Consider the following 72,089-nt stretch of genomic DNA (forward strand, 5'->3'; position numbering starts at 1 on the left):
AGCCCCCGACCCAGGAGAGGACAACAGTGATCAGTGGTTTGTCAACACGGGAAACCGGGGACGAGGAGACTCCACCCAAGATCTGCCCCCGACAGGATCTCAGGGTACGAGCGTTTCCCGGACGGTTCGGACATGCCAACCGAAAATGCCCACCGAGACCACAGTACATGCATCGGCCCTCGCGTCTCTGGAGTGCCCTCTCCCCCTCGGACAGGCGAGCAAACCCCAGCTGCATGGGTTCACCCCCAGACAAGTCATCCCCAGGAGGCGTGGGAGGAGAGGGAGGCACGGGTGGGACAGCAAACGTAGGCACCAATCTGTTAGAAGACCTCCGCAGGTTCTCCTTAAAGGAAGGTCTCTCCCTGAGTCTGGTGTCAATCAAAATCAGGAAAGAAATAAGAGACTCGAGCTCAACTGGTAGGTCCTTAGCTGCAACCTCATCCTTCAAGGCATCCGAGAGACCATGAGAGAAAGCAGCGACCAGAGCCTCATTATTCCAGCCCACCTCTGCTGCCAGGGTACGAAACTTAATGGCGTATTCAGCTACGGATCGTGAACCCTGTCTGATGGACATAAGGAGCTTCGCAGCAGAGGCAGCACGAGCCGGCACATCGAATACCTTCCGAAGAGAAGCAACAAAACCGGAAAACTCGGCAACCACAGGATTGTTGTTCTCCCATAAAGGGCTGGCCCAGGCCAAGGCCTTGTCCGAGAGCAGCGAGATCAAGAAGCCCACCTTTGATCTCTCAGTAGGAAAGGCATGTGGCAGCAACTCGAAATAAATGCCCACCTGGTTAAGGAAACCTCGGCACTGAGTTGGCTCTCCCCCAAAGCGCTGTGGAAGAGGGGCAGAACCGGTCATACCCCGAAACACCGCAGGCGCAACAACAGGTGTCGGGGTAGACTCTGGCGCAACAACCGGAGCGGCAGTAGGAGCGAGCCCAGGAGCGACAACCGACCCATCGGCAACGGGAGCGAAATGAGCCGTGCGTTCAAGCAGGGTTTGCAACGCCACAGCGAACCGACCCAACAGGTGATCCTGCTGATCAAGTCTGGCAACCAGCGTGGGTAGCGAGGATGGCCCTGTACCGTCAGAATTCATGGCTTGGTCCTAATGTCACGGAACCATGAACCAGACGTACAACAAGAGATAAGTGAAAATAAGAAGGCTTTATTGAAAATAAAGCTGTAAAGCAAAAGTCCAAACGGATGGTGAAACCGAGCAGAGTCTTTGCGAAGCCAGAGGTCAGGAACCAGAAGGGTAGTCAGACGAAGCCAGGATCAGGAACCAGCAGGGTAGTCAGACGAAGCCAGGATCAGGAACCAGCAGGGTAGTCAGACGAAGCCAGGATCAGGAACCAGCAGGGTAGTCAGACGAAGCCAGGATCAGGAACCAGAAGCAGCAGCAGTCTTAGAAGCATGTGAACACAAGAGGACCAAGCAAGGAACTGAAGCCACAGACCTCCTATATATATGAGCTAGGCATCCAGGTCCTCCCAGGGGAAGGAGGAGCCGCAGGGTGGAAGGCTACAAGAAACCCAGAAACCAAGATGGCCGCCAGCACATGTCAAACGAAGGAGAGCAGCAAGCAGGTAAGACCATGACAGTGTGGCTGTCATGGCCCATAAACAGGTAGGAACTAGTGTTAGGGACCACTCAAATGAGGCGACCTTGACGTGGTGAGTGGCTTATTATGCTTTGGCCAAAATGTACACCAATGTCTCATCCAGCATGGAGGAAGGCAGAATGCTGGATGTAGAGTGTGATCACATTTGCATTTTCCGTTTATATATGTATTTCGCCATAGTGATGTGCACCTACATACAAGTTGTGCTGACCCAATCCCCCACATTTTTTCTTTGTAGTATATATTGGAGGCGTGGCGATCTCCTTGGAGTCATGCACACCTGACCAGTCAATCTGTCCTGGAGGCTGGTTTTAAAGTCAGTATAAAACTGAGTCTGCTTATATAGAACCTACCAGTAGCCATTTGGCTCCAGGAGAAGTATATGGTGGGCTCAGCGTGCATGTTGGTACTTGCATCCCTGGATCCGATGAAAGCTGTAATGGCACCGGACGGGGTTAAAAGCAGAGTGTGCTTGGCTTGCATGCTGACCTGCATTCCCTGGACTTTGTGTGGCTGTCATGGCCCATAAACAGGTAGGAACTAGTGTTAGGGACCACTCAAATGAGGTGACCTTGACGTGGTGAGTGGCTTATTACGCTTTGGCCAAAATGTACACCAATGTCTCATCCAGCATGGAGGCAGGGCAGAATGCTGGATGTAGAGTGCGATCACATTTGCATTTTTCGTTTATATATGTATTTCGCCATAGTGATGTGCACCTACATACAGGTTGTGCTGACCCAATCCCCCACATTTTTTCTTTGCAGTATCTACAATGGTTGTTATCTCCTCTAGATTATTAGTCTCTTATTTTTCTATTTTCTGATATTTTATTAAACTTTTTCTTCTTTTTGGATCCTCTCCCGACTTTGTCTGTAGAAAACCGTATCATGAAGTTTGTGTGTACAATAGTGGCGGAAAAAAGTCACAGATTGTGGCACATTCAGCATTTACACCATGTAATCCAGCTCCTAGATGGCGTAGAATTTAGTTTCTGGAGCGCAAAGATATCTCTGATTTATTAAGAATCATCTTCCCCTTCATATATCTGGTCCATCTCACTCCGGGCCCAGAAGATCAGGTCTGACGTAGGAATCTCCAGTCTGGATGATTCCCGGGCACAGAGTCCCTGCCGCTCAGGACTGTGCAGTGTAGGCCCTCATTGTGTCGCTGTATGGTGCTCTGTGGGGTCCATGTTACATAGAGAATACATTGGTTATATGGCACCCAGGGGAGCGTGCCGCCATTTATTTTCAGTGGATTGAATGGGCGACCCCTTTATGCCGCACACTGCAGGGCGCTGACATAGGAAATACATCCCTCCCCATCTCTTAGTGCAGCTCACCAGTTCTCGGTTTCCTGGTGCTCGCTCTCCCCAGTTGGTCGAAGGTGTTTGGTCATAGAAGATCTTATAGGAGAGCGACTTCGGTCCTTGCTGTCTTTTGGTGGCTGCGGAGGACCTCTGACTTGCCTCCCAGTGACATCATGATGACGTCTGTCTCTCTCAAGTCTTCTTTGAGAAGATCTCAATCCTTCCACAATACTGAGGCCACCTAATATAACCTAGTCTACAGAACACAGAGAAATAGATGAGACGGCAAGTAATAATGAGGTTGTTATTATGGGGGCATTAGCTACCAAGATTTGGACTGGGTTATGTGAACTGCATCAGCATGATGTCGATTCCTAGAGACCTGGCCACCCTCCATTTTCTGCTATGGAAGTTCCAAAAACAGCTCAGCGCTGGCATGGCTATTACTGGAAGTCCCCTAACTTGCACAGCTTGCTCTTCTTGGCACTTCCAAAGTAGCCAAGCTCACTGGCTCGAATATTTTTGGAAGTTCTACAGCCATGAATGGCAAGAACTTTGCATTTGTGTGGTGCACTCTCCTTCGCTGCAGATGCCCCGTTCTCGAGATAGATGCAGGTCCCACCTTCTTTCTGACATTTGCGGCATATCTTAACGATGCGCCACATATGTTGAGATGTTAAAATACCATTTTTTAAGTAGCCAAGCTTGCCGTTGTGGATATTTTTGGAAGTCCCACAGCAGCAAATGGAGAGGATACTGCATTTGTGCCACGTGCGCCCCTTCACTTCAGATGCCCCCTTCTCAAGATAGGAGTTAGTCCCTGAGGTGAGGCCCACACCCGTCTGACATTTTGTAGCATATCCTAGCCATGTGCCACAAATGTTGAGATGGGAAAAGCCCCTTTTAAATTTGCCTTTTTCCGCCAGATTGACTAGAAAATTGACCCTTGCAATCATGTTAGTTAATCAAGATCATATCGGTGAAACTGAGCATGTGCAGCCATCTCAGTGAGCGTACAAAGAAATAAGAAAGAGAACCAACAGCAGGTGGCGCTATACAGATACATATTATTGAATAACTTACTGGCTATGCTAAATTTTTAATTACATGCAATTGCAAAAGTATTCATATCCAGGTGCTGGTTTGAAAACTGTAGATTATTAATATTTTTTTATGGGACAACCCCTTAAGGTAGAGGTTTTAATGTATGTCCCCCAACCCTTGCTCAATATGTTTCATGAAATTGTCTCCTCTTCCCTACTAACCACCGGTCTTCGTACTTATAATGCATATTCCCCATTTCCCTTAAAGGGGTTGGCTCATCATTGATGGCATATTGCTGCCACAAGTGGAAGGGACACAGCCGAATGCAGCCAGCCGCACTGTCTGGTCTCACCCATAATCTGTTATAGCTCACAAAACATATGAGTTTTCCAATAGAGGCATCTCTTGGTGTTACTTTTATTCCATCAAAACTTCCAAATGTTTCGAGTGCAGCATGAAAATAAGCCACTTCTAGTGCATCAATTCTTACTGATTGGCCTCCACAACAGCAGGAATCAGTCGCTGCCCATGCACAATGGGATCTAGGTGGTCTGACTTATTAGGTGTGCACTACCTCAGAACAGGGTTACTGCCAAAGACCGATTGCTGTAATGTTATATTTAGAGATGAACGAATCGCAGTCCACGAAGTGGAATTTAATCAGAATTTCAGAAAAAAATAGGATTCACACGAAATCTGAATTTCCTCGCGCTTCGTGGTAACGAATCACATTTTTTCCTAAAATGGCTGCTGCACGTGCAGGACATGGAGCAAGGAACTCTGGAAACGAGGGATCACCCACAATGCCATGCATGCAGCCAATCAGCAGCAAGCAAGCCCTTGTGATGTCACAACCCTATAAATACCCTCAGCCATTTTGGATTCTGCCATTTTCCAGTGTGCTTAGTGCAGGGAGAGACATGACAGGCGCTAGGGACAGTGCTAGGAAAGACTTCATTGTGCGGAAAAAACAAATTACAAGTTCAGGGAAAGATTAGTCAAGGTGTAGGGAAAGGATAAGAAGGCATCAGCTACACTATAAAAGGAGAACAAGGTCTAATAGGTGAGTGTACAGCCTGGGTAATAGGAGCGATTCTATTACACCTTGCTGCACTTATTGGGGATCCAAATTGGTGTTATACTGCTGCTTTTACTGTAGGTTGTTTGCACTATATGATACATCACTAATTCCAGCAAACCTTGCTTGTGATTGGGGTGCAAGTTCTGTGTGATACAGCCATTTACGGGGTGTTTTAATAGGATAGATATGTATGTCCTACTAGCCGTCCTGCATTGATTTTACATTGTTTTACTTTTTTTGGGGGGTGTATTAATAGGAAAAAATATATACAGTACAGACCGAAAGTTTGGACACACCTTCTCATTCAAAGAGTTTTCTTTATTTTCATGACTATGAAAATTGTAGATTCACACTGAAGGCATCAAAACTATGAATTAACACATGTGGAATTATATACATAACAAACAAGTGTGAAACAACTGAAAATATGTCATATTCTAGGTTCTTCAAAGTAGCCACCTTTTGCTTTGATTACTGCTTTGCACACTCTTGGCATTCTCTTGATGAGCTTCAAGAGGTAGTCCCCTGAAATGGTTTTCACTTCACAGGTGTGCCCTGTCAGGTTTAATAAGTGGGATTTCTTGCCTTATAAATGGGGTTGGGACCATCAGTTGCGTTGAGGAGAAGTCAGGTGGATACACAGCTGATAGTCCTACTGAATAGACTGTTAGAATTTGTATTATGGCAAGAAAAAAGCAGCTAAGTAAAGAAAAACGAGTGGCCATCATTACTTTAAGAAATGAAGGTCAATCAGTCAGCCGAAAAATTGGGAAAACTTTGAAAGTAAGGGCTATTTGACCATGAAGGAGAGTGATGGGGTGCTGCGCCAGATGACCTGGCCTCCACAGTCACCAGACCTGAACCCAATCGAGATGGTTTGGGGTGAGCTGGACCGCAGAGTGAAGGCAAAAGGGCCAACAAGTGCTAAGCATCTCTGGGAACTCCTTCAAGACTGTTGGAAGACCATTTCAGGGGACTACCTCTTGAAGCTAATCAAGAGAATGCCAAGAGTGTGCAAAGCAGTAATCAAAGCAAAAGGTGGCTACTTTGAAGAACCTAGAATATGACATATTTTCAGTTGTTTCACACTTGTTTGTTATGTATATAATTCCACATGTGTTAATTCATAGTTTTGATGCCTTCATAGTCATGAAAATAAAGAAAACTCTTTGAATGAGAAGGTGTGTGTCACGGAACCATGAACCAGACGTACAACAAGAGATAAGTGAAAATAAGAAGGCTTTATTGAAAATAAAGCTGTAAAGCAAAGTCCAAACGGATGGTGAAACCGAGCAGAGTCTTTGCGAAGCCAGAGGTCAGGAACCAGAAGGGTAGTCAGACGAAGCCAGGATCAGGAACCAGCAGGGTAGTCAGACGAAGCCAGGATCAGGAACCAGCAGGGTAGTCAGACGAAGCCAGGATCAGGAACCAGAAGCAGCAGCAGTCTTAGAAGCATGTGAACACAAGAGGACCAAGCAAGGAACTGAAGCCACAGACCTCCTATATATATGAGCTAGGCATCCAGCTCCTCCCAGTGGGAAGGAGGAGCCGCAGGGTGGAAGGCTACAAGAAAGCCAGAAACCAAGATGGCCGCCAGCACATGTCAAACGAAGGAGAACAGCAAGAAGGTAAGACCATGACAGTACCTCCCCCTCAAGGGCCCCTCCTCCGCGGAGCACAAAACGGTTTCTGAGGGAAGCGTGCGTGGAAGGCTCGGAGCAAGGCAGGAGCATGGACATCTGCGGAGGGAACCCAGGAACGCTCCTCTGGACCATAACCACGCCAATGGACCAAAAACTGCAACCGACCGCGGACCAGGCGTGAGTCCAGGATATTGCTCACCTCATATTCCTCACGATTGCCCACTTTGACCGGACGAGGCCGAGGAACCGAGGAAGTGAAACGATTACACACCAGTGGCTTCAACAGGGAGACATGAAACACGTTGGAGATCCGCATGCCAGGAGGAAGCGCAAGGGCATAGGCTACCGGGTTTACCCTGCGAAGCACTCGGAAGGGACCAACAAAGCGAGGCGCCAGCTTGGGAGTGGGCACTCGAAGGTTGAGGTTGCGGGTGGACAACCATACACGGTCTCCGACCTGGTAGGAAGGAGCAGGCGCTCGTCTGCGATCAGCCTGGAGTCTCTGGCGCTGCGCAGAGACCTCAAGGGACTTCTGGATCTGTACCCAAGAAGCACGTAGGACGGAAAGGTGATCCTCCACAGCCGGAATATCCTGGGGAGAGAATACCTCCGGTAACACGGCAGGTTGGAACCCATAATTGGCCATGAAGGGAGACGTCCCAGAGGAAGAGTTCACCGCCGTGTTCCTGGCAAACTCAGCCCAAGGCAGGAGGTCAACCCAATTGTCTTGGTGATCGGAGACATAGCAACGAAGGAATTGCTCCAAGGCCTGATTGGATCGTTCTGCGGCCCCATTGGACTGAGGGTGGTAGGCCGAGGAGAAGGAGAGATGAATCCCCAACTGGGAGCAAAAGGCGCGCCAGAACCTGGACACAAACTGACTCCCCCGATCCGACACAATCTCCTTAGGCAAACCGTGCAACCGGAAGACCTCCCTGGCAAAAATCGTGGCCAACTCTTGTGCAGAGGGTAACTTCTTGAGAGGAACACAGTGGCACATTTTGGAAAACCGATCCACAATCATGAGAATGACCGTATGGCCTCGGGATGCAGGGAGGTCCACAATGAAATCCATCCCCAGGTGTGACCATGGGCGCTCCCCGGTGGCTATGGGTTGCAGAAGGCCCAACGGAAGGTGCCGAGGGGACTTACTCTGGGCACAAACGGAGCATGCCGCTACATATGCGGCGATGTCGGAACGTAGGGAAGGCCACCAGAACAGACGTGAAACAGCCCAGGACAGCTGATTCTTTCCAGGATGCCCCGCGGTCTTGGAGTTATGGTAGGTTCGCAACAACCGAGTGCGCAACTCCTCAGGCACAAAACATCTGCCGTTGGGTCTCCCAGAGGGAGCACCAGATTGAGCCGCCAAAATCTGCTCACCCAGGGGAGAGGTCAGGCTGGTGCAAATGGCGGCCAGGATCTGATTCGGAGGTATGACCGAAGTCGGAATCGACTCCTCCCTGGACAGCTCGGAGTACTGCCGTGATAAGGCATCCGCCCTGATGTTCTTGGAACCGGGTAGGTAGGAGACCACGTAATTAAAACGTGACAAGAACAGAGCCCATCTGGCCTGACGTGGTGTCAATCTCTTGGCCTCAGAAAGGTAGGTCAGATTCTTGTGGTCCGTCAGGATGAGAACCGGAACCACCGAACCCTCGAGCAAGTGCCTCCATTCTTTAAGGGCCTGCACGATGGCCAATAACTCCCTGTCACCAATCTGATAGTTGCACTCCGCGGAAGACAGTTTCCGGGAGTAAAACCCACAAGGAAGCAGAGGACCCTCTGGTGTTCTACGCTGAGACAGAAGGGCGCCTACTCCCGTCTCAGACGCGTCCACCTCGAGGACAAAGGGCAACCCAGGGTTGGGATGCAACAGAATCGGAGCCGACACAAAGGCGGACTTTAGGGCCTCAAAAGCTCGGATGGCCTCGAGCGGCCAGACCTGGGAATTACTGCCCTTCCTGGTCAGATCCGTGAGAGGCTTGGCCAGCATGGAAAAGTCCCTGATGAACTTCCGATAATAATTTGCGAAGCCCAAAAAGCGCTGCAGGGAACGAAGACCACTGGGCTGGGGCCACTGTAAGACAGCCGAAACCTTCTCAGGATCCATGGAGAACCCCTCAGCGGAAATGATGTAACCTAAGAAGGTTACCTGGGATCGGTGAAATTCGCATTTCTCAAGCTTACCGAACAGCTTGTTCTCTCGTAACCGTTGCAACACTCGTCTGACATCCAGAATGTGGGCCTCCATGGATTCAGAATATACCAAGATGTCATCCAAATAGACTACCACACACTGCTGCAACAGGTCACGGAAAACATCGTTGATGAATTCCTGAAAGACTGCGGGCGCATTGCACAACCCAAAGGGCATAACCAAGGATTCGTAATGACCGGTCCTGGTGTTAAACGCGGTCTTCCACTCATCGCCCGCCTTGATCCTTACCAGGTTATATGCCGCCCTCAGGTCGAGTTTGGTAAAGACCGTGGCCCCTTTAAGGCGATCGAACAGCTCGGAAATCAAGGGTATCGGTTAAGCGTTCTTGATCGTGATGCGATTGAGACCCCTGTAATCGATGCAAGGCCTCAACTCACCGCCCTTCTTTTTCACAAAGAAAAATCCAGCCCCTGCCGGGGACGAAGATTTGCGAATGTGTCCGCGTGAAAGCGCCTCCCTCACGTACTCCTCCATGGCCTCATTCTCCGCTACCGACAGTGGATAGACTTTGCCACGAGGAGGAACGGCACCAGATTGTAACTCTATGGCACAATCGTATGGGCGGTGCGGAGGTAGGGCAACCGCGCGCACCTTATCGAATACATCCCGGTACTCCTCGTATTCAGGAGGCAACAGAGAGTCCGAGGAAGTACACAGCAACTTGACAGACCCATGGATGCAACTAGCCCCACACTGCGGTGACCACGAGAGGATCTCGACCGATCTCCAATCGAAAGTCGGATTATGCTTCTGGAGCCAGGGGTACCCCAAGACCACCGAGTAGTGTGGAGACAAAATAACCTGGAGGCAGACCGACTCTCTGTGAACGGCACCAATGGCTATCCCCACTGGAAGGGTCTCATGAGTCACGTGTGGCGGCAGAAGGGGTCTGCCGTCTATCGCCTCAAGAGCCAGTGGGGAACCTCGAGCCTGCAGAGGAATGGAATTGGCGGCAGCGAACACACTATCAATGAACAAACCACCAGCACCAGAGTCCACCAACGCCTGGGTCGTCACCGAGCCCCCGACCCAGGAGAGGACAACAGTGATCAGTGGTTTGTCAACACGGGAAACCGGGGACGAGGAGACTCCACCCAAGATCTGCCCCCGACAGGATCTCAGGTACGAGCGTTTTCCCGGACGGTTCGGACATGCCAACCGAAAATGCCCACCGAGACCACAGTACATGCATCGGCCCTCGCGTCTCCGGAGTGCCCTCTCCCCCTCGGACAGGCGAGCAAACCCCAGCTGCATGGGTTCACCCCCAGACAAGTCATCCCCAGGAGGCGTGGGAGGAGAGGGAGGCACGGGTGGGACAGCAAACGTAGGCACCAATCTGTTAGAAGACCTCCGCAGGTTCTCCTTAAAGGAAGGTCTCTCCCTGAGTCTGGTGTCAATCAAAATCAGGAAAGAAATAAGAGACTCGAGCTCAACTGGTAGGTCCTTAGCTGCAACCTCATCCTTCAAGGCATCCGAGAGACCATGAGAGAAAGCAGCGACCAGAGCCTCATTATTCCAGCCCACCTCTGCTGCCAGGGTACGAAACTCAATGGCGTATTCAGCTACGGATCGTGAACCCTGTCTGATGGACATAAGGAGCTTCGCAGCAGAGGCAGCACGAGCCGGCACATCGAATACCTTCCGAAGAGAAGCAACAAAACCGGAAAACTCGGCAACCACCGGATTGTTGTTCTCCCATAAAGGGCTGGCCCAGGCCAAGGCCTTGTCCGAGAGCAGCGAGATCAAGAAGCCCACCTTTGATCTCTCAGTGGGAAAGGCATGTGGCAGCAACTCGAAATAAATGCCCACCTGGTTAAGGAAACCTCGGCACTGAGTTGGCTCTCCCCCAAAGCGCTGTGGAAGAGGGGCAGAACCGGTCATACCCCGAAACACCGCAGGCGCAACAACAGGTGTCGGGGTAGACTCTGGCGCAACAACCGGAGCGGCAGTAGGAGCGAGCCCAGGAGCGACAACCGACCCATCGGCAACGGGAGCGAAATGAGCCGTGCGTTCAAGCAGGGTTTGCAACGCCACAGCGAACCGACCCAACAGGTGATCCTGCTGATCAAGTCTGGCAACCAGCGTGGGTAGCGAGGATGGCCCTGTACCGTCAGAATTCATGGCTTGGTCCTAATGTCACGGAACCATGAACCAGACGTACAACAAGAGATAAGTGAAAATAAGAAGGCTTTATTGAAAATAAAGCTGTAAAGCAAAGTCCAAACGGATGGTGAAACCGAGCAGAGTCTTTGCGAAGCCAGAGGTCAGGAACCAGAAGGGTAGTCAGACGAAGCCAGGATCAGGAACCAGCAGGGTAGTCAGACGAAGCCAGGATCAGGAACCAGCAGGGTAGTCAGACGAAGCCAGGATCAGGAACCAGAAGCAGCAGCAGTCTTAGAAGCATGTGAACACAAGAGGACCAAGCAAGGAACTGAAGCCACAGACCTCCTATATATATGAGCTAGGCATCCAGCTCCTCCCAGTGGGAAGGAGGAGCCGCAGGGTGGAAGGCTACAAGAAACCCAGAAACCAAGATGGCCGCCAGCACATGTCAAACGAAGGAGAACAGCAAGAAGGTAAGACCATGACAGTGTGTCCAAACTTTTGGTCTGTACTGTATATATATAACATGTGCTGGGGTGGTGGAGATACATAGATGATGTGTTTGTCGTTTGGAATGGCACTGAGGATGAATTGGCAAAGTTTCACCACTTCCTGAATGGGGTAGACTCTGAAATTCCGTTTACCGTCACCTACTCCACTGAACAGGTTCAATTTTTGGACACTATGGTAAGGATTCAGGATAATATGCTAATGACCGATCTTTTTACCAAACCAACTGATTGCAACAAATTATTAAGGTTTGAGAGTTGTCACCCACGTTCCATGATCAAATCACTTCCACGTAGCCAATTCCTTCGGGTTCAGCGGATCGTAAGGGATCCAAAGGTACTTGATCTTAGACTGTCACAGATGTCCGATAAGTTTACCCGTAGAGGTTACCCTAAAAGGTTGGTCCAGAGACATCTAGATACTTTGGGGTCTGGCCTCTCTGGGTCAAACAAGAAAGACACCACTGATAGGGTACCCTTCATTTCCACGTTCACAGAGGGTAGTTACCAAGTAGCATGGGTAATTAACCCCTTAGGAACCCATGACGTACCGGTACGGCATGGTTCCCAAGTCCTTAAGGACCCATGACGTACCAGTACGTCATGTATAGTTCCGATCATCGCCGCCCGGCGGGCAGTGATTGGAACCCGGTGCCTGCTCAAATCATTGAGCAGGCATCTCGGCTAAATGCACGGGGGGGTCCCGTGACCTTCCGTGTCGTCGATCGCCGCAAACCGCAGGTCAATTCAAACCTGCGGTTTGCGGCTTTTACCTGGTGCGGCGGCGGTGGTGCCATCGGGTCCCCATGGGGCTGTGGGGGGGACCCGATGGCATGGAAGGCAGCGCGATTCTTTCCTGAGGCATAGCGCTACCTTCCGGTGAAGAGCCTGTGAGATCCAGCCCCCTGGATCTCACAGGCCGGAAGCTGTATAAGTAATACACACAGTATTACTCATACAGCCAATGCATTCCAATACAGAAGTACTGGAATGCATTGTAAAGGATTAGACCCCCAAAAGTTCAAGTCCTAAAGTGGGACAAAAAATTAAGTAAAAAAAAGTTGAAAAAATAAAGTTTTCCACAAAAATATTAGTTTCAAGTAAAAATAAACAAAAACGTAATTTTCCCCAAATAAAGTTAAAAAAAATTGGTAAAAAATAGGGGGGAAAGTATACATATTAGGTATCGCCGCGTCCGTATCGAACGGCTCTATAAACATATCACATGACCTAACCCCTCAGATGAACACCGTAAAAAATAAAATCTGTGCTAAATAAACTATTTTTTTGTCACCTTACATCACGAAAAGTACAGCAAAAGTACAGTACAGCAAAAGTACAGCAAGCGATCAAAAAGGCGTTTGCCCACCAAAATAGTACCAATCTAACCGTCACCTCATCCCGCAAAAAATGAGCCCCTACCTGAGACAATCGCCCAAAAAAAAAAAAAACTATGGCTCAGAATATGGAGACACTAAAACATATTTTTTTTTGTTTTAAAAAGCTGTTTTTGTGTAAAACTTACATAAATAAAAAAAAGTATACATATTTTGTATCGCCGCGTTCGTATTGACCGGCTCTATAAAAATATTACATGACCTAACCCCTCAGATGAACACCGTAAAAAAACTTAAAATAAAAACTGTGCTAAATAAACCATTTTTGTCACCTTACATCACAAAAAGTGTAATAGCAAGTGATCAAAAAGTCACACGCACCCCAAAATAGTGCCAATAAAACCGTCATCTCATCCCGCAAAAATCATACCCTACCCAAGGTAATCGCCCAAAAACTGAAAAAATTATGGCTCTCAGACTATGGAATTGCTTCAAAAAAGAAATCATTGTGTAAAACCTACATAAATAAAAAAAAGTATACATATTAGGTATCGCCGTGTTCGTATCGACCGGCTCTATAAAAATATCACATGACCTAACCCCTCAGATGAACACCGTAAAAAAATTTAAACAAAAACTGTGCTAAATAAACAATTTTTTGTCACCTTACATCACAAAAAGTGTAATAGCAAGCAATCAAAAAGTCACACGCACCCCAAAATAGTGCCAGTAAAACCGTCATCTCATCCCGCAGAAATCATACCCTACCCAAGGTAATCGCCCAAAAACTGAAAAAAATTATGGCTCTCAGACTATGGAAACACTAAAACATGATTTTTTTGCTTCAAAAATGAAATCATTGTGTAAAACTTACATAAATAAATAAAAAGTATACATATTAGGTATCGCCGCGTCCGTATCGACTGGCTCTATAAAAATATCACATGACCTAACCCCTCAGATGAACACTGTAAAAAATTTTAAATAAAAACTGTGCTAAATAAACCATTTTTTGTCACCTTACATCACAAAGAGTGTAATAGCAAGCGATCAAAAAGTCACATGCACCCCAAAATAGTGCCAATAAAACCATCATCTCATCCCGCAAAAATCATACCCTACCCAAGGTAATCGCCCAAAAACTGAAAAAATTATGTCTCTCAGACTATGGAAACACTAAAACATGATTTTTTTTTTGCTTCAAAAAAGAAATCATTGTGTAAAACTAACATAAATAAAAAAATTGTATACATATTAGGTATCGCCGCATCCGTGACAACCTGGTCTATAAAAATATCACATGATCTAACCTGTCAGATGAATGTTGTAAATAACAAAAAATAAAAACTGTGCCAAAACAGCTATTTCTTGTTATCTTGCCTCACAAAAAGTGTAATATAGAGCAACCAAAAATCATATGTACCCTAAACTAGTACCAACAATACTGCCACCCTATCCCGTAGTTTCTAAAATGGGGCCACTTTTTTGGAGTTTCTACTCGAGGGGTGCATCAGGGGGGCTTCAAATGGGACATGGTGTCAAAAAACCAGTCCAGCAAAATCTTCCTTCCAAAAACCGTATGGCATTCCTTTCCTTCTGCGCTCTGCCGTGTGCCCGTACAGTAGTTCACGAACACATATGAGGTGTTTCTGTAAACTACAGAATCAGGGCCATAAATATTGAGTTTGGTTTGGCTGTTAACACTTGCTTTGTAACTGGAAAAAAATTATTAAAATGGAAAATCTGCCAAAAAAGTGAAATTTTGAAATTGTATCTCTATTTTCCATTAATTCTTGTGGAACACCTAAAGGGTTAACAACATTTGTAAAATCAGTTTTGAATACCTTGAGGGGTGTAGTTTATAGAATGGGGTCATTTTTGGGTGGTTTCTATTATGTAAGCCTCGCAAAGTGACTTCAGACCTGAACTGGTCCCTAAAAATTGGGTTTTTGATCATTTCTGAAAAATTTCAAGATTTGCTTCTAAACGTCTAAGCCTTGTAACATCCCCAAAAAATAAAATATCATTCCCCAAATGATCCAAACATGAAGTAGACATATGGGAAATGTAAAGTAATACCTATTTTTGGAGGTATTTGGAGTAGAGAAATTGAAACTTGGAAATTTGAATTTTTTTACACATTTTTGGTAAATTTGGTATTTTTTTATAAATAAAAATGAATTTTTTTTACTTCATTTTACCAGTGTCATGAAGTACAATATGTGACGAAAAAACAGTCTCAGAATGGCCTGGATAAGTCAAAGCGTTTTAAAGTTATCAGCACTTAAAGTGACACTGGTCAGATTTGCAAAAAGTCCTTAAGGTGATATAGGGCCGAGTCCTTAAGGGGTTAAAAAACACTGGCCGATATTGAAAAGCAATTTTAGCCTTGTTAAGGAATTTGCTGCCCCTCCTCTTATATCTTATAGAAGAACTCCCAACTTGCGCGACAAATTGGTCAGAGCGGATGTGGTTGGGGATAAAACATAAATTCAGACTTACATAGGCCCTAAAAGAAATGGATGCTTTCCATGTTAAAGTTGCGTCAATTGCAGCTATATACTGAAAAAGGAGACAAATTTGTACATTCCACCTTGAATACTCAGTTTGAGATCCGTCACTACTTAACATGTAACAGTACATTTGTTATATGTCTGTTGCAATGTCCGTGTAGCCTCCTTTATGTTGGAGAGACCACTTTGGATCTTAAAACAAGGCTCAACCAACACAGGTATACGATACGTCAAAAAAGGAAAAACCTCCCTGTGTCCAAGCATTTTGCAGATGTTGGGCACAGAGAGAAAGATCTCAAATTTAGGATTATCGATCATATTCCCCCTCTTAAGAGAGGAGGGAACAGAGAGTTGACATTAAAATAGCACGAATTAGCATGGATCCATCGGTTGCGCACACTTAAACCGGAGGGTTGGAATACGGAATTTAGATGGGTTTTGTGCAGTTAATATGTGAAGTCAGTTCCGTAAGCATGGGGGATTTGATTTGTCCAGCCTGGTATTGGAAATATACAACAGTGTTAATTCTCCTTTAAACTGATTTTATTTTTTTCTCCTTTTCCACAGAACTTTTGGTATGCTGTAGGCCCTTTGTCTTCTTCCCGCTAGCAAAGCCAGAAGTGGTTCCTTGTCTCCGCGCAATATGGCCTTGTTTACTACATGAAGAATCTCTGGATATCAGTGGTTACATCTAGGAGTGTGTTTAACTTTTGTATGATGATGTTTCTGGATGTTTTGATGACGGTTTGATGTCTACAGTAGTGGTGATCATTTGATTGCCGTGGTTGACCACAGTGTACTCTCACGACAGTCGCAATTATAGCAAAGGTGGATGGAGCTGAATTGCTCCTCCCTAATGTTACACCATTACACACTGTAGTTTAGAGGGAAGGGGTAACCCACCTCTGTCATCTGAGAGTGTGTATCTGAGTGTGGGGACACGGTATTGAACCTTTGATTGCCCACTAGTGGCCTGGTGGTTAGCAGTTGGGTTCATTTGTAGCGCTGTGACACCATGACGGTTGCCACTAGCGACACAATACGAGTCTCCATAGCTCCCTGGAACCCACTTATATGTTTGATATGATTGAACTTATGCCCGCAGTGTTTGCGATCATCTAGATGCTCCAACTGATGCTTATTCCAGAGTGTTTACAAATATTCTGAGTCGCCATGGCGACCGGACACCCCCCCCCCCCCGATACAGATTGGATGACGCTGAGTCACATGGTCCGCTCCCTCTTCTCCCTGTGATACGAGTGATGCGTTCCACGTTATCACACTGCGGATCACGTGAGAGGGTGCTCGGGGATACGCTGCTCGGGGATACGCAGCTCGTGCTGGGGAGGAAGGGACGGACTGTCTGGCTCGGCGCATGCGCACAGTATAGATGGGGACGCCAATAACTCGCGGTCACACTGAACCACCAATGGTAAGCGATGCTATTTTAATATTGTAATGGGATACGACTGTATCCTTTTACTACAGATGATGTTTTTTAACCCTTTTGTAATCTGAATCAAGCACTTTTGCACTGTTATACAGGCTTAGGAATCCATAACTGAGATGTGACATGAGCATTGTATACTTATAGCACTTATGTACTTTCACTGTATGCAAAAATTTGTGTTTTTTTACATATTCATGCAATTCTGTAATGAGTGAATATATTTATTGAATTTGATGTCACGCACTCTGCATCGTGTGTTTTCATTAACACTTAATTTGTACCATGTGATTTGATTGCACCTTTTTTGTATTTGGGTATATATACCCTGTTTTAACACTGTTGTATTGCTTGACAAAGGCCTCATTGAGTAGGCCGAAACGTTGCCTGGGGATTAAAGTTTGGGGTCTTCACCCTTTCACGCATTTCGGAGTGCTGCCTCGTTTTTTGGATGTATATATATGTCAAAATTGATGTTCAGCGGTGAAGTTACATTGTACTACAGCTATTTACGGGGTGTATTAATAGAAAAGGTACGTACGTCCTATTAGCCGTTCTGCTTTGATTTTACAAAGTTTTGAATTTTTTAATTTTTTGGGGGGGGTGTATTAATAGAAAAAAAAAAAGGGAAAATATATGTCATAATTGCTGTTCAGCAGTGAAGTTACATTGTTCTACAGCCATTTACGGGGTGTATTAATAGGAAAGATACGTACGTCCTATTAGCCGTCCTGCGTTGAATTTACATAGTTTTTTTTGTTTGGGGGGGGTGTATAAATAGAAAAAAAGGAAAAATATGTCAAGTGCTTTTCAGCGGTGAAGTTACATTGTACTACAGCCATTTATGTGGTGTATTAAAATGAAATATACGTACGTCCTATTTGCCTTTCTGCAGTGAATTGTGATTGTTATATTTCTTTTTTTGGGGTGTAGAAATAAGAAAAAAAAGGAAAAAATATATGTCATAATTGGCGTTCAGCGGTGAAGTTACATTGTACTACAGCCATTTACGTGCTATATAAAAAGGATATATACGTACGTCCCATTAGCCGTTCTGTGGTAAATTGTAATTGTTAATTCATTTTTTGGGGTGTAGAAATAGAAAAAAGAAATGTCTTAATTGCCGTTCTGTGGTGAAGTTTCATTGTACTACAGCCATTTATGGGGTGTATTGAAGGGAAATAAACCTACTTCCTATTATCTGCTCTGCGGTGAATTGTGATTGTTATTTATTTTACTTTTTTTTTCGGGGAAGGGGGGGGTTATTAATCAGATACAAAAATATATGTCTTAATTGCCGTACAGCGGTGAAGGTACTTCAGCCATTTACGTGGTATTAAAAGGAAATATACGTACGTCCTATTAGCCGTTCTGTGGTGAATTGTGATTGTTATATTTCTTTGTTTGGGGTGTAGTAATAGGAAAAAGAATACGTCTTAATTGAAGTTCTGCTGTGAATTGTGATAATTTTTTTTGTGGGGGGAGTTTATTAATCAGGAAAAAAAAAAATTTCTTAATTGCCGTTCAGAAGTGAAGTAACATTCCCCGGAAGAAGGCAGGTGTGGAGAAACGGCGATGGGAGGACGACGCTGCAGGGTTGGTTTGTCACTCGGCTTATTTAATATCTCACATCTATGATTGGTTGGTCCTTTTGACTTAATTCACTGGGGTTATTTATTCCCATATGCATATTCTGTTACTGATGTCTGACCTTCATATTTCTACTAGTATTTAGTGTGGCTGAGATGGCCGGCTGACTCTGCAGCGCCCTCTATATCCTCTCTTTGAGGTATCCACTTGCTGCTAGTTCTGATAATCCATATTTCGATTGTGTTTTTTAATATGTGTAAATAAAGTATATATTTTTAACATTAAGTTTGGAGGATAATTCCTTTTTTTTTGGTGGTTAAGGAAAAAGAATAAGTCATAATTGCCTTTCTGCCGTGAATTGTGATTATTTATTTATTTATTTTCGGGGTGGGAGTTTATTAATCAGAAAAAAAAATGTCTTAACCCCTTAAGGACACAGCCTTATTTCACCTTAAGGACCAGGCAATTTTTTGCAAATCTGACCAGTGTCACTTTATGTGGTGATAACTTTAAAACGCTTTGACTTATCCAGGCCATTCTGAGATAGTTTTTTCGTCACATATTGTACTTCATGACAGTAGTAAAATGGAGTAAAAAAAAATAATTTTTATTTATAAAAAAAATACCAAATTTGCCTAAAATTTGGAAAAATTTGCAAATTTCCAAGTTTCAATTTCTCAACTTCTATAATACATAGTAATACCTAAAAAAATAGTTATTACTTTACATTCCCCATATGTCTACTTTATGTTAGGATCATTTTGGGAATTACATTTTATTTTTGGTGGACGTTACAAGGCTTAGAAGTTTAGAAGTAAATCTTCAAAATTTCTCAGAAATTTTCAAAAACCAACTTTTTAAGGAGCAGTTCAGGTCTGAAGTCACTTTGTGAGGCTTACATAAGAGAAACCACCCCAAAATGACCCCATTCTAGAAACTACACCCCTCAAGGTATTCAAAACTGATTTTACAAACGTTGTTAACCCTTTAGGTGTTCCACAAGAATTAATGGAAAATAGAGATACAATTTCAAAATTTCTTTTTTTGGGCAGATATTTAATTTTAATATATTTTTTCCAGTTGCAAAGCAAGGGTTAACAGCCAAACCAAACTCAATATTTATGGCCCTGATTCTGTAGTTTACAGAAACACCCCATATGTGGTCGTAAACTGCTGTACGGGCACACGGCAGGGCGCAGAAGGAAAGGAATGCCATATGGTTTTTGGAAGGCAGATTTTGCTAGACTGGTTTTTTTGACACCATGTCCCATTTGAAGCCCACCTGATGCACCCCTAGAGTAGAAACTCCATATAAGTGACCCCATCTAAGAAACTACACCCCTCAAGGTATTCAAAACTGATTTTACAAACGTCGTTAACCTTTTAGGTGTTCCACAAGAATAATGGAAAATAGAGATACAATTTCAAAATTTCACTTTTTTGGCAGATTTTCCATTTTAATATTTTTTTTCCAGTTACAAAGCAAGGGTTAACAGCCAAACAAAACTCAATATTTATGGCCCTGATTCTGTAGTTTACAGAAACACCCCATATGTGGTCGTAAGCTGCTGTACGGGCACACGGCAGGGCGCAGAAGGAAAGGAATGCCATTCGGTTTTTGGAAGGCAGATTTTGCTGGACTGTTTTTTTTTATACCATGTCCCATTTGAAGCCCCCCTGATGCACCCCTAGAGTATAAACTCCAAAAAAGTGACCCCATTTTAGAAACTACGGGATAGGGTGGAAGTTTTTTTGGTACTAGTTTAGGGTACATATGATTTTTGTTTGCTCTATATTACACTTTTTGTGAGGCAAGGTAACAAGAAATAGCTGTTTTGGCACCGGTTTTTTTTGTTATTTACAACATTCATCTGACAGGTCAGATCATGTGGTAATTTTATAGAGCAGGTTGTCACGGACGCGGCGATACCTAATATGTATGCAATTTTTTTATTTATGTAAGTTTTACACAATGATTTCATTTTTGAAACAAAAAAACATGTTTTAGTGTCTCCATAGTCTGAGAGCCATAGTTTTTTCAGTTTTTGGGCGATTATCTTAGGTAGGGTCTCATTTTTTTGCGGGATGAGATGACGGTTTGATTGGCACTATTTTGGGGTGCATATGACTTTTTGATCGCTTGCTATTACACTTTTTGTGATGTAAGGTGACAAAAAATGGTTTATTTAGCACAGTGTTTATTTTTTATTTTTTATGGTGTTCATCTGAGGGGTTAAGTCATGTGATATGTTTATAGAGCCAGTCGATACAGATGCGGCGATACCTAATATGTATACTTTTTTATTTATTTATGTAAGTTTTACACAATAATATCATTTTTGAAACAAAAAGAAAATCATGTTTTAGTGTCTCCATATTCTGAGAGCCATAGTTTTTTCAATTTTTGGGCAATTATCTTAGGTAGGGGCTCATTTTTTGCAGGATGAGATGTCGGTTTGATTGGCCTTATTTTGGGGTGCATATGACTTTTTGGTCGCTTGTTATTACACTTTTTGTGATGTAAGGTGACAAAAAATTGTTTATTTAGCACAGTTTTTATTTCTTATTTTTTACGGTGTTCATCTGAGGGGTTAGGTCATGTGATATTTTTATAGAGCCGTTCCATACGCACGCGGCGATACCTAATATGTCTAATTTTTTTTCTTTATTTGGGGAAAATGACGTTTTGGTTTATTTTTACTTGAAACTTTAATTTTTTGGGGGGAAAACTTTATTTTTTCACTTTATTTTTTGTCCCACTTTGGGACTTGAACTTTTGGGGGTCTGATCCTTTACAATGCATTCCAATACTTCTGCATTGGAATGCTTTGGCTGTATGAGTAATACTGTGTGTATTACTCATACAGCTTCCGGCCTGTGAGATCCAGGGGGCTGGATCTCGCAGGCTCTTCACCGGAAGGCAGCGCAGATGCCTCAGGAAGGCATCGCGCTGCCTTCCATGCCATCGTGTCCCTCCTACAGCCCCACGGGGACCCGATGGCACCACCGCCGCCCGCACAATAAAAAACCGCAAACCGCAGATCTGAATTGACCTGGGGTTTGCGGCGATCGCCGACATAGGGGGTCACGGGACCCCCCGCGCATTTAGCCGAGGTGCCTGCTCAATGATTTGAGCAGGCACCGGCTTCCGACCACCGCCCGCCGCGCGGCGGTGATCGGAAATACACAGGGCGCACAGGTACGCCCTGTGTCCTTGAGTACCAGGAAATAAGGGCATACCTGTACATTGTACTACAGCCATTTATGTGGTATTAAAAGGAAATATACGTACATCCCATTAACCATTCTGCGGTGAATTGTGATTGTTAGAATTCTTTTTATGGGGTGTAGTTATAGGAAAAAGAATATGTCTTAGTTGTCGTTCTGAGGTGAATTGTAATAATTTTTTTTTTTTTTAGGGGGGGGGGGGGAGTTTATTATTCAGAAAAATATATATGTATGTCTTAATTGCCGCTCAGCGGTGAAGTAACATTATACTACAGCCATTTACGTAGTGTATTAAAAGGAAACATACGTACGTCCCATTAGCCGTTCTGCGGTGAATTGTGATGGTTATATTTATTTTTTGGGGGTGTAGTTATAGGAAAAATAATACATCTTAAATGAACTTCTGCAGTTAATTGTGATTGTTATTTTTTTAGGGGTTGGGGGGAGTTCATTAATAAAAAATATATATATATGTCTTAATTGCCGTTCAGCGGTGAAGTAACATTGTACTACAGCATTTTTTGGGGGGTATTTTAATTTCATTCTTTTATTTCACAGTATGTCAGACAGTCAGGTGACAGGCCCTTCAAATGGAACGGGCAGTGGCCAAAGTGTTTCTGTCGCAGGCAGCAGAAGAAGAGGGGGTGGCAGCAGGAATCTCAGCGAGAGGCCTGAGCTCCCAGTGTCATCTAGCGGTCGTGTCTTGACCAACAACCCAGCAGTGCTTGAATGGTTGACTCGGTCTTCGACTTCGTCACAAGTGACATCAGACACCCCCAGCCAAAAGTCGGCGACGCTTAGTTGGCATGGCCTGGGTGCAGGCCCTGTGCCCCCACCTGTCCTGAACCTTCCTGTCACAGTCACTATCTCTGGCTGTGACCTTCCGTCCTTGCTCGTTCGGCGCTCCTCGCTGAAGTTTTGTTTCTGTCTGTTATTTGTGGTTCTTTATGGGTTAACTCCCCTGTGCGCCTATTTGGAGTTAATCCTCTGTCTGCTCCATGGGTGTGGCTTCTCTGCTGCACCCATGGAACCTGTATATAAGGCTGAGGTTTCCTCAGTTCTGTGTCAGCTCTCCTGGTGTGTGTTGTCTTGTCCTGCTCCTGTTTGTACTCACTCTCCCATGCTGCTGACCCATGGAATCCATGTCTGTCTGTCTGTCTGTACTCTGTGGGTTTCCTACTTGTTAATTCCCGTCCTCTTTCCTATGTTTCTGTTATCTGTTCTTCCAGTTATGTTTGTTATGTTATATGTCTCTGTTCAGCAAGCCTTTGCTGCACCTTTCTTTGCAGCAGAGTGGCATGCGCAAGGCCATGCAGTTTACTACTGGTGGAGCAAGTCCTTCTCTACTCATTGTCACTCCTGTTTCCTTGCTATGTACCTCTGCTTGTGTTATTAGTTGCCCTGTTTGTATTTGCCTGTCTGTTATGTATGCCTATGTGCCGTCGGTACCTTCTGGTACCTGTTGTCCATTCGTTCCTGCTGTCACTGTCTAGTTCACGCTCCAGAGTGGACCCTGGCAACTTCCTGCTGCAAAGTCTAACCCTACCATCTGGGGCCCTAGTGAATACCAGGAGTTGCTTAGTCACGCCCCTCTGGAGTATTACTAGACAGTGGCGCAGTGGGGGTTTTCTCCCACTGTGCTGACGGTACATAGAGCTCATGTTTTGTCTGTGCTGCCTTCCCTGGTTTTTGTTTGTGCAATAAACTCTTGTGTGTCTGTATCTGATTTCCGTTTGTTTATTGCTTGACGACGCGGTGGTCTCTCCTGGGACCTCCAACTCGTGATACTTCCTCTGTCATTTTCAGTTCCCTCAGCGTGAGAAGTATTATATGCCATAGGCTCGGCTCCTTTTTTTTTAGCTAGGACAATCTACTAGAGGACAGTCAGCAGCTACTGCCCAGCCAAAATCTGGAGGAGACATGCAGCATACGGGTAGGTTACCCGACACTGCTATATTGTAATGTGTATCTCCCTTTAAGAAAGTTAGGCCTGTAGCAGGCAATTCATATTCCAGCCAGCAGAGGGAGCCCCCAGTTTAGTATAAATAGGCCAGGGCCTAGCCTAGAGAGGTGGTTGGAAGTTTCTAGTTCAGAGTTAGTTCTGAGAGATTCAGGGCTCAGTAACTAGTGCAGAAATTGCACCACTGGTGTGGAGGATCATTCCCACCCAGTTTTCCAGGTCAAGTATACCTGAGGTACTCTAAGTATCAGCCTGTCACTAACAAGTGGGACAGAGAGTGTAACCAGCAAGGCAGTTCGCATATCAAGTATGGAGCCTGTCACCAGGAGAGAAGGATACCTCTACAAAACCTTTGCTCAAGGGTTATCACTGTGATTTGGGTGTCTGGACCTTGAGAGCATTGCCTACAGCCAGGAACTAAAGCAGGAGAGGAAGTAAGTGTACCCCTGCAGAGAGAATAGTTGCCTGAAGTGTATTGCTGCATTTAGAGTAAGAGGAAAGCCCTGATCCTAGGAGGCCTGTCTTGAAGATAGTCTTTTGCAACTGTGAGTAATAGCCTGAACCACTGCTATGACTGTATTGTAACGTGTGGAATATTCTGGAACTGTACTTACTGACTGTTCATCTATCTTCAAATACGTTCAGTAAAGTTATCCTGTTATTCAAATATAAGGATTACTCAATTATTCCACCTGTCACTACACGGTGTGCCACCGTTCAATTGGCACTGGCGTCACGACAGTCATCACCTACCTGTTCCAGTGCTGACCCGATTGAAGACGACAGAGAGTCCCAGGTTAGTGGGTTGCCCTGCACTACAAAGCCCAGCATACCTAAAGCTACACTACTGACCCCCTGGGACACTGCATCGCTCTTTTTGGCGTCACGAACAGGATAGCATGCTTCTGGAGTGCAGAGAAGTGTGAACTGTGTGCTTTAACTATTCCACCACCGTATTGCAAGGACTGTACCCTTTATTTCCAAGTCTGTGGATTACAATTGTGCCTGGGAGGAATCGGAGGCGCTGTGCTGTGTTGCGCTACCCCCAGGGAGAGAAAATCGTGTTTGTGGATTACAATTTATTAACTTTTCAACGCCCCTGCTTGCTGTCAGGGAATGGTGACCAAGATGGCCGCCGGCCGCATGGAGTAAAGTTTCCCGCGCTGCTGAGGACCTTCGTGGGCAGATCCCTTCAAAGACGCAGAGAATCCCACCCCTCTTCATCATCGCACCGCCGCGGCCCTGCTTTTTCTACGTCAGCAACGTCACCGCGTACACAGGACGTCCGGAGTCTCGCGGGACTTGGCCTGCGCAACCCCGGCGATACCGGTAAGGACTTGTAACCAGAGGGAAGGGGATTGTACCGGCCCCTTTAGTCGCCAGCGGCCACATCTTAATAAACTAACATGTCAGAGCCGGGAGTTCCCGAGCAGCCGGCTCCAGGGGAGCTTGCGGCTTCCAACCATCCTATAGCCCCCAGCATGATGCCCTTTACTATGCCATACTATTTTGGGGCCCCTTGGTTTCCCTACTATAAAGGGGAGGCCCATACCTTAAGAGACTTTAAAGAGAAGTTGCTGGCATTATTCAAACTGTACCCCATAAATGCCGAACAGCAGATGGAAATCCTGCTAGCACAACTGGAGGGAGCTGCCCGTAGAGAGGTATTATCCTGGCCTGCTGCTGAGCGGAGTACTCTAGAGCAAATATTCACCCGCCTCAGGGCCACTTTTGAAACAAGGACTGCCTCAGAGATAAAGATGCACTTCTTTGGCAAGAAACAGAAGTCCGGTGAGTCCCTCCGTGACTATGCCCTATCACTTCAGGAGGCTTTGGGGGCTGTAATCCAGATAGATCCCAAGGAGGCTGATAATCAGGACCAGACCCTGAGGGAACAATTTATCACAGGGGTGTCTAGTGAGCAAATAAGGACTCAATTAAAAATGCTGTCAGCCCAGCACCCTAGCAGTACCTTTCTGGATTTTAAAGAGCTGGCTATAAGAATTCTGGGGGTCAACAGTGTCTACGGAGTTGAGCACCCCACCTGAGTCACCAGCCTGCAGGCCAAAACCGCTTATCACTAACCAGGCTGAGGCCGGTCAAGCTGTTCAAGCTTCAGCTACCGATACTATTGCCATGCTGACGGAACAGGTAAACCATCCTACTAAAAGTTTAGAGAGAGTGTGCAGAAAGATAGAAGAATGGGAAAAACCCCTAATGTCAGAGGAAGAGTTCCTGTCACCTCCTAAGTCATTCTCACCTCCATACCAAGAGACTCACCCCAGGGATCCTGGGAGGCGTAATAGAGATCGTTCCAAGGACCGCAAACGGCCCGTGTGTAAATACTGTAAAAAGGTGGGACATACAGAATCCACGTGCTGGCAGTTAAACGGGCTACCCTCGAGGCTGAGGACCACCCCTCGGGAGGTAGAACATTAGGTCCAAAAGATCCAAGTTGGATGCCCCGGTATGTAGGATCCCATCCTAAAATCAATGTAGAGATCAACGGGGTCCCCTTTGAAGCCCTACTAGATACAGGGTCCCAGGTCACTACCATTCAGCTGCCCACATTTGAATAATTCTGGGACACCAACCAGTTAACCCAGCCGCCTGAATCCTGGGTGGAGATTATCGCCAGCAATGGCAAGCCAGTAAAGGTTCATGGGTACTGGGAACCCACTCTGCAGGTGGGAGAAGCAACCTTGCCTCAACAGGGGGTGATAGTAGTACAAGCCGGCGACAGAGGAGGACATCCTGTCAATCTAGGCACCAATGTCTTTAAAAACTGTTATTCTGAAATACTTGCCGCATTACACCAGACTTTGCCCACTGCTTCCTCTGCATCTAAGAGGGTGATTCAGAAAACCATTACCGTGTTAAGTGCTTAGCAGAGGTTTGCTAATGGGAAAGGAGAAATTTGTACTGCCAGGATCCGTGATAATAAGCCTGTGACTTTGCCTCCTAATTCTCAAACTCTTTTATGGTGTCGTGCTATCCTGGGAGTCCAAGGCCAAGATTATCCAGCCCTGGTGGAACCAATCCAGATGGAGAATTACCCTTATGTGAGAGCTGCCAAGTGCCTGGTGAACGTCTCCCAAGGTAAAGTACCTGTCCGTCTGATTAACCTGAGTGATCAACCTGTTGCGCTTACTAAGCACTGCCCTGTTGCCCAGCTTTCCCAGGTGTCCTTCCAAGACATCATTCGTCTTCCAGTGACAGAAAAGCCGCCAGCTGCAGTCAGCGGACGTCCGCCGGTGACCCAGCCACAAGTGCCCTGGTGGGAAGAGCTCCATGTCGGGGACGAGGCTACCCCCCAACATCAACAAGAAGGTATCCTACAGCTTGTCAAAGAGCACCACCAGGCCTTCAGTAAACATGCTACTGATTATGGAGAGGTTAGTGCCATACAACACACCATACCTACTGGCTCTCATCCTCCCATCAAGGAGAGATACAGACCCTTACCGCCGACTTCATATCAGACTGTAAAAGAAATGATCCAAGAGATGAAAGACACTAATGTAATCCGGGACAGCCGTAGCCCGTGGGCTGCACCCCTGGTCCTTGTAAAGAAAAAGGATGGTGGTATCCGTTTCTGTGTGGATTATAGAAAAATTAACCAAATAACCCACAAAGATGCATACCCACTGCCCCGCATTGAGGAGTCACTAACTGCTCTGGGCTCCTCCGCTTATTTCTCCACATTGGACTTGACCAGTGGCGACTGGCAAGTACCCATGGCCCCCGAGGATAGGGAAAAGACTGCTTTCACCACTCCCATGGGCCTGTTTGAATTCAATTGTATGCCGTTCGGGCTATGTAATGCCCCAGGGACTTTCCAGAGACTAATGGAGCGGTGTTTGGGCCACAAAAACTTTGAAACAGTGCTGCTGTATCTAGATGATGTCGTTGTATACTCAAAAACATATGAGGACCATCTGAAACATTTAGCAGAAGTATTTGAAATCCTTATCAAATATGGCTTGAAAGTAAAGCCATCCAAGTGTCACTTGCTCAAACCTGCAGTAAAATACCTGGGGCATGTGGTAAGCGCAGAGGGCGTGCAGCCTGACCCTGATAAGCTAGCGGCTGTCCGTAATTGGCCGGTCCCCACTACCGTCAAAGAGGTGAGGAGTTTCCTTAGCTTTGCAGGCTACTATAGACGTTTTATCCCCCATTTTGCTCAAATAGCTGATCCTATCCAGGAACTCCTGAGGGGGCAACCCAAGAAAAGTCCTAGAACTCCTGTGCCCATTGAGTGGAATGAGGAAAGAGAGATAGCGTTCCAATTGTTAAAAAAGAAACTGACCGAGCATCCTGTGTTAGGTTATCCAGACTACAACAAACCCTTTCATCTTTATACCGATGCTAGCAAACGAGGCCTGGGAGCTGTGTTGGCTCAGATCCAAGAGGGAAAAGAGAGAGTGATCGCTTATGCAAGCCGCTCCCTGAAAGGGGCTGAGAAAAATGATCAGAATTATAGTTCCTTCAAACTAGAGTTCCTGGCATTAGTGTGGGCAGTGACAGAGTAATTCAAAGATTATCTAGCCGCCACCCCGTTCATTGCATTCACCGACAATAACCCTCTGGCGCATCTAAATACAGCTAAATTGGGGGCCTTGGAGCAGAGATGGGCCTCTCGCCTCGCCAACTATGATTTCTCTGTAAAATACCGTGCTGGACGTACTAATGACAATGCTGATGCTTTATCCAGGCTTCCCACAGAGACAGCTCCTGATGATAGGCGGGATGCTTGGGAAGATGTAGAAATGCCGGCCTTCTATAACAAATTTGCTCAACAGGATCAGGCTCGAGCTACCAATGACAGAGCCGCAGCCCCTTCGCCCTCCAGTAAGCCTGAGCCCAAAGAGGAAAGGTGGGTGAAATTACAGTCTGAAAGTAGAGTGCTGGGTGAGTTGTTGGATTTTATTACTAGTGGCAGAGCCCCTGAGAGAATTAGACGTAAGAGTGCAGATCCAGAGCTCACCAAACTATGGAGACAGCGCCATCAGCTCTTCATACAAAAGGGCCTATTGCTACGGAGAAGCCTAGACCCAGTATCCAACGAAAGAGTGCATCAGATTCTCATACCCCGACGAGATGCAGGTATGGTGTTGGAGATGTACCACAATCAATCCGGTCATTTTGGGGTCCAAAAGACTGAGGCTAATATCCGCCAGTGGTTTTATTGGGTGGGCATGAGAGAAGACATTGAGAGGTGGTGTCGGGAGTGTATAGCCTGTGCCTTAAAACGAAGTGAGCACCACGACCAGAGGGCACTACTGCGACCCATTGTAAGTACCCGTCCTCTTGAACTTGTCGCCATTGACCATGTGAAGTTGGAGCCTAGTCGCTCAGGGTATGCTTATGCCATGACTATTATTGACCACTTCACTAAGTTTGTTGTAGCGGTGCCTGTGAGAGACCAGACGGCCAAGACTACAGCCGAACTGTTCTGGAAACACTTCCTCCTGCCATACGGATGTCCAGAAAAGATCCTCACCGATCAAGGACCTGCTTTCGAGTCCCATCTGTTCCATGAGCTGTGCCGCTTACACAACTGCAAGAAGATCCGGACAACGGCCTACCATCCTCAAGGTAACGGGCTGTGTGAAAAAATGAATCAGACCTTGATAGAGATGCTGAGGGCCGTGCCTCCTGAGACCAGAGGGGATTGGCCCAGTCTGTTGCCACAGCTCATGTACACGTACAACCATACCATCCATTGTTCCACTGGGTATACCCCTTTTTATTTGATGTTTGGGCGCCAAGGAACGTTGCCTGCTGATCACTCCTTGGACATACATGTACCTGATTGCATCAACCCATTACCTAACACCGACTGGGTTGCTGAGCACCAAAGGCGATTGAATACGGCCAAAGCCATTTTTCAGGAACGTATGGATTATGCTAGAGACCGACAGCAGAGAGACTATGATCAAGCAGCCCATGCAGAACCCTTGACAATAGGAGCTGTGGTGTGGTTGAAAAATAACCGCCGTACAAGTAAACTGGACAGTAAATGGGAGCAGATTCCCTATGTTGTCACTGCAATCCCAAATGCTGGGACCCACACTTATGAGATTACCCGAGAAGGCAGGGGATCCCAAATTGTGCACAGGAACCGGTTAAAGCTCTGCCTGACGAAAGAACCCAGTGCTGAGAGTTCTAAATCTGAATCACCTGTGTCAGAGCCATCAATACAGCCCGAGGATCCTATGCAGGCTGTCAGTAATCCAATGTATGACACTGAACCCATGCATTGGCTCCTGACACCATGGTTGAATTTGTTGGTGCCCGCTCCGGCACCTACTGTGCCTTCACCTCCAGAAGAGCCGGTTCAAAATGCCCCGGATCCAGTCCCCCTTATAGGGGATCCTGTTCCTGACCAGGGTCTCACTGGTGGAGACCCTCCTGTTGCTCCTCTCTTCTACCTCGATGCTAAGGGAGGAGGAGACTCCTGTGTTGAGAAGGTCCACCCGGATGAACAGGGGACGTCCGCCAGTCCATTTAGGGGACTTTGATTATGCTGGTGGTGTCTCCTCCCGAGCAGTTACTACTGGAAATAGCTTGCTTGACGTTTGTGCGCAAGAATAGACTCCTCCACGTGAGTCCTTGCCTGTTATACACCCGCAGGAAACGCCTGTGTAGTTCCCTTATTATACTTCAGCCAAGAAAAATGGACTGATGTTGAACTTTTATATTTGAAAAAGTGATATATCTTTGCATTCTCTAACATATTTGTTGCACGTACAGAGACTTTGAAAAAAAAAAAAAAATCTTATTCTTGACATGTGTTTCTATGGACTAACCTGGTTCACCTTAAGTCCGCTGTGCCAGGTCAGCGGCCGTGTCTAAGGCTACTTTCACACTAGCATTCGGGGCTCCGCTTGTGAGTTCCGTTTGAAGGCTTTCACAAGCGGCCCCGAACGGATCCGTCCAGCCCTAATGCATTCTGAGTGGATGCGGATCCGCTCAGAATGCATCAGTCTGGCACCGTTTGTCCTCCGCTCAGCAGGCGGACCCCTGAACGCAGCTTGCAGCGTTCGGGTGTCCGTCTGGCCGTGCGGAGGCAAACGGATCCGTCCAGATTTACAATGTAAGTCAATGGGGACGGATCCGTTTGAAGTTGACACAGTATGGCTCAATTTTCAAACGGATCCGCCCCCCATTGACTTTCAATGTAAAGTCAAAACGGATCCGTTTGCATTATCCTGCTAATGCAAACGGATCCGTTCTGAACGGATCTAAGCATTTGCATTATAGGTGCGGATCCATCTGTGCAGATACCAGACGGATCCGCACCTAACGCAGGTGTGAAAGTAGCCTAAGAAGCAAGAAGACGCCCCTTTCCCTTGCGTCGTCTGTTCATTAAGTTACAAATGTTATATCTTCTGTGTGAAATAATTATTTACCATATTTATAATGTAATGCTTAATTTATGTAACATTTGATGCCGGTTCAGAAAGGCGTGTGTGTGAGTACGAGGCCTTACTCACGTTAAAGTCTGGGGGTGTGCAGCATATGGGTAGGTTACCCGACACTGCTATATTATAATGTGCATCTCCCTTTAAGAAAGTTAGGCCTGTAGCAGACAATTCATATTTCAGCCAGCAGAGGGAGCCCCCAGTTCAGTATAAATAGGCCAGGGCCTAGCCTAGGGAGTCAGTTGGAAGTTTCTAGTTCAGAGTTAGTTCTGAGAGATTCAGGACTCAGTAACTAGTGCAGAAATTGCACCACTGGTGTGGAGGATCATTCCCACCCAGTTTTCCAGGTCAAGTATACCTGAGGTACTCTAAGTATCAGCCTGTCACTAACAAGTGGGACAGAGCCTGTCACCAGGAGAGGATACCTCTACAAAACCTTTGCTCAAGGGTTATCACCGTGATTTGGGTGTCTGGACCTTGAGAGTATTGCCTACAGCCAGGAACTAAAGCAGGAGAGAAAGTACCTCAGCCGTGTTAGCCCCCCCATATCAAAATTTTTGAACAAAACATATGCAATTGGTTAGATCAGGTTAGATCAATTGTTGTTTGCGTTAGATCTCATACAGAAGTAGAGATATTAACAGTTATTTGCAGGGGGGGCTAACCCGTCATCAGCCCCCCCTTATCAAAAAATTGACCAAAAAATTAGCTATTTTGGAAGATATTTGTTAGATCAGGTATGATCAACTAGTTGTTTTGTTAGATCTCACATAATTACAGACTTAAGTGATTAATGAGGGGGGGCTAGCCCCCCCACATGCAATTTTCAGGTAAAATTTGATGCAGAGTAATAGGCCTTCGTTAGATCCGGTAAGATCAAGCGGTTTCAACGTTAGATCTCATTTAATTACAGAGATATTTCACATAAAAACACAGATATTAGGTAGTATTAAATAGGGGGGCTAGCCCCCCCACATGCAATTTTCTGGTAAAATTTGATGCAGACTAATAGGCCTTCGTTAGATCCGGTAAGATCAAGTGGTTTCAACGTTAGATCTCATATAATTACAGAGATATTTCACATAAAAATACAGATATTAGGTAGTATTAAATAGGGGGGCTAGCCCCCCCTGACGTAATACCAAATATCCATAATATCTCTGTAATTATATGAGATCTAACATTGAAACCACTTGATATTACCGGATCTAACAAAGGCCTATTAGTCTGCCTCAAATTTTACCAGAAAATTGCATGTGGGGGGGGGGGCTAGCCCCCCTGACATAATACCAATTATCCATAATATCTCTGTAATTATATGAGATCTAACATTGAAACCACTTGATATTACCGGATCTAACAAAGGCCTATTAGTCTGCATCAAATTTTACCAGAAAATTGCATGTGGGGGGGCTAGCCCCCCTATTTAATACTACCTAATATCTGTATTTTTATGTGAAATATCTCTGTAATTATATGAGATCTAACGTTGAAACCACTTGATCTTACCGGATCTAACGAAGGCCTATTAGTCTGCATCAAATTTTACCAGAAAATTGCATGTGGGGGGGGGCTAGCCCCCCCTCATTAATCACTTAAGTCTGTAATTATGTGAGATCTAACAAAACAACTAGTTGATCATACCTGATCTAACAAATATCTTCCAAAATAGCTAATTTTTTGGTCAATTTTTTGATAAGGGGGGGCTGATGACGGGTTAGCCCCCCCTGCAAATAACTGTTAATATCTCTACTTCTGTATGAGATCTAACGCAAACAACAATTGATCTAACCTGATCTAACAAAGATCTAACCAATTGCATATGTTTTGTTCAAAAATTTTGATATGGGGGGGCTAACACGGCTGAGGTGAGAAAGTACGTGTACCCCTGCAGAGAGAAAATAGTTGCCTGAAGTGTATTGCTGCATTTAGAGTAAGAGGAAATCCCTGATCCTAGGAGGCCTGTCTTGAAGATAGTCTTTTGCGACTGTGAGTAATAGCCTGACCCACTGCTGTGACTGTATTGTAACGTGTGGAATAATTCTGGAATTGTACTTACTGACTGTTCATCCATTTTCAAATTCGTTCAGTAAAGTTATCCTGTTATTCAAATATAAGGATTGCTCAATTATTCCACCTATCACTACACGGTGTGCCACCGTTCAATTGGCACTGGCGTCACGACATTCATCACCTGCCTGTTCCAGTGTTAACCCGATTGAAGACAGTGAGTCCCAGGTTAGTGGGTTGCCCTGCACTACAAAGCCCAGCGTACCAGAAGCTACACTACTGACCCCCTGGGACACTGCAAAGGCCTGATTTATGCATTATGTAGAGACTGCGCCTATTCTTGCAAGTATGTACCAACTGCTGAGTTACTTCAGTAGACTCATTTTCAGCTAAACCTGGCCTCAAAGCATTGTACCACTACCTTACATTGCCACAGCACTGTATTGCACCACATCAAGGGACCCCTGCCTTGCACAAGAAAAAGAAAAACTGCCAAAAGTCAAGGAAAAGGGGTTGCACCTCATTACACGGCCCAGGTAGTGCCAGAGTGAGGACTGTCACCATGAGTACAACTGCCACTACTCCTGTCCCCTACTTAGTTTCCAGGCCTGTTCCATATAGGTTAGGATGCAATAATCATTGTGTTGTAGTAGTGCTGCACAATGTGCCCTGCAGAGAACCAGCACTTTCCAATGCCATGCACCATGTATAGGTCTATGCCATTTTGGAGTACAAGACTCTGCACCCATTTCCAGGCAGAAGACAATGATTGCACCATGCCAGGTTTGGTTTTTTTTGAAAAAGTTTTATTTCATTCTCACAGTTAGCTGAAGATGGTCTTGATATTTACAGTCTTTTCTGTCACAGGTAACTTGCTGATCAGTAGAGACCTGGATTTCCGTTGTCTGTGCAGGGCCCAAGTAGTCAGGGTCAGAAGAACTACTGCCACAAACCCCATGGCTATGGCTGCTCCGTTTATCAGAGCCCCCGGCTGGGAAATTCTGAATCCGTAGATGTCTGGAGGACAACAAGTCAGTGTTAAATGGAAGGTCTGTTCAATTTCTCATATAAATTCCAATCTAAAAACACATTAGGTTTTTGAAAGCATTTAAAAAAAAGTTCCCCAGAGCGGTCATTATGCAGCAGGGCACATGTTCTTCTAGCAGGGGCAAGGAGGGGAGACATTGTAGTGTCATGCAATAAAGAAAAAAAATAATTATAACTGGAATTCACATGACCATCCTTATTTTATACAGATCTTTTTTGCAGACCGCAAAATACATAGTGAGCATGAGCCCTTGAGTTGTAAGAAACAGCTACTTAGGATATCCCATCAGAAGACTCAGCTTTACTGCACAGACTGGGACACAAAGGCAATTTAGATACAGAACAGGAAAGGTCCACCAGTTGCCAGAGTGGAAGTTGGAATACTGCAAAAAGTTTCATGTGGATTGTAACTAAATAAACAAAGAAAATATATCCTCGAGAGGATAAGCGATTAGTGGGGTTTAACTGCTTAATCTCCCCAATGAGCGAGGCCCATGATCTTCCATTAGAATGGACCAGCAGTCACATGTGGTTGTGCCATTCAGCTCTATGGGAGCTGCTGGAGATACCAGAGCACAAGCTAAGGCAGGGATCAGCAACTTCTAGAACTCCAGCTGCTGTGAAACTAGCATGCTCCATTCATTTCTATGGGAGTTCGGAGAAGAGCCAAGTATGCATACTGGGAGTTGTAGTTTCACAACAGCTGGAATGCCAGAGGTTGCCTACCCCTGCACTAGGGTTTAATGGAAGTCTGCTGCTCCAGTTAAATAGGAAACACAAGCGCCCCCCCCCCCCCCCCCCCATCCTCATGATTGGGAGCCTGACCACTGCGACCCCACCAGACACATTCCCTACACTGCAAATATGGGATACGTTGTCTTGATGGACAACACAAAAGGCAGTTTATAGCAGCCACTACTTTGGCCATAAAACTGCAGACCCTCTGAGGCCAGACCATTGTGTCCAGCTTGTGGTTGCACAGCCATGAACTGCAGTCTCACAATGCTACTGTACACTACAGCGTGGGGAGGCAACGTGGTCGTATCGTGACCTGCCTCTAGCAAGTTCAAACCTGTAGAACTTCTGGCAACATATGTAACCTGAATCCATCACCATACTGTGATCTTCGGCCACGTGATGCATTGCCATTAGGCCACAGCCTCATGTAAACAGCATTCAGTATAGAACACAGCGATAACAACTCACCTTCCCTGTCATTCTGCATCTCTGGCAGAGAGTTGTCGAAGTAGATGGGAACATCTGATGATACCAGCACCACATCACTCTTATTGCTTAACATATAGACAGATCTTTTACCTAGAACAAGATACTTTAATTCAGTTATTGTATTACAGCTATATAGAGTAAATCCTCATACAATGAGCTCCCTCTAGTGGCAGCTGCAGGTAGACAATTTTATCATGTTACATGATCGCAGTGTGGGGAGAAGTACTGGGTTTGGAGTTCTGCATAGGAAAAGATGATAGTTGAGGTAATCAGGTTGGGCATTTGTAGACTAAACTTACGTCTGTTACACACGGTAGCGCAGTTGTCACTTGGAGAGGGGACACAGGCAGAAGCGCTGCAGTGAATGTATACCTAGAACATAAGGGTTACATGAAGTCTCATGGTCCAGCAAAGGCATTTCCTAGTAACTGTCACATGTGGCCACACGAGGCAGTACAGAGCAGTGTTGTACAGTATTTTGGGGGTAGCAAGCCAATGAGCATCTCAGGTCATACCTGTCCTGCAAGAGGCATCTCTGTGTTCTGATCCACAAAGGTAAAAGTCTTCACATCAAACCGTGAGTAATAAGAAGGGAAAGGTAAAGCAGAACCTGGAGCTACAGGAATCACATCAGACATGTAGTTGTCACCAGTGAATGGACACCTGGAAACAAAGCCAAAAAACCAGTATAGAAGCAGTTCTAAACTACACACTCATCTCTGCTACATCCGTAGCCTTTACTGCCCTTTAAGCTTTCAAGTGAAATGGTCGTCTGGGATTAGACTACAACACAATTGTGAACCTCTAAGGATTTGTACTTACCCATCAATAAGTATTGGCCACTGGATGCTGCTCAGAGGGTCAGGAGATGGCGTGGACCAGCACTGGTGTAGGACAAGGACAAGATTCGGGTCACTTCTCTGCAAGATTCTGACCTCCACATACACTGGATCCCTCAGGACTTTTACCACTGGATAATCAGAGTCCGTATAATAACTGAAGTAGCTGGAATCTAGGACAGAAAATATATTACAAATTGGTTCATGCGCTGCAGGCCTGATCGTTGTCCTGACTGAAGTTCAGAAATCTGAGACACCACAACCATTAATGAAGGTGTCCGAACCCTCCTTTTTCATGTAATGTGTATGGAGGCCTCCTAACGGCAAGTGTTTGGGAGGTAAGGATTGGGCAGTAAGATTAACATGTCCAATTCTACAGAAGATGATCTGCTGCCAGGTACCAGTCAGTGGCTTCCTCCTCAATCAAGGCCTAGCATGTTCAGCCAAGCAGGCCTGCCTCTGTATGTGGGGGGGCATTCAATGCATATGGTCATCCGTAGGCTGATTCTAGAGGAGACTTGGTGCCTCAGAAGTGTGGAATTGTAGGGGTGCTACTGTGAGCTAAAGCAACAGATGTGCCATGCTGAAGCATACCAGCCTGATGTGAAGGACACTGCCTCCTTTGGGTAAATGAAAGTATATGGATACATTCAACCAACCAACAGCACCCAGGCGTATAGATTAAGTGCAGCGTTTAGATGCAGTGTGCACAGAGCCTGTAGAACACAATCATGTCGGCGTACACTTCCATATGCTCATTTTTTTGGAGTTGTTCGAAGAGTCAGGGAATTGCAGCTACTGAAGATCATTCCTAGCCGACTGCCTGCTCTAGTATTGGAATATGCCAAAAATATTGGAGGATGTATGCAGATTTTAGGGTCCATTAGTAAAATTCAGTAATGGGTCCCCCTGCCCCTCTTAGCTTCACAGTATGCAGCAAACATTCAGTGTAGAATGCAAAGTGCTGATTAATTTGTGATTAATTTTTTATATTAATATCCATTGATTAATAACCCCTTTTAAAATGGTAATCATTCTGATCATATTTACATGAATACAATTTCACACAGATTGTATAAAGTTGCTTCCTGCAGCCACCAATAGGGGGAGCTCAATACATAGGAATTTATAGTTGCTATTGAATAGAATCTCAGCTGTAAATGCTCTGCACTGAGCTCCCACAGTGGCGGCTGATTGAGAATACAGCAAATCTGTCAGGACCAGAAGACACATTTCCCATAACAATCCTCAGCTACTCCTGCTAGCAGATCAGACACCATGTAAAGTGACTTTCTTTAAGGAATTTCATTTATGCAACAATTCTTATCCACGGTCATCACAATATCTTACCTAAACTGATTCTCAATTCAAAGTTAATAGGTCCTATACTTGACACAGGTGGTGGGGGTGGTAGGGTCACTACATCCACTTTCAATGGGAGTAAGCCGCTAACTGCAAAACTACAGCGAACCAATAATCTGTTGAATAAAAGTACAAGATCCAGATACATTACTGCAGAGACTAGTCCTTACATTAGTCTCTACCACCCAAGTCTCTCCCTTGCTGCAGTTAATGCACAGAGCAACATTGAAAGACAAACATGCAATGCGACAATTAACCGCAATATAGAGTACAAAATTGCATAATAATAACAAGTGCTACACTATAAGTGTGAGATACTTGGCAAATAGTTTTGTACAAAATTATTTGAGCCCGTCTGCCGAGCGTCAAGGCGATCTCTGTTAGACGGGTTCCTACGCTAAATTCTACCTGTTAGGTGCCATGACGGCTACCATACACTTCAGGGAGTGTAGGTTCCACATTCCTACATTAAATCCTACCTGTTAGGATGCACAGAGCAAGTCAAAAGATGCCGTCCTGAATAGAGATCCTGTAATTCAGAATTATCCAAAGACATCTGGAAATGGGCTCTTAATTGCCCTTTAAAGGCCTGCAGAGAATTTCCGACTGAGGAGACCTCAACAGATGACATCCCACAGTTAAGGGGTCATGCCAAGTTATCAAATTGTCTCCTCATCCATAGTATAGGGAATAACTGAGCTGCAGGCCACACATGGGAACCTTTGCTCCATTCATTCTCTATAGGCTGGGGGGCGCAGGACCCCAGTTCAGGATCAGTGGGCGTTCCAGCACTTGAACCTCCACAGATCAGTTATTCCCCATGCTGTGGGCAAGGAGACAAATTTGCCACAACTCCTTGAAGTCCACTATTCTAGGGACTACACTGGGTAGGAGCCACAGATAAATGACAATAGATCCCACATTTCCAGGAGGAATAGGACAAATCCTAAGCAGAACAGAGCCCTGTTGTAGTATTTGCTGAGCCCAACTAGGTCCATAGTTCAGTTACCTGAAGGTGGAGTCTCTGGTAATTGCTATACTGTTCCAGGTCCTCAAGGTTTTGGATGCCACCAGCTGGTTCTCATACACCGCTTGGTCCCCAACCAGCTACAAGATAGTAATTCAGCAGTTACCAAGTTTGACATTTATGGAATCCACAGAATAAATGCTACAAATGCCCAGTGGTGTGGGTCTAACCTGAGGGCCCATCTCAAGGCTGTTGTGAGTAGACAGGTGGTCATGCATGTCCCTCTCCATTCACTTCTATGGGAATCACTATATACACACACCCCACATCCCTTTGCTGTACCCTGCCTACAGAGATAAGTGGTGCCTATCTGACAATCTCTGATGAGACCCGCACGTATATGGAGAACAGAGCCCTGAAAGTGGAGGGTGCACTGTACATGCACAGCTGCACTCCATTAATTTTTTATGGGGCCTCCAAAAATAGCCGGGCGCTGGCTCAACCATTTCAGTCGGGCCCATAGAAGTGAATGGGTGCAGTGGCTGCTCATGGGGAGTGCGCTTGGTAGTGGCCGGACTAGTCCTCCACCCACCACCTTGCAGGGCACTATTCCCCATTGTCTGGGATAAGAACCAGATGACCATTGGTGCAGGCCTTAATAATCAACTGCAATTATACTCCTAAGAGGAAGCCAGTCCCGGCATTACCAATATCACTCATAGCAGTATACATTATACAGCACTATTACTGCTTTTTGGTCACTGTACAGTGGTACCATTTGAGTACTGTATTGGAAAATTAGCCCTATACAGTATATTTCAGTAGTGTGTAGAACTAGTATTAAGAAGGCACAGTATTAGAAATACCATGGCTGCCTTACAAAAAAAAGGGTGCCTCGCCTGGTTGTGTGGGGCACCAGTTTTTGGAAGAAATTAGCCATGCTTTTCTAAGTTAACTGCATGAATTCAATATCTGGGAGATTTACAGCATCATACTGGATGAGGCCAATTAGTCACCATATGTAACTGGTGCACACACAGGGCACCCCATTGATGACCGCCCAGGACACCATTCAGTTCAAGCCCTACCTGTCTGCAGTTCCCAGGAAGAATTAAAGGGGGAAAATTCAGTGGCAGACAGAAGGAAGTCTATGGTTTGAACAGCTCCATATGGATTTTCACAATGGCATTAATATACCACGACTTACCTTGTAGGTGGTTCCACAAGCAGAAATCGGGAACTGGTAGAGGAGGAAATAGCCATTGCTAGCTGTTGGATTACATTCTGGGCCACCATTTTGGAGCAGTCGCACAGAGGTCAGGTTCAGCGGGGGCACAGTCAAGGTGTTTGGAAGGGCAATGGAGAAGAGTCCGTCTGATGTGCAGCGGGCAGTCACTGGGGAAGAGAAAAAAAAAAAATGATGTCTTAGGTAGCCAGCCATAGACACTCAACCTGTCAGGACCAACCCTGTCAAACAAGCCATTACACAAGATACCAGGACCAGACTTCTGAGCAGTGAGGATGCATGTCCCCCTCACAGTGCAAGAGGGGAAGTGGTGATTGGTGAAGGAGGGAATGAAGCAGGGATCAGATTGCAGAAAGGAAGGTAGCAATGAACTTCCCATGATCAACCCTGTCAGGCAGTCAGAATAATTCCCTGGATCAACAACCTCTCTCCAGGAGAAGTCTAGTAATTATATTCTAGGCCCCTTTAGATCTCAGCGATTTCACCACCACCTCCGGCGGAGTTCCATAGCCTCACTGCTCTTACAGTAAAGAATCCTCTGTTTGTGTAGAAACCTCCTTTCCTCTAGATGTAGAGGATGTCCCCTTGTCACAGTCCTGGGTATAAATAGCTGAAGATCTCTGTAGAGACCCCCGATCTTCATAGTCATTAGATTTATTCAGGGTCCTGTAGTCCTCCAATTCCAGTTATTACTTCAGCTGCACGCTCCAGCACTGCTAGGTCTACCTTGTGCATTGGGGCCCAGTACTCCATGTGCAGTCTGATTAGAGACAAAAGTGACAATGATTACACGCACACTTACCTTTGTTTCCATAGTAGCATGGAGTAATACTGTCAGCAGGATCATAGCAGCAGCCCATAGTTTCACACGAGTCCTGAGAACTTGTACAGCTCAGTCTGTCTGGCCTTAGGATGGAATCACACTGGCTTGGAATTGGAGAGTCAAGGTCTGCCAAAAAAAAAAACAAAAAAAAAAAAAAAAAAAAAACACACTACATGTCAGATGAGCGCTTCAGGGTACCAGAGGGCAGGACCAGCACCAGAGAGCCGAGTAGCACCAAGGGGCTAGGACCCACCCTACAGTGCAGCCCTCATTAGTATAAAACGATAAGTCTCAGTAACACCACAACTAATTGACATGATAAATGTTATTGTAATCAGCAGGAACAGACCCTACCAGGTGGTATGCCTGGTTAATAGGGTCAATTCTGCAGAGTTTTTTTTTTAAAGGTGTATTGTAAGGGTATTTTTTTATTTTAAGTACTGATTGGTTCTGTCCCTTTAATTCTGTTTTTATTATTACCATTGTGTAATGATTTGCCTTTTAATCTAGTATCCATCCCTCATTGTGCCGATAAGACCACATTCCTGAGTGATCTTAGAGACATGCGTGCTGCACACTCAAGGAGGGGCTAAAAAGGTTTAAACTCTGTGGCACCCACATTTGGAAGACTCCAGTTTTAACTTAATCCTAGGTAGGATGCAAGTATTGATTTGCCTCATATTTTATACACCCTGGGGTGTTGGTCATGTTATAATGTGGTAGACAGCCATGTGTTGTAGCATGATCAATGGAGTCTCTACCCCATGTAGGCTAGGGATGTATTATTCAGTATGATTTGTTTGTGTTATCGTATATATTTAACCAGACTTCGTAAATCTATGTAATCACTTAGCCTGCGTAAGCTTATTCTCTCAAATCTTTTAAGTTCACATTAGGAGGATTGGAAGCAACCTTTCCCATCTCGAAGTATATTGCTGTGTGCTGAAGTCATACATAGGCTATGAGGCAGCTTATAAAGAGGCTGGAAAACAACTAGTGAGGGCCAGAATAAACACCTGCATTTTAGTCAGCTAGCAAGTGGAGGTACTAGGGCAAAATACAAGATTAAAATGGCAACTTGTAAGTTAGGCATATTAATGCAATGCACAAGCCTGGTCCAAGAGACTCGTAAAGAGAAAGAGTAGTGTTTCTTATGCCAGTTTTAAGAAAGAAACCCTGCTGGTGTCCAATACATTAGAAAAGAATATCCATGCCGTGTAGATTTCTTGCCTATATTTGCGCAGTACCACATATTTGGGGATATCTGCAGTTTTATATTTTAAATATATATTTGGTGGCAAGTACCAGCCAGAAGAGGTTTTGATGGCAGGAACAGGGATAACCATCCCTCTTGGCAGGAAGCAGGACCAGCCCACTCCTGGCCAGAGGGAGAGTTTAAGAATAACTGCAGTGAGGGGAGCTTCTGCTCCTTTGACCAATACAGGATTCTCCAGAGAGACCACCATACAGCTCCAAGAAAAACACTTAAGAAGCTTAAGAAAGTGATCAGTAGAAACCCCATGTTAGACACTGCTGCAAGGTGAGGGACAACAGCTCAGACACCCATCACTCAAAAATGGCACTAGGCCAGATAAAGTTTGTGTGAACCTGGCAACTATACCCACAAGTGCTCATTTGCAGTCATCCAAGCTGCCACCATACCTCCTTAATGGGTGCTAGTAACTGCATTAAGAATTTGCTGCTACTGGATGTACCACCAGTTTATATTTTGTATAAACTAGAAAGACTGAACAATGAGGCTAGATGTGACCATATAGCAAACTACATTTCCACTGCACTGATCCTCAGTAGCCAAAGCCTGAGAGAACACAGTTACAACCTCTCATCAGGGTCACTACTACCCCCATCTTCTGCACTGGCTCCTCAGGGGATCACTGCATGCACTAGTTTCCTGACAGTCATGTTAAGAGTCAGGCTGGAGTTCCCATCCACTTTTCCAAGTGGCAAGGAAGGTAGAAAGGAGCAAAAAGTTGCAGTTGACCCAAACTAGTACAGAGGTTATGTATACCCTGATTAGTCTGCTGGGAGCGCTCATGGCTAAGGCATATGCAGTTTAATCCCCTATTACATATAGGGTAGCAGCTCTTCAATGTGTGCTGGAAGAGAGAACAACAGTGACCAGAGACAACCAGCATATCTAGCACCAAGATATTGAAAGTAGCATCACTAACTTCATTCCACAGTAGTCTACATTTATATTCCCAATTATAAAACAAACCGGGAGGTAACTGCAGAACTGCAAAACTACAACTTTTGGTATTTGCGGATTGGATGCAGACCCTTTCATTTCAATAGGTCATCAAAAATGCAGACAGCTCACAATGTGCAGTATGTATCCATCCGGGGGGGGGAGATAATCTTAGTCTGTAAGGGTATGTTCAGTTTTTTTGTGTGGATTCTATGCCAAATGTATAGTTCTTCCTTATTGATTTTCACTAGGTGAGGAAGCTTGTAATCACTGAATGATGTGTTATACCCTTTAGATCACAGTAAAGTCAAACCCATTCCAAGCTTTGCTACAACTCCTTCGAATGTTGACACTCCCGCTTCCCATTTTTGGAAATAAGTGAACTGTCTGAAGGGCCTCCATCATCAGTAGCCTGGCTAGGATTCTGCACCCCCAATAGGCAAAGCAACACTAATACAAGTGCCACCTGTAGAAGTCAAGAAAACCTGGACTGGTCCATATTAGTTTATAGCTCATTCCTTATGTAGGGATGAGAAGGTATCATTTGCATTAGATACTACTTCAGTCTATAGTCCTAATCGCCTCTAACTGGAAGTCAAATGTAGTACCAAATATCCCACTTGGTGCGACCAAGTGTATCACCTAGAGCAGATTGCGCACTGGGAGATTAACAACTACCCTTTGTTTGAAAAGGTCTAGTGGGGGGGGGGGGGGGGGTCTGGAAAGAATTTTGCAAATTTACCTAACTGAACATAGTCACGCCAAATCTCAGTTTCCCCATCATACAAGCCTAGTACAGTCTTAATACAGTATGGCTATAATTGCATGTTATCGCTTATTGATTACAATGAATGTGATTTGATGTCATCTTTTGCACCTTTGTTAATTTCATAACATTTTCACGTTTTTGTACATGTCAGTTACTATGTAGCTCAGTGCTTGTGCACTTCTTGATGTACTTAGTTTGTATACGATACTGACATTTCTGCGATCTCAAAATATTTTAAAAGCTAGATATTACTTCAATCTACAGCAAGGCTTGTACTCACAGATTCCCACAGCACAAGTCATCTCCTTCCTCACAGTGACTTTCTTTCCACCATCTTGTTTCTTAGTGAGCCCAAGAGTCAACACAAAGTGGGTGTCCTGAAAATTGAAAGAAAATTTTATAATAGATATACAAGTTTAACATTCCAGACTGATGTCTGCATGCCATTATTTTACCAGCAAGCACCTACACATTTGCATTCCTAGTTCCATAGTCCATTAAGCAAGAAGAAACTTAGAGGAGAAGATACCTCCATAGTGCTGTGGCACATGCCACTTTTGGAATTGGTGACACTTTCTTGAATTACAGATAACTCCTCCATATACTTACAGTTTGAGACACATAGCAGCCATCATAAGAAATTCCAACAATTGCAGAACCATCATATTTCTGGGTCACCCAAATACCGCAAGATGGGTCATTTCTCAGAGGCTCCATTTTTCCATCTTTATCTAAATAAAGCAAGGGAAACGTGGGTGAGTAGATTGAATCAGCACTACAGGGAGGATGTGGTTTTGGCCACATTGTTAGATTACATCCTTAGGGCTCATTTACACAACAGGCACCAGCCATTTGTGCACCGCATCACGGATGCAGACCTATTCACTTGAATGGGTCCACAATCAGGAAGGAGGAGTGGTGTGGAATGGAGGCACAGAACCCCACAGAAACACTATGGTGTGCTTTGTGGATTTTTCGTCCGTGCCTCTGCACCGCAAATTGAAAAAAAAAAAATGTATGCATTCTATATTTTTCTTTGCAGTACAGATAGAAAACGGACCCATTCAAGTCGGAGTCTGCATTCATCTGCACCAGCCATGTGGCCAGTGCCCATAAATTGCATTCCCCAATGCACAGGCGGTACATGTTCATGAGCCCTTAGGGCATGTCCAGATGGCATGGCAAGTCATACTGCCAGCTAAACCACCTGGCCATATCTAGGGTACAGCCAGATGGTCAGGTTTTTTTTTTATGCAGTTTTTGAAGCCAGAACAAGGAGTGGATAACAAAAAACCTAACCTTTTATATTCTACTGCAGCCGTGCCCCAAGAGCCCGATTTTCATCCACAGGCAACATTTAGGTGCACCTGTGAGGCCTGGGCCTTGTCAGTCTTGAGTGGGACTAAAAGCCTCCTCCCATTGCAAGCATGGCTGCATGCTGAAGATAACTGGGAGTTTGCTGTGAGGCGGACCTTACGCCCCTGTAATTTGCCCACTGGCATTACCCATACAGCACAGGTAGTTTAGCGTCAGGTCCAGAGCTACTCGAGATATCTGAGCCTGAGCACCGCGCCAAGGTATGTCCTTCATATAAGGATATATTGGCTAAATTCTCAATTTTAACACCAGTTTGAGGGTTTAGTCAGACTTGTTTTCTTGCATCCACAGTAGTGCACCTTCCTTATTAATGTTTACACCATGTGGTCTTACCCAAAGATCACCAAAAAAAAAAAAAAACGAAAGAAACGCACACAACATGGAACAGGCCGAATCTCATTACCAGTGTCTCTTCTTCCCAATACAATGTTACTGTACATGTCAATAATAGTGATAGGGCTCCATAAATATGTCCTGGCTAACCATCTACACTAAAGTTGCCGGCTATACAGGGGGTGGGATAGCGGGAGGTTTGGGCACGTTGTGCCTAGAGCAGATGATGCAGCCTCCTGGCTCCACACACTGACAGCTTCTCAGAGGGTTATGCAGGGACCTGGTTTCTGAGGGATTACTATAGTCTTCCCTTTACAGAAGGAGACTCAGAAAATTCAGGAGTGTGTAAAATATGATTGCACAACAAAACAAACATTCATAAAAGACACTATGGAGCGGTGGTTTACAGAGACCAGTTTTTTGTTCATTATGAGTCAGGCGCCTCTTTAGCAGGCCACACACCTAGTGGAAAAACGAAACAAGCTCCTGGAAAAGTAGTTTAGCCTACATTTAGACCCGTTTCCAGGTGTAAATGTGTCACAGCCCCTCCTAAACACTCCTTTGAGTCAAACAGCACAAAAACACCCAGGTCACACAAACTGGCATAAAAAAAATGTTCATAAATGACCCCAATGTCCTAGACCTTGATATAAACACTGTACTTAGTCCTACCATGGCACTGCTAAACATGGCGGCACTATCACATCAGAGGTTAGCCACTTTCTGGTCACTATTGACCAGTGTGTATGTAAGATGATTATGTTACTTGCTAATATAGCCTTTGTTGGAATTCTGGGTCTTATTATATTTCATGAAGTATTACCCCTTGTTGGCCAAGTCTTTTGTGCTGTCCACACAGAAAGCCTTTCCATAAGATAGCCACCGATGGTGATTTGCCTGGTCACATGACCCTTCATGTGAGGTCCTCTCTGTTCAAATACACTGCCACCTGCTCTTGAAATGGTGGGACTTCAAACACACTGGACCTGATTTAAATAGATAAACCACCACATGGAGGGGATTTCCTGATCACATGACCCTCCATCAGCAGCCATCTTATGGACAGCACAAAAGATTTACCTGACATGGAGACACAGTTTAATGAAATATTAACAATGGCTATATTAGCCATTGCAATAGTCATCTTACATACACATTGGTCACCAGTAGCCAGAAAGTGGACAACCCCTTTAAGATGTTACATTCAGACCCTCACTGTACAACAACAAGCCCTGTGGTTGGGTGGACAATGGACCATCAAGGTGTGGGACGTGGTTACCTCTGGTACCCCTACAAATGCATCAACAATCTTCTGTGGTAACTGGGGTTTCACATCTCTCCCATCCCAGTCTATAGGTCACCCACAAGGAGAGTACAGACCAGTATAAGTCAGCAGGTCATCACAGCTTTCTAACACAACATGCATTAGACACACCAAACACTTACTTAAAACCTTCATCGTGGAATTTTGCTTCAGGTGCTGGGGCACGATGATCTGCATGTTCTCCTCCCCACATTGTACCTCTGGAAGTTCTTGGAGGCCATGGCTGTTGTCAGCTAAAGCCCTCAGTATCTGAGCAGCTATGACCACCAACTTCCACCACTCCATCCTGAACTCATGCCTAAGCACCTGCCATGAGCTCTTATATAGTGATGGGATCAGCCACATCCCCACCTGTGCGTCCATTAACCCTTTCATAGTTGTCTCATCTAAGGCAAAGACAGAGTTCAGCTGCGGCCTCACCTTTTTTTTCATTCACCTCCATACAAACACATTTGGATATTGAAGGGAATTTGAATATATTTTTTGCAGTTGCCATATATTTTGGCCATTGGACCCCCATGGGGATACATTAGGTGTGATATCACCTCACCATATTATGCCAAGTCCCCATGTCGCTTGCGATAAGTGTGATGGTTGGGGGCACTGCATGTGTACGTGATACAATGAATTAATATAACCAAAACTGGTGTAAAGTAGAACTGGCTTAGTTGCCCAAAGCAACCAATCAGATTCCAGCTTTCATTTTTCACAGCTCCTTTGGAAAATGAAAGGTGGAATCTTATTGGTTGCTATGGGCAACTAAGCCAGTTTTCCTTTACACCAGTTTTGGTAAATCTCCCCCATAAAGTTTTTCGTAATGTTTTTCCCTCCCACAGTCCCTACATGCAAGTTTGTGCCGAGTTCTTCCATGAGATTGCGTCACAAACCATGTCATTATGGATTCCAGCACGTGAGGCCTCGTTCATATTTCAGTTTGATGTCCACGGAAAAATCCCCCCGTGTTTCATCCGTGAAGGATCCATGTTTGGTCCATAGGTCATCCATATTCCGCAGACACTGCTCAGTTGAAAATTAATTTCCAGATCATCTCCCACCAGTGATCATCAAAAAACAGATCAAAGAAAGATGCCGTCCGTGTTGTGTCAGTGGCTTTTCAGTGACCTAGGGCTCCATGCACAGGACCGTATGTACTTTGCGGTCCACAAAAACGGATCCGTAAAAAACGCGGATGACATCCGTGTGCATTCTGTATTTTGCGGAATGGAACAGCTGGCCCCTAATAGAACCGCCCTATCCTTGTCCGTATCGCGGACAATAATAGGACATGTTCTATTTATTTGTGGAACGGACATACGGAAACAGAATGCACATGGAGTTATTTCCATTTATTTATTTTTTGCAGACCCATTGAAATTAATGGTTCTGCGAACAATCCGCAAAAAAAACGTAACGGACACGGAAAGAAAATACGTTTGTGTGCATGAGCCCCTATAGACTTCAATGTGCTTCACAGACCAAAGAAGTGCACGTCTTTTTCACTTCTTTTACACGAGCGAGTTTTCCGTACGGGTGCAATGCATGACAAGAACGCACAGAACCCGCACTGAATCCTGACCCATTCATTTCAATGGGTCTGTGTACATGAGCGTTGGTTTTCACGCATCCTTGCGACGTACAACACAAAATTTTGCGACACCAATGACAAACATTACATGACATCACTGGCGTAGCTATAGGGGTCACAGCGGTCTCAGTTGCGACCAGGCCACTAAGCCAGGGGGGCTCAAAGGGCCCCCTTCGCCAGTGGCGCTGTATTTTTCCCTTTATAAGATGCAGTGCAGCGCTAGTATCCAGGAGGCGGGGGAGTGATGCGCTGTGAGCCCTGTACTTACCCCTCCTCCTGCTCGCTCTTCTTAGGTCCCGCGCTGCTGTGTCCTGGCAGCCTACAGCGTCAGGATGTACGGAGCTCACTGTGACCTGACGCTGCAGGCATTCAGGTGACTGTGCAGCGTGGGCTCCAAGAAGAGAGCCTGGGAGACCACCGGACCTGGAGAGCGGCAGCAGAGAAGGAGAGGTGAGTTCATTTATTTATTTTAAAGTCTGATCTGAAATCTGATGGGGGGGGGGGTCTTATCTGAGGTCTGATATTGGGGGGTCTGATATTTGGGGGGAGGTCTGGTCTGAGATAGAGGTTTCTGACATGGAGGTCTAATGAGGGTCTGAAACTGGGGTATGACATAGAGGGTTTGGTCTGAGATGGGAGGGTCTCATCTGAAGTTTGATATGGGGGTCTGATCTGAAAGGAAAGGGGGTATTTTTTGTACTGGCGCACAATATAAGGGGACATTTTGTACTGGCGGACTATCTGTGTGATACTAGTATTTTCAGGGGGACTTTTTCTGCAGTATAGTATTTGGGGGGCACAGTATTGGGGTTGGAAGGATGGGATGTTCAGATGGTGGGAGAATGATGGAAAAGTAGGAAACTAAGATGTCTGTTTGCTAAACTCTGCACAGGAGAGATGTCTGAAAGAAATCATCATGGCGGTCTAGTCTGAAAGGATAAGATCTACTTCAGAGGAGACATCACTAGATGTAAGGGGTACATATGTGAGGTTGTATTACCCAGTATGTTTTGTAGCGCTGTATATAATATTTTCCAAATATGTCTTTAAAGGGGTTGTCCGTTTTTATTTTTCAAATGAGCGCTGCCTTCTCTGCTCTGTTTACCTTTTCATCAACGCAATTGCTGTGGCGAGCAGGTAAACAGAGCAGAGAAATCTCTCAATTGAATGCTGCCATCTCCAAACAGCTGATTGGCAGGGGTGCCGGACCCCCGCCGATCTGATATTGATGTCTCTGGGGTGTCAGAACAGCAGAGATAACCTGACGTAAATGTTGGTAAATCTGGCAGGATACAGCGGCCATGCCCTCCTGCTTTTGTCTTGCATTGCTATGGGCAATGGCAGTAATTTGGGTGCAGACCCTTTAAGAGTCTCTATCAAGCTCTCAGGCAGCGTAACTCTTAATAGAAGTCTTGGGAACCTTTTTCAAGATGGCGGCACACCTTCACTTCTGGTTGGGTCCGGCTAGTGTTTCCCTACCTCCAGGGACTTTTATCAAGCTCTATAGTTCCACTAGGTGGGCTTCGACTTCAACAGAGTAGACAGGCCATTTCCTTTCTCGTAGACTCCTCAATCTTCAAGTGCTTGGTGGGTTGGCGTGCAGCTTCGTCAATAAGATGACAGCAAGCGGGGTGTCAGTAACTGCAATAACACTTCTGTAGCACAGTGTGGCCGGTGAATCCCCACTACAAGCACCTTTAGCACAATAAAGTCTCTTTTCAAGCCAGAACAAAAACTTTGGCCAATCTGTAGGACACAGAGGGCAGGAACCTGTTCGTGACGGCAAAATAACTGCAGCAGGCAGCCCATAGTTACTGCTCAATCAAGTTCAGTAAACATGAGATGTTCTAGGAGACTGTTTAGACTGCAACCAAAATGCTGTGTTCCCTCACTGAGAGACTGCAACCAATACAGTGTGTGTTCTTTAAGACAGGCTGTAACCAAAATGCTGTGTGCCCTCTAATAGACTGTTCTGTTGCCACTAGTGACCAACAAGCTCTGTCCTATAATAGAATATGTAATTGCCAGGCCTTCTACCTATTTCGACTTGTAACCATCAAGCGCAGTGCCCTCTGTTCAAGTAAAGCTTAATAAAATTTCACTGTCACATGGCTGCCTCTTCACTTCGCCGGTGTCCAGTATTATGATCAAGGGCCACACACACCTATGTGTGACTCCAGCCTTAAAGGGGTTGGTTGTCCAACAAAATATGAGAGGGGGCTGGACAGTGATTAATAAAAAAAAAAGGCACTTACCATGTGACAGTCATACAGTTTTAGGGTCGCGGCTCTCATCCCCATCGGATAACATTCTATTGACTTGAATTGTGTGTCATGAAGGATCCGTCCCGCTCCGCACCACATCACTGACAGAAAAACGCTTCTTGCAGCGTTATTCTGTCCGCGATGGGGACGCAACCAAACTGAATGGAATGCATTCTGTTTCGTTCAGTTCTGTCCACATTGACAATGAACAGGGACAAAACGGAAGTGTTTTGCCCCCCTATTGAGACCCTATGACAGATCTCAACAGCGGAAAGGGAAAGTGCAAGTGTGAAAGTAGCCTTAGCTGCCTTCCTCGGGGCTGCTTCACAAACAGTTATGTACCTGGCATTTTTGGCCAGACTTTATCGGTCGACCCCCCCCCTTTCCATATAGTGTGCTTTAGCACCTTGTGTTTGCTATTGGTGTTTTATGCACGCCTGTCACTTTTAATTTTTTTACTAGGAAAGTGTGTGCTCATCTGTAGACCTATATTGGAAAAAAAAAGCACTTAAAAAACACTGGACATGCCCTTGATGAAAAAAAAACTATCGAGATCTATGGGAGAAAAACACCATGCCCAGAGAATGCTGTGACTTGGCCCAAAAGAAGGATCTCGAGGGTGAAAAAAATGGCACTACAAACTATATGCTTCTGGGCAACATGCGAAGCTGGCTTTTTTTGGCTATAAAAATGCACCAAAAACCACAAAACAAAAAAAAGCATAGTGGTCAGTATCAGTGGGGTATGGTGGTCATACAGCCAGAACCCCACTGTGTATGGCGCAAGCTCAGCTTCTGAGCCTACTCCACACACTCCCCGATCGCGGACGTAGTACCTGCACGCCATTTTAAACAAAGGGGTTAAGACCTACACCACTTCATTTTTGATTTATTAGGCTAAAGAAAACCCACCACTGACCGTTTCAAAACTAATCTGGTCCACTGCCGAGGCTTCCATTCGTGGTCATGTCCCACTGCAGCAGCCATTCACTGGCCTCAGCAGTCCACATGAACATCACAACATGGACGTCAGGAAACTGGAAGTGTTAAAGGGATTGTGCAAGAATGAGAGGGATTTGGGGGTGTTGGCAAACCCTCCCACTTAACCAGACCTGTACAGGGAAGCTTACTAACCTACTTCCTGCCGCTGACTCCACAATCCTTCTCCTCCTCGCCTGCGATGCTCCTCTGGGCTCCCTTGCTTAAAACATCAGGTTTGACATGGCTGCAGCAGAGACTGGATCCCCTTGTGTCATGTCACCATTTGTCCTGATGTAAGGGGAGCCGGACACCTCTGCGGCCAGTGATTGGCTGCCAACTAGAAGAGATGATAAAACATATAAAACAAGATGTTGACCAAGGTTGGTGGGACTGGCTTTTTGGCTGGATACCTGACTTTGGTCAAATAAGGTATGTTTTAGGAGTGGCAGTCTCAGTCCCTCTCATTCCCCCTTACCTCGCTCCAGGATTTCAGAGCCGGGGAAGAGCCCCTGCTGGCGCGCGGGTCGGCCAAGCCTCAGCGCTTCCGGCCGCACGTCCGCAGACCACGCCCCCCGCTCCAGTCTCTATTACCCAGCGCAGCCTGCAGCCACCGATCCCTGCTGTGGCGCGCTTCTCCCTTCCTCCTGCGCCGCTTTATAGCCCCCTGTCCCCTCAAGTTATGGGGAATAAACCTAGCGAGCACTCCTCAGCAGAGAAGGCTCTCACAAGTGAGCCGCAGGCAAGCGCTGCAGCACAGGAGTTCCTCCAGGAGAATGTGGCTGGGGTGATTACTCACCCTCCAACTCACTGTGTGCCCCCCTCCCCCTCCAGTGCCAGCTTCTGTTGCACGTTTGCCAGGCTCAGCTGCTGCCCCTGCGGTAACGGCCCAGCCGCCTAGTACCCCCTCAGTTTCTGCGCCTGCCCCACGTCCAGACTACTCACCTCGATCATCAGTGGATGTCCACGACCGCCGAGAAAGGCGCAGGTCGGTTTCTTATCGCTCCAGAGCCATGGTTCCAGAGCCTACAGATGGAGTCGCCGTTCTACACGTTCAAGGTCGGCTAGGTGGCGGTCACCTTCATCCTCAGATCTGAGCTCTGGCAGGTCGATGAACCCGTAGTAGGCACGAACGCAGGCGGCGATCGAGCAGGTCGTCCCGCGGGGTTGATGCATCCAGCGCGGTTCCAACGGCGCCTTTTCAGACGGCTTCAGTGGCTCCCCCACTGCCGAATGCTTCAACCGGTGAGTTCAATTTTACTGGAGCATGGGGTACTGACACAGTAGCGAAAGGGTTAGTGCCCGCTCTTAAAGTTTTATTAGCCCAGTTAGACCCGAATTCTGTCCCTCAAGCACCTCTCATGCCTTCTCCACCCGTTAAGCCCCGGGCAGGAGATCATAAAGAATCATTGTTTTGTGGGCTGTTACCGTTAGGAGCTCATCTAGACGAGGAAACGAAGAATAAAATTTGGGCTAATCATTATGTTGACATTTGGTCATTAATTTCCGTGGATCAGCACACGGTCGACAAGGAGCGTCGTCCTAATGCTGAGAGGTTTGTGGACAGGAGACCTAAGGTAGCTCACACTATAGGCAACTGGATACAGGCATTTTCAGTGTTAGGTTATACTATGGTTCAGCACCAACAGGAGCGTGCAGCGGAGCTCTTAGTCTATATGGACTCCATTTATAGCGCTTTTAAGTCACACGGTGGTTCTGCGTGGTGGCGTTACGATGAGGAGTTCTGCCGCCGACTGGCTCTGACTCCGGAGATTGGTTGGGGGGTAAAGGCTGCTGACCTATGGCTTCGTCTCATGTTGGCGCAAAAATTGCAGCCCTTTTCGCCTTCGGCTGCTGCCTCCTCAGCAACTGGGCAGGGGGCGGTGGCCGTGCGTAGACCTGGAGCCTGTTGGTTGTACAACGAGGGCCATTGCAAATTTTTTCGCCCTCTGTAAATACAAACATGAATGCTCCATCTGTGGCAGGGCGCACTCCGTGGTTCGTTGCCAGCGTAACCATCCTAAGCAGAAACTATTACCATCTGCTAGTGGGAAAGACACCAGTGAGCGTGTCCGCGATGTCCCCCTGGCTCGATCAATACCCCAATAGTCAGGCGGCGCAGCTGCGTTTTGGTTTTGAGTTTGGGTTTTTTATCCCGTTTTTATTTTCTTCATTTCCTATGTTCGCAGACAATTTAAAATCGACAAAGGTCAACCCCATACAACTGTAACTGAAAATTGAGAAGGAATTGGCGTTAGGCAGAAAATTGGTCGCGTTTGTTGCCCCTCCTTTCAAGAACATTCGCATCTCTCCCCTTGGCCTTGTCCCTAAAAAGGAGCCAGGCTCCTTTCGATTGATTCACCATTTGTCCTTTCCAAAAGGGGCGTCCGTGAATGACGGTATCCCTAAGGAAGAGGCCTCTGTGTCCTATGTGTCGTTTGATAGGGCTGTGGCACTAGTTAGACAAGCGGGAAAAGACGCTTTATTGGCCAAATCGGACATTGAAGCTGCTTTTCGATTGCTCCCAGTTCACCCTGATTGCTACCACCTCCTGGGTTTCATGGTAGACGGCTGTTATTATTATGACACTCCGTTTTGAGACTCGCTCCCAGGCGATCATCCACTACCTGGATGATTTCTTATTTGCGTCTCCCGGTAGTTCCGCTGGATGCCAATTCCTCCTTAATACCTTTTCGTTATTTCATGTCCCGTTTCGGTGTCCCCCTGTCAGAAGACAAGACGGTAGGTCCTGCCACGTCTATTACATTTTTGGGTATCGAAATCTACACTTCCTTGATGATTTTCCGCCTCCCTGCGGAGAAATTAGACAAACTGTCAGGAATGATTTTGGGCTTTTTCGCCGTTAAATCGGTTACCCTCCATTGCTGGGCCTCCTGGTTTTTGCGTGTCGCATCATGCCCATGGCCTGTGTCTTCTCTCGGCGCTTGTCGTTATCTACATGCGGTATTAAAAATCCCGACCATCACATACGGTTAACCAAGCAGTTGAAGCTGGATTTAAAAGTCTGGAGCGAATTTTTGGCCCAGTACAATGGCCACACTTGCTACCAAGCCCTGGAGGTCACCACGGCGGAGTTGTCATTGTTCACGGATGCGGCGGGTTCCACCGGTTTCGGAGCCGTATTTGGTTGGAACAATGGCGCAACGCCGGCTTGTGCTCCAATATAACCCTCCTTGAGTGGTTTCCCATCATTGTAGCCATTAATCTATGGGGTCCCAAAGTCCGGAACAGACGCTTATGTTTTTGGTCTGATAACATGGCGGTAGTTTATTGCATTAATAAATTGACCTCTTCATCTCCTCCGGTACTGTCATTATTCCGCCATTTGGTCCTCCGTTGTTTAGAATTTAACATCTGGTTCCGGGCTCGCCATGTACCGGGTGTTCAGAACTCCGTGGCTGATGCTCTTTCTCACTTTCGTTGGCAGGAATTCAGGGACCTGTTGCCGGGAGCGATCCAAGAGGGCATTCCCTGCCCACAGCAGCTCTAGGACTTGCCAATCAGCGGTTGATGGCTATGGTACAGGATTCGGTGACGCCAGCTACTTGGTCCGGACATAGTAAGGCGTGGGCAGAATGGTGGGCGGTGGCAGTGGCTACTGCAGATGGAGATTTACCGGCTGCTTGCTTGGTGGTGACCATTTCATATCTATTGGGCTTGCGCGAGCAGGGGGTTACTTCAGTGATGGCGCAGCAGCGGCTAGGGGGAGTCGCTTTTCACATTAAGTTGCACGGCTGGCCGGATGTGACTAAGCATTTCTTAATCCGCCAGGTCATTAGAGGCTGGCTCAAGGAGCATGTCCGGTACGAATGTAGGCGCCCAGTCTCCTATTCATTATTAACGCGCCTCTGCGAGGTCCTTCCCTCTGTCTGTCCCTCATCCTATGAAGTTGTGCTGTTTAGCGCTGCTTTTTGTTTGGCCTTTTTTGCTGCATTTAGGATAGGGGAATTGGTGTCAACTTCTCGGGCCCGTCCAGGCGGCCTAGGCGCAGGCGAAGTGCTCGGCCATTCTTACATCTTCTGGGCGGGACAGAGAGCGGAATACCAGCCGGGCGGCCGATGCCTCGGTTTTCAGAACATCCAAGTCATGTGGCGGGGTGGTCGGGGCCTACGCTGGTCTCAGGTCCTGCCGGCTGCAGTTGAAATTAGTAGAGTGGTTCACTCCCCTGTTTTGTTTCTCCATGCCGGAGGCAACGTCCTCTGCCTGTTAAAGATTGCTGAGTTAATTACTTTAATTAGGGCTGATTTGGAACGGCTGCCGTCGTTCTTTCATGAAGTAGTTATAGTCTGGTCTGAGATTATCCCCAGGGTCACGTGGCAAGGTGCCAGGGATTCCAACGCCATAGAACGGTCCAGGCGCACAGTCAACGCCCGGATCTCCCGCTTTGTCCGATCACGCGCGGGGGTGGTAGTGAGACATAGGCAGCTGGAAGGGGACAATGCGCGCCTTATGCGGCAGGATGGGGTCCATCTAAATGAGATAGGGCTAGACATTTTCCTGTCAGGGTTGCAAGATGGAGTTGAGCAGGCTTTGTTCTTGTTGGGTGGGGGTCGGAGCGCCGTGTAGGAGTACACGGGCTCTTCAGTGGAGATCGGTGTGTTAAAAGGATGGAGAAGAAGGCGGACTTGCCCACAGAGGGATTCTGTGGGGCATACTGCTTCTTGAGACTCCAAGTTATTTACGGGTTGTTTGATATACAAAAGTTGGTGGAAAAAGTTAATAAAGCTGTGACTGATTCCCACCCAACCAAGAAGTGTCCGTGTGAGTTATTCCTAGCTGCAACAGGTAGCAGATTGGTGTTTATGGGCTTATTTCTCGGCAGTCTCTGCAACCCAGGCCTTGTGCTATATGGAGTGAGCAACCTCCCTTCTGCAAACTCAAGGCAAACTGTCCACCTTAGTCTCCTCTACTGGCTGTATCAGGGTAGGCTAACCCCTTAGGACCCATAAAAGAACCACACTGGACATACAAAACATTAAATGACCAGCACTAAATTAACAGCTCTGTGGGGCTGCAGGTGTTTTATTCTTTTGATTTGCTCTGAAAGCTTCCACCTAATGAATTAGACCACCTGGGTCCACCTGCAACAGCGATTCTGACTATTGTGAAACCCAGCTAACATGAATCCACGCTCTAGAAGTGGTTTCTTACAAATAGACAAATTTGGTGGATGTTTTAAGGAATAAAAACAGCAGGGGGTGCCATAAACATGCAACATTAATATCTAGCGAGAGAACACATTTTAAGGACTCATGCACATGAACGCATTCTCCTTGTTCCTTTTTGCGGATCCATTAATTTCACGTGTGCATACCATTTCCCCATGTCCATTCTGCAAATTAGAACATCCTATTACTGTCCACATTACAGACAAGGATATGACTGTTCTATTATGGGCCAGCTGTTCTACAATGTACGGAATGCACACGGTCATCTGTATTTTACGGTCCGTAGAAAATATGTCACATGCTTGAGCCCTAAAAAAAAAAAGTTCTGTTGTGTGATCTAATAGGCTTCTTGTTAAACTTTGTGATCCAATTCAGGCACAACAGCACAGGCTATTTTCTGATTGGTTCATTTGTCTTTAAAAACTGGTTTGTCTGCCATGAGTAAAACTACAAGTATCACCTAAAATGCATAGGAGGAGCAGTTTGTCTGCAAGAAGATTCTATGAACCATTTCAAAAAGGGATTTCAATGTGATGAGCAAATCGGTTCTAAATGTGTAGACCCCATACCTAGCCGTGTTGATGGTAGTAGCTGTGGCAAGTTTGCATGTGTAGCAGATCCAGAGGTGGGGCCAAGGAGCCAAACGGTCATGTCAGTCTGATAAGTGGTGGAGAAAGCGAGGACTGAGATGATTGTGTCACAGAACCTGGGAGACAGAAGCAACGATCCAAGGCAATGTATGGCCATAAATTGGAAACTTTTTTAGAATATATATATATATAAACACACTGCTCAAAAAAATAAAGGGAACACTTAAACAACACAATGTAACTACAAGTCAATCACACTTCTGTGAAATCAAACTGTCCACTTAGGAAGCAACACTGAGTGACAATCAATTTCACATGCTGTTGTGCAAATGGGATAGAAAACAGGTGGAAATTATAGGCAATTAGCAAGACACCCCCAATAAAGGAGTGGTTCTGCAGGTGGTGACCCAGACCACTTCTCAGTTCCTATGCTTCCTGGCTGATGTTTTGGTCACTTTTGAATGCTGGCGGTGCTTTCACTCTAGTGGTAGCATGAGACGGAGTCTACAACCCACACAAGTGGCTCAGGTAGTGCAGCTTATCCAGGATGGCACATCAATGCGAGCTGTGGCAAGAAGGTTTGCTGTGTCTGTCAGCGTAGTGTCCAGAGCATGGAGGCGCTACCAGGAGACAGGCCAGTACATCAGGAGACGTGGAGGAGGCCGTAGGAGGGCAACAACCCAGCAGCAGGACCGCTACCTCCGCCTTTGTGCAAGGAGGAACAGGAGGAGCACTGCCAGAGCCCTGCAAAATGACCTCCAGCAGGCTACAAATGTGCATGTGTCTGCTCAAACGGTCAGAAACAGACTCCATGAGGGTGATATGAGGGCCACAGGTGGGGGTTGATCTTACAGCCCAACACCGTGCAGGACGTTTGGCATTTTCCAGAGAACACCAAGATTGGCAAATTCGCCACTGGTGCCCTGTGCTCTTCACAGATGAAAGCAGGTTCACACTGAGCACATGTGACAGTCTGGAGACGCTGTGGAGAACGTTCTGCTGCCTGCAACATCCTCCAGTATGACCGGTTTGGCATTGGGTCAGTAATGGTGTGGGGTGGCATTTCTTTGAAAGGCCGCAAAGCCCTCCATGTGCTCGCCAGCGGTAGCCTGACTGCCATTAGGTACCGAGATGAGATCCTCAGACCCCTTGTGAGACCATATGCTGGTGCGGTTAGCCCTGGGTTCCTCCTAATGCAAGACAATGCTAGACCTCATGTGGCCGGAGTGTGTCAGCAGTTCCTGCAAGACGAAGGCATTGATGCTATGGACTGGCCCGCCCGTTCCCCAGACCTGAATCCAATTGAGCACATCTAGGACATCATGTCTCGCTCTATCAACCAACGTCACGTTGCACCACAGACTGTCCAGGAGTTGGCAGATGCTTTAGTCCAGGTCTGGGAGGAGATCCCTCAGGAGACCGCCTGCCACCTCATCAGGAGCATGCACAGGCGTTGTAGGGAGGTCATACAGGCACGTGGAGGCCACACACACTACTGAGCCTCATTTTGACTTGTTTTAAGGACATTACATCAAAGTTGGATCAGCCTGTAGTGTGTTTTTCCACTTTAATCTTGAGTGTGACTCCAAATCAAGACCTCCATGGGTTGAAAAATTAGATTTCCATTTTTTAATTTGTGTGATTTTGTTGTCAGCACATTCAACTATGTAAAGAACAAAGTATTTCAGAAGAATATTTAATTAATTCAGATCTAGGATGTGTTATTTTTGTGTTCCCTTTATTTTTTTGAGCAGTTTGTGTATATATATATATATATATATATATATATATATATATATATAATGTCAGGTCCATAAATATTGGGACATCAACACAATTCTAAAATTTTGGGCTCCATACACAATGGATTTGAAACTATGTGCTTTAACTGCAGACTGTCAGCTTTAATTTGAGGGTATTTACATCCAAATCAGGTGAACGGTGTAGGAATTACAACAGTTTGCATATGTGCCTCCCACTTGGTAAGGGGCCAAAAGTAATGGGACAGAGTAATAATCAGAAATCAAACTCACTTTTTAATACTTGGTTGCAAATCCTTTGCAGTCAATTACAGCCTGAAGTCTGGAACGCATAGACATCAGCAGACGCTGGGTTTGATCCCTGGTGATGCTCTGCCAGGCCTCTACTGCAACTATCTTCAGTTCCTGCTTGTTCTTGGGGCATTTTTCCTTCAGTTTTGTCTTCAGCAAGTGAAATGCATGCTCAATCGGATTCAGGTCAGGTGATTGACTTGGCCATTGCATAACATTCCACTTCTTTCCCTTAAACAACTCATTGGTTGCTTTTGCAGTAGCCTTTGGGTCATTGTCCACCTGCACTGTGAAGCGCTGTCCAATGAGTTCTGAAGCATTTGGCTGAATAAGAGCAGATAATATTGCCGGAAACACTTGAGCATTCATCCTGCTGTTTTTGTCAGCAGTCACATCAATAAATACATGAGAACCAGTTCCATTGGCAGCCATACATGCACATGCCATGATACTACCACCATGCTTCACTGATGAGGTGGTATGCTTAGGATCCTAGCAGTTCCTTTCCTTCTCCATACTCTTCCCATCACTCTGGTACAAGTTGATCTTGGTCTCATCTGTCCATAAGATGTTGTTCAAGAACTGAAGGCTTGGTTAGATGTCGTTTGGCAAACTCTAATCTGGCCTTCCTGTTTTTGAGGCTCACCAATGGTTTACATCTTGTGATGAACCCTCTATTCACTCTGGTGAAGTCTTCTCTTGATTGTTGACTGACACACATACACCTACAGATGGAGCAGGGTTAGCACTCCAGCTCTTAACTCAAATTTCTTAACTCATCGAGTTATCTTGAGACAAAAGCCATTGAAAAGCAATTGAAGGTGTTTGCTTAGATTAGATAACTCAACTCAGAAAACAGGAGTGTTAACTCTACTCCAACTGTACATCCTGGAGAGTGTTCTTGATCTGGCCAACTGTTGTGAAGGGTGTTTTCTTCACCAGGGAAAGAATTCTTCGGTCATCCACCAGTTGTTTTCCGTGGTCTTCTGGTGTTGCTTAGCTCACCGGTGCATTCCTTTTTTTTAAATCAGATTGTTATTGAGATTTCAAAAAGACACATTAAAGAGAACAAACATTCTCCCTCCCCCAGACCCAAATGATCTGTACCCCATGCGTTCTTTTTTTTTTTTAAGAATGTTCCAAACGGTTGTTTTGGCCATGCCTAATGTTTTTGCCATCTCTGATGGGTTTGTTTTGTTTTTTTTCTGCCTAATGATGGCTTGCTTCACTGATAGTGACAGCTCTTTGGATTTCATCGAGAGTTAACAGCATCAGATTGCAAATAGCACACTTGAAATGAACTCTGGACCTTTTATCTGCGCATTGTAATTGGGATAAGGAAATAACACCTGGCCATGGAACAGCTGAGAAGCCAATTGTCCCATCACTTCTGGTCCCTTAACAAGTGGGAGGCACATATGCAAACTGTTGTAATTCCTACACCGTTCACCTGATTTGGATGTAAATACCCTCAAATTAAAGCTGACAGTCTGCAGTTAAAGCACATAGTTTCAAATCCATTGTGGTGGTGTATAGAGCCCAAAATGTTAGAAGTGTGTGTGTGTGTGCACACACCTCAAGAACTTTGTGATGCCTCCGATACTGCAGGAGCAGGCTCAAAACATGCAAGACCTAGGTCAAGCTCAGTTGGCCCTAGCTGTGCAAGATATGGTGGATTTTTCAAAAAGGCCGGCTCACAACCACAGCCTTGTGCAAGATGTGCAGTATTAACCGCTACAGGACCGCCGTACGCAGGATTGCGTCCTGGCGGCGGCCCTGCTCTTCTGGGTGGACGCATATACGCATCCTCCCGCGAGACTTCCTGTGAACGCGCGCACACAGGCGCGCGTTCACAGGAACGGAAGGTAAGCGAGTGGATCTCCAGCCTGCCAGCGGCGATCGTTCGCTGGCAGGCTGGAGATGCGATTTTTTTAACCTCTAACAGGTATATTAGACGCTGTTTTGATAACAGCGTCTAATATACCTGCTACCTGGTCCTCTGGTGGTCCCTTTTGTTTGGATCGACCACCAGAGGACACAGGTAGCTCAGTAATAAGTAGCACCAAACACCACTACACTACACTACACCCCCCCCCTATCATTGATCACCCCCTGTAAGGCTCCATTCAGACATTTTTTTCAGACTTCTCACGCTTTAAGGCCCCTAAAATGCCAGGGCAGTATAAACACCCCACATGTGACCCCATTTTGGAAAGAAGACACCCCAAGGTATTTGCTGAGGGGCATATTGAGTCCATGAAAGATTTAAATTTTTGTCCCAAGGTAGCGGAAAGTGAGACTTTGAGAAAAAAAAAAAAATATTCCGCTAACTTATGCCAAAAAAATAAAAAAATTCTATGAACTCGCCAGGCCCCTCATTGAATACCTTGGGGTGTCTTCTTTCCAAAGTGGGGTCACATGTGGGGTATTTATACTGCCCTGACTTTTTAGGGGCCCTAAAGCGTGAGAAGAAGTCTGGGATCCAAATGTCTACAAATGCCCTCCTAAAAGGAATTTGGGCACCTTTGCGCATCTAGGCTGCAAAAAAGTATCACACATGTGGTATCGCCGTACTCAGGAGAAGTTGGGTAATGTGTTTTGGGGTGTCATTTTACATATACCCATGCTGGGTGAGAGAAATATCTTGGTCAAATGCCAACTTTGTATAAAAAAAAAAAAGGGAAAAGTTGTCTTTTGCCAAGATATTTCTCTCACCCAGCATGGGTATATGTAAAATGACACCCCAAAACACATTCCCCAACTTCTCCTGAGTACGGCAATACCAGGTGTGACACTTTTTTGCAGCCAAGGTGGGCAAAGGGGCACATATTCCAAAGTGCACCTTTCAGATTTCGCAGGCCATTTTTTACACATTTTGATTGCAAAGTACTTCTCACACATTTGGGCCCCTAGAATGCCAGGGCAGTATAACTACGCCACAAGTGACCCCATTTTAGAAAGAAGACACCCCAAGGTATTCCGTGAGGGGCATGGCGAGTTCCTAGAATTAATTTTTTGTCACAAATGACATGCCAACAGCTGAAAGGGAGTCATTTTTTTGCAAAAAAATCGTTAAATTTCGATTAACAACAAAAAAGTAAAAATGTCAGCAGCAATGAAATACCACCAAATGAAAGCTCTATTAGTGAGAAGAGAAGGAGGTAAAATTCATTTGGGTGGTAAGTTGCATGACCGAGCAATAAACGGTGAAAGTAGTGTAGTGCAGAAGTGTAAAAAGTGGCCTGGTCATTAAGGGTGTTTTAGCTAGGGGGGTTGAAGTGGTTAAAATAAGCCGTAGGTGTTCAAACATACCATGGCTCTATTGCAGCCCATGAGATGCCATCAGATCTAGGGATGAGCAAATAGACTTCGGATGAAACATCTAATGTCAATTGGCATAAAACTTCGTTCCAGTACTGTACAGTGCAGGAGCCCTGTACAGTATTAGAATGTATTGGCTCCGATGAACCAAACCTGAGTTTGGGAAATTGTTTTTCACAGTACAAATTAATTTATGAAATTATGCAAAGTCTCACAAGACTTCAGCTCAGAGCCAATACATTCTAATACTGTACGGAGCTCCTCCACTGTACAGTACTGGAACAAAGTTTTCTGCCAATTGCCTTCAGATGTTTCATCCAAAGTCGATTCGCTCATCTCCTAATCAGATCCAATGGAAAATAATAATTGAACTGTCCGTCCTTCTCCCTGGTCTTTGTAGCAGCTAGGCCACATCCCCAAGTAGTACAGCTCCATCAGCTGCTTCTTCCCTCCAACAGAAGGTGGGGCCATGAGAAAACTCCTCATGACCAGCGATTAGCTTGTGTGCAAGCTGAACTCCCACCTGACCAAGTTGCTGGTGGTGCAAATTTGTGAGCAGAAACAAAATTGAGAAAAATGTCACCTTGGCCTAATTGTTATGACTGCATAGCTTGTCTGGGAATTGTCTATTCCCTATATTCAGACTTAGTGAAGGCTTGATTTATGAATTACGTAGAGACTGCGCCTACTCTTGCAAGTATGTATTAACTGCTGAGTTACTTCAGTAGACTCATTTTCAGCTAAACCTGGCCTCAAAGCATTGTACCACTACCTTACATTGCCACAGCACTGTATTGCACCACATCAAGGGACCCCTGCCTTGCACAACAAAAAGAAAAACTGCCAAAAGTCAAGGAAAAGGGGTTGCACCTCATTACACGGCCCAGGTAGTCACCATGAGTACAACTGCCACCACTCCTGTCCCCTACTTAGTTTCCGGGCCTGTTCCATATAGGTTAGGACGCAATAATCATTGTGTTGTAGTAGTGCTGCACAATGTGGCCTGCAGAGAACCAGCACTTTCCAATGCCATGCACCCTGTATAGGTCTATGCCATTTTGGAGTACAAGACTCTGCACCCATTTCCAGGCAGAAGACAATGATTGCACCATGCCAGGTTTGGTTTTTTAGAAAAATTTTATTTCATTCTCAAAACAGTTAGCTGAAGATGGTCTTGATATTTACAGTCTTTTCTGTCACAGGTAACTTGCTGATCAGTAGAGACCTGGATTTCCGTTGTCTGTGCAGGGCCCAAGTAGTCAGGGTCAGAAGAACTACTGCCACAAACCCCATGGCTATGGCTGCTCCGTTTATCAGAGCACCCGGCTGGGAAATTCTGAATCCGTAGATGTCTGGAGGACAACAAGTCAGTGTTAAATGGAAGGTCTGTTCAATTTCTTACATATAAACTCCAATCTAAAAACACATTAGGTTTTTGAAAGCATTTAAAAAAAATTTCCCCAGAGCGGTCATTATGCAGCAGGGCACATGTTCTTCTAGCAGGGGCAAGGAAGCGAGACATTGTAGTGTCATGCAATTAAGAAAAAAAATAATTATAACTGTGGGATACACATGACCATCCTTATTTTATACAGATCTTTTTTGCAGACCGCAAAATACATAGTGAGCATGAGCCCTTGAGTTGTAAGAAACAGCTACTTAGGATATCCTATCAGAAGACTCAGCTTTACTGCACAGACTGGGACACAAAGGCAATTTAGATACAGAACAGGAAAGGTCCACCAGTTGCCAGAATGGAAGTTGGAATACTGCAAAAATTGTCATGTGGATTGTAACTAAAGAAAATATATCCTCTATCCACGAGAGGATAAGCGATTAGTGGGGTTTAACTGCTTAATCTCCCCAATGAGCGAGGCCCATGATCTTCCATTAGAATGGACCAGCAGTCGCACATGTGGTTGCCATTCAGCTCTATGGGAGCTGCTGGAGATACCAGAGCACAAACTAAGGCAGGGATCAGCAACTTCTAGAACTCCAGCTGCTGTGAAACTAGCATGCTCCATTCATTTCTATGGGAGTTCGGAGAAGAGCCAAGTATGCATACTGGGAGTTGTAGTTTCACAACAGCTGGAATGCCAGAGGTTGCCTACCCCTGCACTAGGGTTTAATGGAAGTCTGCTGCTCCAGTTAAATAGGAAACACAAGCCCCCCCTATCCTCATGATTGGGAGCCTGACCACTGTGACCCCACCAGACACTTATTCCCTACACTGCAAATATGGGATACGTCGTCTTGATGGGACAACACAAAAGGCAGTTTATAGCAGCCACTACTTTGGCCATAAAACTGCAGACCCTCTGAGGCCAGACCATTGTGTCCAGCTTGTGGTTGCACAGCCATGAACTGCAGTCTCACAATGCTACTGTACACTACAGCGTGGGGAGGCAACGTGGTCGTATCGTGACCTGCCTCTAGCAAGTTCAAGCCTGTAGAACTTCTGGCAACATATGTAACCTGAATCCATCACCGTACTGTGATCTTCGGCCACGTGATGCATTGCCATTAGGCCACAGACTCATTTAAACAGCATTCAGTATAGAACACACAGCGTTAACAACTCACCTTCCCTGTCATTCTGCATCTCTGGCAGAGAGTTGTCGAAGTAGATGGGAACATCTGATGATACCAGCACCACATCACTCTTATTGCTTAACATATAGACAGATCTTTTACCTAAAACAAGATGCAATAATTCAGTTATTGTATTACAGCTATATAGAGTAAATCCTCATACAATGAGCTCCCTCTAGTGGCAGCTGCAGGTAGACAATTTTATCATGTTACACGATCGCAGTGTGGAGGGAAGTACTGGGTTTGGAGTTCTGCATAGGAAAAGATGATAGTTGAGGTAATCAGGTTGGGCATTTGTAGACTAAACTTACGTCTGTTACACACGGTAGCGCAGTTGTCACTTGGAGAGGGGACACAGGCAGAAGCGCTGCAGTGAATGAATACCTAGAACATAAGGGTTACATGAAGTCTCATGGTCCAGCAAAGGCATTTCCTAGAGTCACACTGTCACATGTGGCCACACGAGGCAGTACAGAGCAGTGTTCTACCCATTTGTACAGTATTTTGGGGTAGCAAGCCAATGAGCATCTCAGGTCATACCTGTCCTGCAAGAGGCATCTCTGTGTTCTGATCCACAAAGGTAAAAGTCTTCACATCAAACCGTGAGTAATAAGAAGGGAAAGGTAAAGCAGAACCTGGAGCTACAGGAATCACATCAGACATGTAGTTGTCACCAGTGAATGGACACCTGGAAACAAAGCCAAAAAACCAGTATAGAAGCAGTTCTAAAATACACACTCATCTCTGCTACATCCGTAGCCTTTACTGCCCTTTAAGCTTTCAAGTGAAATGGTCGTCTGGGATTAGACTACAACACAATTGTGAACCTCTAAGGATTTGTACTTACCCATCAATAAGTATTGGCCACTGGATGCTGCTCAGAGGGTCAGGAGATGGCGTGGACCAGCACTGGTGTAGGACAAGGACAAGATTCGGGTCACTTCTCTGCAAGATTCTGACCTCCACATACACTGGATCCCTCAGGACTTTTACCACTGGATAATCAGAGTCCGTATAATAACTGAAGTAGCTGGAATCTAGGACAGAAAATATATTACAAATTGGTTCATGCGCTGCAGGCCTGATCGTTGTCCTGACTGAAGTTCAGAAATATGAGACACCACAACCATTAATGAAGGTGTCCGAACCCTCCTTTTTCATGTAATGTGTATGGAGGCCTCCTAACGGCAAGTGTTTGGGAGGTAAGGATTGGGCAGTAAGATTAACATGTCCAATTCTACAGAAGATGATCTGCTGCCAGGTACCAGTCAGTGGCTTCCTCCTCAATCAAGGCCTAGCATGTTCAGCCAAGCAGGCCTGCCTCTGTATGTGGGGGGGCATTCAATGCATATGGTCATCCGTAGGCTGATTCTAGAGGAGACTTGGTGCCTCAGAGGAGTGCCTAGAGGACTAGTGTGTGGAATTGTAGGGGTGCTACTGTGAGCTAAAGCAACAGCAAACACAATTTTATGGAGATTTAGGCTGTGCACATATTTGATCCTTCTGGAGGAGATCCCCCCGTGACTTGGGATGGCAGTCCATAGTGGCATGTCCAAAAGTTTATACTTCACGGGATACATTGTGGTGACCCCTGCTGTATAGGAAAGCCAGATGTGCCATGCTGAAGCATACCAGCCTGATGTGAAGGACACTGCCTCCTTTGGGTAAATGAGGGTATATGGATACATTCAACAGCACCCAGGCGTATAGATTAAGTGCAGCGTTTAGATGCAGTGCGCACAGAGCCTGTAGAACACAATCATGTCGGCGTACACTTCCATATGCTCATTTTTTTGGGAGTTGTTCGAAGAGTCAGGGAATTGCAGCTACTGCAAGATCATTTCCTAGCCGACTGCCTGCTCTAGTATTGGAATATGCCAAAAATATTGGAGGATGTATGCAGATTTTAGGGTCCATTAGCAAAATTCAGTAATGGGGTCCCCCTGCCCCTCTTAGCTTCACAGTATGCAGCAAACATTCATGTGTAGAATGCAAAGTGCGACTCCCCAAAGTTCTGATCAATTTATGATTACATATTAATATCTGTTGATTAATAACCCCTTTTAAAATGGTAATCATTCTGATCATATTTAGATGAATACAATTTCACAGATTGAATAAAGTTGCTTCCTGCAGCCACCAATAGGGGGAGCTCAATACATAGGAATTTATAGTTGCTATTGAATAGAATCTCAGCTGTAAATGCTCTGCACTGAGCTCCCACAGTGGCGGCTGATTGAGAATGCAGCAAATCTGTCAGGACCAGAAGACATTTCCCATAACAATCCTCTCAGCTACTCCTGCTAGCAGATCAGACACCATGTAAAGTGACTTTCTTTAAGGAATTTCATTTATGCAACAATTCTTATCCACAACCATCACAATATCTTACCTAAACTGATTCTCAATTCAAAGTTAATAGGTCCTATACTTGACACAGGTGGTGGGGGTGGTAGGGTCACTACATCCACTTTCAATGGGAGTAAGCCGCTAACTGCAAAACTACAGCGAACCAATAATCTGTTGAATAAAAGTACAAGATCCAGATACATTATTACTGCAGACACTAGTCCTTACATTACAGTCTCTACCACCCAAGGTCTCTCCCTTGCTGCAGTTAATGCACAGAGCAACATTGAAAGACAAACATGCAATGCGACAATTAACTGCAATATAGAGTACAAAATTGCATAACAACAAGTGCTACACTATAAGTGTGAGATACTTGGCAAATAGTTTTGTACAAAATTATTTGAGCCCGTCTGCCGATCGTCAAGGCGATCTCTGTTAGACGGGTTCCTACGCTAAATTCTACCTGTTAGGTGCCATGACGGCTACCATACACTTCAGGGAGTGTAGGTTCAACATTCCTACCTGTTAGGATGCACAGAGCAAGTCAAAGATGCCGTCCTGAATAGAGATCCTGTAATTCAGAATTATCCAAAGACATATGGAAATGGGCTCTTAATTGCCCTTTAAAGGCCTGCAGAGAATTTCCAACTGAGGAGACCTCAACAGATGACATCCCACAGTTAAAGGGGTCATGCCAAGTTATCAAATTGTCTCCTCATCCATAGTATAGGGAATAACTGAGCTGCAGGCCACACATGGGAACCTTTGCTCCATTCATTCTCTACGGGCTGGGGGGCGCAGGACCCCAGTTCAGGATCAGTGGGCGTTCCAGCACTTGAACCTCCACAGATCAGTTATTCCCCATCCTGTGGGCAAGGAGACAAATTTGCCACAACTCCTTGAAGTCCACTATTCTAGGGACTACACTGGGTAGGAGCCACAGATAAATGCTAATAGATCCCACATTTCCAGGAGGAATAGGACAAATCCTAAGCAGAACAGAGCCCTGTTGTAGTATTTGCTGAGCCCAGCTGTGTCCATTGTTCAGTTACCTGAAGGTGGAGTCTCTGGTAATTGCTATACTGTTCCAGGTCCTCAAGGTTTTGGATGCCACCAGCTGGTTCTCATACACCGCTTGGTCCCCAACCAGCTACAAGATAGTAATTCAGCAGTTACCAAGTTTGACATTTATGGAATCCACAGAATAAATGCTACAAATGCCCAGTGGTGTGAGTCTAACCTGAGGGCCCATCTCAAGGCTGTTGTGAGTAGACAGGTGGTCATGCATGTCCCTCTCCATTCACTTCTATGGGAGTCACTATATACACACACACCACATCCCTTTGCTGTACCCTGCCTACAGAGATAAGTGGTGCCTATCTGACAATCTCTGATGAGACCCGCACGTATATGGAAAACAGAGCCCTGAAAGTGGAGGGTGCACTGTACATGCACAGTTGCACTCCATTTATTTTTTATGGGGCCTCCAAAAATAGCCGGGCGCTGGCTCAGCCATTTCAGTTGGGCCCATAGAAGTGAATGGGTGCAGTGGCTGCTCATGGGGAGTGTGCTTGGTAGTGGCCGGACCAGTCCTCCACCCACCACCTTGCAGGGCACTATTCCCCATTGTCTGGGATAAGAACCAGATGAGCACTGGTGCAGGCCTTAATAATCAACTGCAATTATACTCCTAAGAGGAAGCCAGTCCTGGCATTACCAATATCACTCATAGCAGTATTTAACATTATACAGCACTATTACTGCTTTTTGGTCACTGTACAGTGGTACCATTTGAGTACTGTATTGGAAGATTAGCCCTATACAGTATATTTCAGTAGTGTGTAGAACTAGTATTAAGAAGGCACAGTATTAGAAATACCATGGCTGCCTTCCAAAGAAAAGGGTGCCTCACCTGGTTGTGTGGGGCACCAGTTTTTGGAAGAAATTAGCCATGCTTTTCTAAGGTAACTGCATGAATTCAATATCTGGGAGATTTACAGCATCATACTGGACGAGGCCAATTAGTCACCATATGTAACTGGTGCACACACAGGTCACCCCATTGATGACCGCCCAGGACACCATTCAGTTCAAGCCCTACCTGTCTGCAGGTCCCAGGAAGAATTAAAGGGGGAAAATTCAGTGGCAGACAGAAGGAAGTCTATGGTTTGAACAGCTCCATATGGATTTTCACAATGGCATTAATATACCACGACTTACCTTGTAGGTGGTTCCACAAGCAGAAATCGGGAACTGGTAGAGGAGGAAATAGCTATTGCTAGCTGTTGGATTACATTCTGGGCCGCCATTTTGGAGCAGTCGTACAGATGTCAGGTTCAGCGGGGGCACAGTCAAGGTGTTTGGAAGGGCAATGGAGAAGAGGCCGTCTGATGTGCAGCGGGCAGTCACTGGGGAAGAGAAAAATAAAAATAATGTCTTAGGTAGCCAGCCATAGACACTCAACCTGTCAGGACCAACCCTGTCAAACAAGCCATTACACAAGATATCAGGACCAGACTTCTGAGCAGTGAGGATGCATGTCCCCCTCACAGTGCAAGAGGGGAAGTGGTGATTGGGATGGAGGGAACGAAGCAGGGATCCGATTGCAGAAAGGAAGGTAGCAATGAACTTGCCATGATCAACCCTGTCAGGCAGTCAGAATAATTCCCTGGATCAACAACCTCTCTCCAGGAGAAGTCTAGTAATTATATTCTAGGCCCCTTTAGATCTCAGCGATTTCACCACCACCTCCGGCGGAGTTCCATAGTCTCACTGCTCTTACAGTAAAGAATCCTGTTTGTGTAGAAACCTCCTTTCCTCTAGATGTAGAGGATGTCCCCTTGTCAGTCCTGGGTCTAAATAGCTGAAGATCTCTGTAGAGACCCCTGATATTCATACAGTCATTAGATTTATTCAGGGTCCTGTAGTCCTCCCATTCCAGTTATTACTTCAGCTGCACGCTCCAGCTCTGCTATGTCTACCTTGTGCATTGGGGCCCAGTACTCCATGTGCAGTCTGATTAGAGACAAAAGTGACAATGATTACACGCACACTTACCTTTGTTTCCATAGTAGCATGGAGTAATACTGTCAGCAGGATCATAGCAGCAGCCCATAGTTTCACACGAGTCCTGGGAACTTGTACAGCTCAGTCTGTCTGGCCTTAGGATGGAATCACACTGGCTTGGGATTGGAGAGTCATGGTCTGCCAACAAAAAAAAAAAAAAAAAAAAAAAAACACACACACTACATGTCAGATGAGCGCTTCAGGGTACCAGAGGGCAGGACCAGCACCAGAGAGCCGAGTAGCACCAAGGGGCTAGGACCCACCCCACAGTGCAGCCCTCATTAGTATAAAACGATAAGTAGTCTCAGTAACACCACAACTAATTGACATGATAAATGTTATTGTAATCAGCAGGAACAGACCCTACCAGGCGGTATGTCTGGTTAATAGGGTCAATTCTGCAGAGTTTTTTTTTTTTTAAAGGTGTATTGTAAGGGTATTTTTTTATTTTAAGTACTGATTGGTTCTGTCCCTTTAATTCTGTTTTTATTATTACCATTGTGTAATGATTTGCCTTTTAATCTAGTATCCATCCCTCATTGTGCCGATAAGACCACATTCCTGAGTGATCTTAGAGACATGCGTGCTGCACACTCAAGGAGGGGCTAAAAAGGTTTAAACTCTGTGGCACCCACATTTGGAAGACTCCAGTTTTAACTTAATCCTAGGTAGGATGCAAGTATTGATTTGCCTCATATTTTATACACCCTGGGGTGTTGGTCATGTTATAATGTGGTAGACAGCCATGTGTTGTAGCATGATCGATGGAGTCTCCACCCCATGTAGGCTAGGGATGTATTATTCAGTATTTGTTTGTGTTATCGTATATATTTAACCAGACTTCGTAAATCTATGTAATCACTTAGCCTGCGTAAGCTTATTCTCTCAAATCTTTTAAGTTCACATTACGAGGATTGGAAGCAACCTTTCCCATCTCGAAGTATATTGCTGTGTGCTGAAGTCATACATAGGCTATGAGGCAGCTTATAAAGAGGCTGGAAAACAACTAGTGAGGGCCAGAATAAACACCTGCATTTTAGTCAGCTAGCAAGTGGAGGTACTAGGGCAAAATACAAGATTAAAATGGCAACTTGTAAGTTAGGCATATTAATGCAATGCACAAGCCTGGTCCAAGAGACTCGTAAAGGGAAAGAGTAGTGTTTCTTATGCCAGTTTTAAGAAAGAAACCCTGCTGGTGTCCAATACATTAGAAAAGAATATCCATGCCGTGTAGATTTCTTGCCTATATTTGCGCAGTACCACATATTTGGGGATATCTGCAGTTTTATATTTTAAATATATATTTGGTGGCAAGTACCAGCCAGAAGAGGTTTTGATGGCAGGAACAGGGATAACCATCCCTCTTGGCAGGAAGCAGGACCAGCCCACTCCTGGCCAGAGGGAGAGTTTAAGAATAACTGCAGTGAGGGGGGGGCTTCTGCTCCTTTGACCAATACAGGATTCTCCAGAGAGACTACCATACAACTCCAAGAAGAACACTTAAGAAAGTGATCAGTAGAAACCCCA

At 45.6% G+C, this 72,089-nt stretch overlaps 2 protein-coding genes across 2 annotated transcripts in view; both read right to left on the reverse strand.

The window, feature by feature from the left end:
* Window positions 1–33,875: 33,875 nt before the first annotated feature.
* LOC120994028 (zona pellucida sperm-binding protein 4-like) lies at window positions 33,876–46,860 on the reverse strand. The gene is made up of 12 exons (XM_040422489.1): window positions 46,698–46,860; window positions 46,531–46,601; window positions 43,822–43,918; window positions 40,543–40,689; window positions 39,702–39,889; window positions 38,537–38,634; window positions 37,516–37,643; window positions 36,149–36,338; window positions 35,842–35,989; window positions 35,626–35,698; window positions 35,306–35,416; window positions 33,876–34,069 (listed from the first exon to the last, which is right to left on the reverse strand). The coding sequence occupies exons 1-12, from the start codon at window positions 46,858–46,860 to the stop codon at window positions 33,876–33,878; spliced, it is 1,608 nt and encodes a 535-aa protein (XP_040278423.1).
* Window positions 46,861–63,710: 16,850 nt separating this feature from the next.
* The window catches only part of LOC120994029 (zona pellucida sperm-binding protein 4-like), a 13,283-nt gene continuing 4,904 nt past the window's right edge, over window positions 63,711–72,089 (reverse strand). The window contains exons 4-12 of the mRNA XM_040422490.1: window positions 70,554–70,700; window positions 69,717–69,904; window positions 68,549–68,646; window positions 67,537–67,664; window positions 65,992–66,181; window positions 65,685–65,832; window positions 65,456–65,528; window positions 65,136–65,246; window positions 63,711–63,904 (exon numbers count right to left, since the gene is read on the reverse strand). Of these exons, the coding sequence (XP_040278424.1) occupies window positions 63,711–63,904; window positions 65,136–65,246; window positions 65,456–65,528; window positions 65,685–65,832; window positions 65,992–66,181; window positions 67,537–67,664; window positions 68,549–68,646; window positions 69,717–69,904; window positions 70,554–70,700 (1,277 nt within the window). The remainder of the gene's footprint in view (window positions 63,905–65,135; window positions 65,247–65,455; window positions 65,529–65,684; window positions 65,833–65,991; window positions 66,182–67,536; window positions 67,665–68,548; window positions 68,647–69,716; window positions 69,905–70,553; window positions 70,701–72,089) is intronic.

Source organism: Bufo bufo, chromosome 3 (assembly GCF_905171765.1).
Source record: "Bufo bufo chromosome 3, aBufBuf1.1, whole genome shotgun sequence".
NCBI classification, from domain to species: Eukaryota; Metazoa; Chordata; class Amphibia; order Anura; family Bufonidae; genus Bufo; species Bufo bufo.

Excerpts from the sequence above, each read along its gene's own strand:
- LOC120994028 (XM_040422489.1), bottom strand. The coding sequence starts at position 46,860 with ATGGAGTGGTGGAAGTTGGTGGTCATAGCTGCTCAGATACTGAGGGCT. Across the intron at positions 43,919-46,530 it reads CATTTGTAGGGGTACCAGAG|GACACCCACTTTGTGTTGAC; the intron begins GTAACCACGTCC and ends TTCAATTTTCAG. Across the intron at positions 34,070-35,305 it reads GATGCAGAATGACAGGGAAG|ACATCTACGGATTCAGAATT; the intron begins GTGAGTTGTTAT and ends GTTGTCCTCCAG.